The sequence below is a fragment of the Stegodyphus dumicola genome, chromosome 3 (genome assembly GCF_044657685.1).
Source record: "Stegodyphus dumicola isolate Sdum_Otavi_A_Nest chromosome 3, ASM4465768v1".
NCBI classification, from domain to species: Eukaryota; Metazoa; Arthropoda; class Arachnida; order Araneae; family Eresidae; genus Stegodyphus; species Stegodyphus dumicola.
In genome coordinates, this window is record NC_140770.1 from 178,365,475 (window position 1) to 178,437,563 (window position 72,089).

General features: G+C 34.1%; 2 long non-coding RNA genes across 2 annotated transcripts; one reads left to right on the plus strand and one right to left on the minus strand.

The window, feature by feature from the left end:
* The first annotated feature begins 27,099 nt into the window (after positions 1–27,099).
* Positions 27,100–50,485, plus strand: LOC146998220 (uncharacterized). The gene is made up of 3 exons (XR_015040040.1): positions 27,100–27,816; positions 44,125–44,335; positions 49,490–50,485. It is a non-coding gene; the product is annotated as an uncharacterized LOC146998220 (long non-coding RNA).
* Positions 50,486–63,118: 12,633 nt separating this feature from the next.
* Positions 63,119–67,446, minus strand: LOC146998221 (uncharacterized). The gene is made up of 3 exons (XR_015040039.1): positions 67,390–67,446; positions 64,806–65,018; positions 63,119–63,252 (listed from the first exon to the last, which is right to left on the minus strand). It is a non-coding gene; the product is annotated as an uncharacterized LOC146998221 (long non-coding RNA).
* Between the last annotated feature and the right edge of the window lie 4,643 nt (positions 67,447–72,089).

Here is a 72,089-nt window from a genome sequence, read left to right on the forward strand (position 1 = left end):
TCAAAAATGCAGAATGTTTTGCTCGGATGTGTAGATAATTTTATCTGGTTGCTAGAAACTAATCTCTCAATATTTAACGAAACAAAAAATCGCATCTGATAGTAAATCTGAAAATCATAGCTGAAGATTTTTGTAATATTAGTATATCCATCTATACGCTAATTAATTTTTTACTACCGCCAACTTATATGCATAGATAAGGGGCAATGTTTCATTTCAATAATTCGATGGGGAGTTTTTAGTGAATAAACACAAATTAAAGTTCTCACAACATGTTTTTACTATTTTGAAAATAACATCTGTCTGTAGGTGTCTGAATGACGATTTCTTCGCCCACGTTAATTCTTAATTAATCTTCCAAAAGTTTTATCTTTTCGTATTTCAGATAGATACGAATTTTGTACTATATATGTCAATAATTTTGGTGAAATTACATGTGAATTTGCAGTATTTTTTTGTACATGAAACGCTTGAAAGAGACGAAACACTGCCGGAAACATTAGAGTACGGGACAAGTCTAAGATCCAGGTAAATGGCTATCCCACTAAATTGGCGAGATATAGCTGAGGTGACGATGGTTTTGGCGACACCTTAGTCTGATTCCTGTACAACTAAAATTGATATTGTAATTGAATAACTGTAATTGATCTCCTTATGTAATTGTAACCGTATCTGGCCCTTATATGCCTTCCGGTAATTTTGAAAAGGGAAAGGTACTAGAAATTTCTCAGTAGCCAGGAAAAGCCATATAAGACTAGGGACAGCATCAGTTTCTCGGTTGTTTAATTTGGTGTCCGCCAAAATCATCGCGTACGAAAACGTAGCGGCGAAGACAAGGTGAGGCGAAAACATCGTAATACAAAACAAGCAAAGAGAAAACAACACAGTTCTAAACCATTGTCGTATAAAATATCGTGGTAAAAAATAAAGCAAGTTAAAAACATCGTTGTACAAAATACCGTGGCAACATATAAAGAACCTACAAATCATCGCATGACGATAACATCGCACACATGTTTCAGATGATAAATATAAGTGCATTTTATCATTATGATTTGGGACGCAAGAAGGAAAGAGGGATATTTTTACTTCTATACTTCGTATTTTTGAAGAACTAAGAACATTTTATTGAAAAAGTAAGAAGGAAACTTGATCATTTAAAAACTGAAAATGAAAAGTAAATTAGTGCAACTTACAGCACATAATTTTAAATTTTCATAACTAATTACAAACTTTGTTAATTTTTTATGAAGTTGTACTGATAATGTTTCATGAAAAATACAGTCAAAATTTTTTTAGAAAAAGGAAGATAGATAACTGCGTCAGGTTGCCTCTATACAAATTGCTTAGGTAATTATTAAATTATTTTCTTTCACGTTTGTTAACTGTTCTTGTTTTAGTAAAAATTATATCTTGTTTCGCTTCCATTTCTTTTTAAAAGCATCGTTAGCATTTTCACCCTCTTTCCTTCTTGTACTGCCCAATCATTATGCGAAAATGCAATTACAACTTTCAAAACCCGAAAAAAGCATGTGTGCGATTTTACCGTCATGTGATGAGTTGTAGGTGATTTATTTTACTATGATATTTTCGACTACGATGTTTTTAAACCGCGAAGTTCTTAAACATCTTTATTTTCGACTACGATATTTTCTACCACGATGTTTTAGAACTGCAGCGTTTTCTTCTTTGCTTTCTTTTCCCACGATGTTTTCGCCTTGCACTGTTTTCTCCGCTACGTTTTCGTCTGCGATATTTTCGGCTGTCACCGTTTAGTTATGTTCCTTTTCGTAAAATAAATTTTCTTAAGCTATCATCGGTACTGTGTGCATTCAATCTGTAACGAACCTTAACGCAAGCAACTATATAATTAGTTGATAGCATATTGGACAAAATCGGTGATACCGACGGGGTAGTTCACTTGAAACCCTTAAAGCTCTGTTTATACTAGCGATAACGTGATCCCAAGAAACGAGCATGCTAACATTTAGGCTTAACACCAATCTATGCTACTGAGCAAGTCAGATTAATTTTTTTTTTTTCTTTTCAAAACAATTGTAGATTTAATGCTACCAAATTAAAGAACTTTTTTTAAACTTTAAATTTTATTTATTGAAGCATCACATTTTCCTTTGTTATTATTTTTCATAAGTTGGATTGCTTGTGTTTGCGTATTTTATTTTTTTGGCTGTATCTGTTTAAAAAGAAAATACTTTTTACTACATTTTTAAGCATTTTATAAGTACTTTATGGTTTTAATGTCATAATTTAACTACTTTATGCCCTGCTTACTACTACCTGTTGGCTATGGACTTATGCAGTAAATAAATAGTACGTAATATAAATATGCAGTAAATTTCTGAGATTGTTTTAAGTATTAAATTCTAATTTTTAATTTGGGTCTTTATTAGTTCATAAGGTGAGTAATGTATTTACTTATTTCAATAATTTCAAATTTTTCTGCTTTATCATCCCATGAGTTTTTTTTAATGACGCAACCAAAGATGTAAATTACTTTTTTCCTTTTGAATTTTTCGTTTGAAACTTTTTTACTTCTTTCATGCAATCACGGAATACATATATTGCGCGCTGCTTGAAAGCGATGCGATGATAGAAGATACCGTACTTTTAACATTTGGCAGTCGTAAAGGCTGAGTACAGATGCATGAAGACGACGCAAACAAAACTGAATTCGAAAACTTATAGTATTTATTTTTCTGCAAATCAAATCTTTTTTTCTTTTCATTTTTTTATGGGTAGACAAGATATTTCTAGATCATAGATAACTACAATAATTTTTATGTACACGGGTTAAAAGCAATACTACGTTATCTTAGGTAAAGAGCAAAGGAAGACAGTTTAACATAGTAGCGCAGAGATGTTTCGCAGAGCAGTAGAAGTTAAAAAAAAAAGGTGACGTAATTTCTCGCGAAGAAGTATTTATACTAGGCAGGTGCATATGTACAGCAAGGCTGCGATTGGTTAATTTTAGGCCATAGTTCTCTTTGCAGTTAGCGTTATGTAAGCGTCACATGACTTTGGAAAGATCTCGAATTCGGGAGAAAAGGTGAACTAAAAGGAAGTATGTAAAATTTAGAATAGTCAATTTTAAGGTAGCGTAGCCATTGTATTTTATTATATCTCACAGACACATACACATACATACACACACGCACATATATATATATACCACAGATAAGACTGAAAACTTCACTTGCAGTTGCTCTATCATGAAGAGATTCACAAAATAAATACTCTTCAGCAATTCGTTTATCTTCTTCGAAACGCATGTAAACTAATAACTGAACAAAGTTCATTAAACTAGTACTTTCATCCAGTTGCAATGCAAAATACTCCCTCTGTTTTATTTTTTGATAAGGGTTCCTTTTATGAAATTTGCCATTTTATGAATTTTTCGACTTGCTGTATGATTTGATAACGGAATATTATTAAGTTCATTAGCTGCTTTTTCTTTGAATAATGTTGAAAAGATATCTTTAGCTGCTAGTAATATAAGATATTTTTCCAATAGTGTGAGCCTGCTCAGTTTTAGTAATTCTTAGGCTTACCAGGTAACTAGCTTCCAACGCTTTTCAACTTGAAGTAACTAAACCTTTCATTACTTGTCTACTGTTTCTGCACTCCGATAATTTCCTCTTAAAATATTCTTCAGATTTATCCTTTAAATTGGCATGCTTTTAGATTCAAGATGTCTTTTACGAAACGATGGTTTCAAACTTTTCCTTTGATACTTTGATGGTTTCATACTTTGATTTGATTTAACTTGAATTGAATAGTTCACCCCAAACAACACATTGAGGTTGACGGTTCATTTCATGTCCATTCCAAGTAAATCCAAATGATAAATAACTTTCATTATGTTTTCTGTCAGCAATTTTTCTTTTCTCTTCAGTATCCTTAGTGCTAGTAGAGTGTCCTGGATCCATCACCTGTGAATTGTCACTTTTCCGCTTAGTCAATCCTAGCCATTGTTTCCATTTGAAAACCTAGGTTTTTTTTTATCATTTTTTCACAAATATTTAAATGCACAATATATTACGAGTTCTTCAAAACTAAAAGACGATATTCTCAAATCGAGTAGAAATGTAAGGAATACAAAGCAACAAGAAGACAAAATACCTACTGTTACAGACAGAAAACTGACGTAACCAATCATTCTCACTGAAAGTGAAGTAATATGAGCCCGAAAATGGTGACATAAAGTGCTGATAAGCTAGTAAATCAATAAACTCTAAGAGAATTAATGAGTTACTATTATCTTTTTTATAGGAACTTATTTTTATTTCCTATTAAATGTAGCCTCCATTTCTATCACTCCTTTTAAAAACACCATTTATGGCAAATTTTGTTATGTCTACGGCTAAAGAATATTTGTGGAACGTACAACCTGGAAGAACCACGAAAACTGCCATGCAGACAGATCATTCGCCTGATGATGAAGTCTATAAGCGGCTATTAACTTTGAACAAAGCTCAGATCGCATAAATTTACGAATGTTAATCAGGGTATTAATGTTTTAATTTTTGAATTTAATAGTTAAAAATTATTTGCTTCTTTAATTACCACATATTTTTCTCTTGCTTACCACCGGTTGAGAACCCTTGCTCTAAGCCATTTAATGTGTAATATCAAAAGCCAATTAAAATCATAACTAAATATTAGTTTTCGTTAAGTTCCATCAAAGTTGATTGCTTGCAATGGTATTTGAGATACTCTGTAGCCCATTTAATGTGTAATGTCAAAAACCAGTTAAAACAAAACTAAATACTATTTTAAACTAAGTTACTTTAAAGTTTATCCCTTGCAGTCGTACTTTAGATAAGATGCTTCTAATTCTTATATAAAAGCAGCTAAAAGTAAAATTAAACCCCAGTTTTCTTTTCCCTTGCCGCCGTACTAAAGATAAGCTGTATTCCATTGCCTGCATAACATCAAAGGCTATGTAGAAAGAAAACTAAAGACCAGTTTTCACTAAGTTTCATAAAAGTTTATCACTTGTAGTCGTATTAAAAATAAACTCATCTAGATTAACAAATATATTATACTTGTTTCAAAGATAAGCAATAAGTCTGAGTTTTGAGTTGAGATGTTTGGTAATGATAGTCTTATGCAAAAGTGATTAATTTTTAATTGTAATTAATTCTTAGTCTTTCAGGCAAAAGTAATTAATTGTTGACATAATTAATTACTTTTACCTGAAAACTTTTATTTTATTCACCCAACGCGCTCATAAATCCGAATATGGATGACTCCATGGTTATGACTACATAAATTACATTAGAATTTCCTTCAAGGCTGGTTTCTTCAAAAGATATTCAATCTATATGTATGTTTTTGCATAAATTACAGATTTTATTTTCTTTTTAAATATTTATAGACTTCGCATTGACGATTGTATCCCGATGGCAACAATTTTACTGAAATTTAATCTACATGTTTGTTGCTCTTAAGAATAACAAAATACAGACACAGTGCAGGAAAACAATTTGCTAAGCTCATTTCTGGAAAGCTTTGTGAGGAATTCTATTTTATGTTTGGGAGAAACGGCTAACCATTTAGCCCTCCGGTTGTTAAACTAATGTCTTTTGGGAGAAAGTGAATTTCAAATTCAACGAAATGTGGAACACTCTACCCTGCGCCAATCCACCCTATTCACTGTAACTAGTCCAGGGCATGAAGGTGACTTTTACGATTTTTGTAAGATGGCCCACAAGGCAATCTATTACCTAGTGCACTTCAATGTTTTTGTTCTACTTTCATTCAAATATTCCCTCGTAGTTTTTGTTTATGCGCTTCGCTTTTCGTCCATTTTTTTGTCATTTTGAATTTTTATCAGTATTTAAGCAAAAAGAAAGGAAAGAAAAAGAGCGCTGAATGTGCATCAAATGAATTTGCATCCTGCTAAGATTCCTTCGAATGAATGTGTTTTTCTGTCTTTGTCATGCATGATGTTAGATGTCGCTGCATGTGAAATTAGCTTCATCTTTCTTGCCTTCAGGAATAAATGCAGAACTTGTCCTTTCGATATATGTATGCTTATGTCTATGCCTAGGAGAATTTTTCCTGTATGATGGAAAGCAAATCAGTCTTGCTTATAATTTCAAAAATAGAATACACAATCAGTCAGCTTGTCATAAGCTTGGATATAAATGTGTCAACTTTTATACGCATATAGCGACTTTCGTTAGTGTATACTGTGAGTAAGGAAGAAATTTTGATTCTTTACAATTTTAGTGAATAAATTTGCATGCTTAAATGCAAGTAATGAAGAACGACTAAGAAAGTGACAGAATGTTCGCTCCTTTAGCAATAACAAAATAATTACCAAATTTTCAATCCTTATAGCCATATGAAGCACAGAATACATTTAACTTTTTAAAAGTAAATCTAGTTTATTAACATATGATCACAGTTTTTGGCATTTTAAGTCTGTTTTTCAATTGATTCTAAAGTATGTTTTATGAAATTTAATACACTTTTAACAAAATTGATGAAATTCGTAATGAATAATGTATCTTAGCTTCAATCTGAATGAAATTCTGGTAGCTGTAATACTGGTATAAATTTAATACACTTTTAACAAAATTGATGAAATTCGTAATGAATAATGTATCTTAGCTTCAATCTGAATGAAATTCTGGTAGCTGTATCATACGTAACAAAGATTTTTTATAAATTATGTTTTATAATAATAATAGTAATAATAATAATAATAAATAATAATAATGGAAATAATAATAATAATAAAATTAATTTAGAATTTTGATTATTAATTTATATCGAATTTCAGTATTTCTTTCTGATAATGATTTTACATTGCAAGTCAGATTTCCTAACTATTTTTTGTTAGTTTGTAGTGTATTGTAAAAGTGAAAATATGTAATAAAATATTATTGTAATAAAACTCTAATAGATTTTCCATGATCAAAATGTATGCAACTAATCAGATTTAGAACACAAGACTGGTTGCTCCAATTCTACGGCATCTTACAAAAATGCGAGGTATTCAGATTACTTTTCTGTTGATTAAAGCTCTCATCTCTCAACCTCTACTAGTTGTCTATAAATCTTTACCTAGGAGCCGGTGTGAGCTTAGGTGTGACCTTAGTCATGAAAGCTGAAAGTGGACATCACCGAACTAAGAGGTAACAGGAAATAAGATTTACAAGCAATCAAATGTCAGCTAGGTAAAATGTATCAATTGTGTAAATTGAGGTTCCAAGTAAAGATATTCTACCAAACAAACAGCGTGTACTGTTTGCGACATACAAATTCAATAATGTAGCTGGCTCTATAAGCTGTTGAAGTCAATATCTATTGACACAAAAAGACACTTGTATTAGATTGCGTTAGCAACTAGATATTTAACACTACCTACTCCGTGCATGAAATAAGGTAACAGGTATAGGTATAAGTGGGGGGGACACCAGAATTTCAACCACAGTTTGTGCAGTTATAGCCCCACCACACTATATGTGCAGTTTTGAGGGAGAACACCCCAAGAAGGGAAGTCCGAAAGACTCCCACTGCTCTTCCTTTAACATCAACCTCTCGAGAGGAACTTCGGCACGCCGCATATTTTAAGAGGCTTCTTGCGGCATAGACACTATACACTTATGGCGTTATCACATCGAAGAACTAGTGATGTTAGAATAAACTTTTCCGAAAACGAGCTTGTCTGTTACCTACTACTGGTGAGTTCTTTTCAACGAAACATGTTCGTTGAAAGCAGTGTTCCGCTTCCCTACACGAGACTTTAAGAAACTGAACTGAAAACGTTTCGTTGAAGTGCAAACTATCGTACGATTTTTACCAAAAGAAATGGTTTTCGCATAAGTCAAACCAGATACTCCGCAAATAAAAAATTCGGGGAACTGTTTCTGTTGAGGGTAGGTAGTTTGTTGATGTCGTATTGATTTACAAACCTTGTTGCTGTCTCCAGGATTTGAACCCGGGTCCAACGTTTTGCAGACAGCGTCACTAACCACTATACAGTCTGGATCGTCATTTGCAAAAACAACTAAGCATGAGTTAGAAACGTTCACCTGTGTCTCTGCAGTAGCAGAAATTGACATTAAGACTGGTAGAATTTAATTACATTTGCAGGATAAGTTAAATTTGCTTGAATTTCTTTTGGAGACATCTGTAATGGTGGAAGACATGAAAGATAGCTCACTACGCACTGAAAACGTTAACCGTTAATAGGAGTAATCAAGCCAAGTAATTTACAAGTTTGATTCCTTAATTTTAGAAGACCATTCATGAACCTCACACTAAGTTGCACGGTATAAATAAAGCGCAGATAGATGGAAATTTATAGTTGCGTTTACGGATTATTATTTGTTATAACACTCTAGAGATTTTGTCAACAGTCACTGTAACAGTTTTGTACCAATGCAAGTATAAGTTAAATTTCAGTTTTAAGTATTTTCATTAGGGCGAAATAAATAAATTTTGTAAAAATGTTTATTAATCTTGTAAAATCTTTCTCTTTTATCGGTTTATTTATTTTTTAGATGGCGCCATTAAAATGAGCTTTATTTTAGCTATTTTATTGAACGTTTGAATTACAAAATAGCGTTTTATTTTAACCATCTTAAAAATAAACAGCTAACTAAAAGAAGTAGATCGCATACTACAAGATAACTCAATAGTTTTGCTGCAGTACAATAAGAAACATCATTTTCTAATTTTCAGCTAAATATGCACCATGCTTACTCTTGATAGTCCTAATCTGTTAATCTTAATGCATCTAGAGAATGTTCTCAATCATCTGAAGAACTTAATTTGCTATATTTGCGAAGGGAAACATTCGGAGATTTAGAATATTTCATAAATTGTTCAAAATATCTAGCTGAGTAACTGCTTTGAATTCTTTATCTCTGCGCGATGATGTTACCTCTGCCTTCTTGATTGAATTAGCAGCAATAAAGGAAGCTCTAGCACAGATAATTACTTTTCTATGTAACCTTCCAAGATACGTTCTTGAATTGTTTTAGCACCAGCCGAAATTTTTCGATGTCTAGCATCGCATAAATATTGAGTACATAACTTGTACTCAATTTTTACGTTCAAGACGTTAAAAGTATTTCATCAGCGATGTTGGAGCAGACTGATGGAGAATTATTCTGGATATATGACCATTCGAATTATGAAATTGTACATTATTTTGAACTGTATAGAACAGCGATAGGCAACCCTTTTCGGTCGCGGGCAAAACATCGAATAAAAAAAGGGTTTGGCGGGCCAAGATAATTTTTTCTAAAATTTTAAAAACAATATACAAGTATTCCAATTTAAATATGTTAATGAGATGAATGAAATTGCGATTTCAGTTTTAAAAGTTCCTTATATTGAGGTTCGAAGTGAGATGTACTGATTCTAAGAAATGAAGCTAAATGCTCATCTGTCAGTGTACTTCTGAAATAATTCTAAGGTTCATAGATGAAAACACTTGTTCACATATGCAAGAGAAAGCAAACATATCACTCACTTTCTGGGCGTGAGATATGTTATACTGTCGGCAATGATTTGTAAAACTCCAACTTTGGCATATTTAGAAACAACTTCTTGAGATGATTGCTAAATTGCAACTCAATTAATTCAAGCTGCAAATATGACCTCACTGCTTCACAATTTACGTTGAAAGGCATGGTAAAAATATCCAATTATGTTTGAATGGCACTGAAATTTTGAAATCTGCTTTCGAACTCAAAATGCAGTTTTTCAAGCTATCTTCATAATTCTTAAGCTTCTCTTCATTTACTGAGCGTATTGACTTTAACCTCGAAAAAGAGACAAGTCGTTCTTTAGCTGCCCAGCAAACAGATTAAGTTTTACTTTAAAAACTTCCCAAAGATGGGCCCAGATATCGTAGTTAAATTGATTTTTCCATTGCATCTTGACATTCAAGTTGCTCATATGACAAAGAAGATCTGTAAAAAATGCTGAGTCCAAAAGCCATTCTGCATCTTCTAACATTTCGCACTCCGCAGAGTACTGTTTCCCATTGGAAAACGACACAATATTGTCTTTCAACTGCCAAACTCGCTCAAACTCACTTCCTGCACTAAGCTAACATACTTTCGTGTAATACACATCAGAGTATTCACATTGCACGGACTGAAGAAATCTCGAAATTGCCTGTGAGTAAGCACAAGAGATCGAACAGCATTTACAAGCTTCACGACTGCGTCAAGCACGGGTTTTATACTCAATGCAGACTTATACAGAGCATCTTGATGTATAACACAATGTAGAAAAACAACATTGTTCTCGGCATAGTTTTGATTAAAGAGTCCAAGAAATCCAGATTCTTTTCCTGTCATATTTGGTGCATTACATACATACACATTTGGTGCATTACATATATTACACATATTACATACATTTTTACAGGCACTTTCAAAGTTAGAAGCCCTTCCTGAAATTCATGAAAAATATCACATCCCGTTGCAGCTCACTTTAAAGAACGCATGCACGCCAGTTCCTCTGTAATTTCAAAGTTCTCATCAACACCTCTTACAAATAATACTAACTGAGCAGTATCATTTATATCAGCGCTTTCATCCTTAGCTATGGAGCAAAATTTAAACTGGCCAGTCTTTGTCTCTAATTGTGATGTTAAATGTTTATCGATGTTTTCGATTCTAGAAGTCACCGTTTTTCGGATCAGCTTACAGTCTCCAAATTGTTTTTCTTGTCTGAACAGAAAACGTCACAAACTTGGAGCATGAATTTCTTAACGAATTCCCCATTACTGAGAGCTTTATTATTTGTAGCAATATTGTATGCTACAGTGTAACTTGCATGCGTAGCTACTTCTAGGTTACTGTTTAACTTCTTGAAAGCATTTTGTCGGCCTGATAATTTTTTACAAAGACTTTCTGCATTTTGTTTTCTTTCATATTCGGGCATTGCTTCGTAATTGGAATTCTTATGCTTAGCTGTAAAATGACGGGGAATGTTATATTCTTTGAAGACTGTTATAGCTTCATGGCAGATGAGCCAAACTTGTTTATCTTTTACAACTGTAAAAAAAATGTTTTCAGGTTCATCCATCATTAAAAGCATGGCACTCTGAATCAACTTTTGCACTTTTTAATAGCCATATTGGGGTTGACATATTTTACGAATAACCCTAACAAGCAGTAGCTATGCTATACTTTTAATATTTTCACCACTATTCACAATGGCGCTATATGTCCGCAATTTTTACATGCGCAGACAATAATAGTAAAACTCGCGCCAAAAGAAAAAGCCGCTAGGTGGAACTTAAAATCGCAGTCTGTCACATGTAAGGACTAATTCACCTATAGTCACCGAGACGGTATAGTGGTTAGGGAGGCCTACTACGGTACCGAAGGGCCCGGGTTCGAATCCCGGTGAAGACATGGATGTTTGTAAATGTATAGTGTCGGTGCGGCATGGCGACACTCTAAATATGCGGCGAGCCGAAAGTCCTCTCGTGTGGATTGGTGGAAGGGAAGAGGGGTGGGAGACCCCCAATCCCTCCCCGAGATGTTCTAGCCCAAAATTGGAAGTGCAAAACAGGAGTCCAACCTCTCTTCGGAGCAGGTATTGGCAACCATTGTTCCATGCAATATGGACACGACAACAACAACAATTCACCTACATTTGATTTCCATGTGTCTGCTTCCCAGGAAAGAGATAACGCTTTCTGGCGCCAATCTACAGCTACAAGCTGTCTTTTAAGCTGTCTTTGCGTGCTATTTCCGTCGACTTATGTTTTGTGGAACAAAAATAGAGACATTAAAAATATCAGTTCATTGAAAAAAAGGAAGAAAAAAATAATATTTAAACAAAATAGAAAATCCATCATAAGTCAAGATAATCAGTCCTTTGAAAAAAAAAAAGAAGAAAAAAATAATACTTCAACTAAATAGAAAAGGAGATGGATATATAATTTATAAATATATATTTCTTTTAATTTGCCTCAGACCAGCAAATTAAAACTCTACCCGCGGGCCGGATAGAACCTTCCGTCGGGCCGCAGTTGGCCTGCGGGCCGTAGTTGGCCCATCCCTGGTACAGACATTAATTGTTCCTTAAAAAGAGAATAATCGAAAATTTTATTAAGAAATAAATTGAAAAGAAAATGGCAAGTGTCGTGAAGAATAAAGATATCCCAAAGGAAGAAAAATATGTAACATACTGAGTTATCTAATTATTTTCCTTAATGGCGGGAACTAGCCATTTTTAGGCTTTCGCCACTTCTACGGCCAGAAGTGGTGGCCATTTTATTATGAAGGCACCTAATAGGCGGTCTATGTTATCTCCTACGAGGAGACAGACAATTTACATCCATGCCTTCTTCGGGACTCGAACCCGGGCTCTACGTTATTGCCATCAGTTCCTCTAACCTCTATACTGTCTGGGGGGGCTTTGAGTTGTATAATAAATAATGCATTTTTTAAGCTTCTTTTATATTTAAAAGCTATAACGTTTAAAAGGAAAATCTGTAAGGTTTCAGACTTTAACTGTCGCACAAAAGGGTTTGTTAAGGTTTCTTACACTCTCGCGGAGCTCCTACCAGCCTGCTCTTTCTAACTAATTATTATTCCTACTAACCTCCTTTATTTGCTCTTTTAATTATTAAACTTTCTTTTCTTCGCACTTGCGCCACATATTCTTCAACAACAAAAATTATAAAATTTCTAAAAGCTGCATAGTGACATATGTTTAGCATTCCCGATTCCGAAAATATTATTGTGCACCAATGGCATTTAGAGGATAAAAGCTTCTAAATTTGTCTCGCTATAGAAGTGTAATAGTTTAAAAGAAGTATAATGTATATTTTAATAGCTTTTCTTTTCTAGGACGAATATCAAAAGAGTAATATCTGTTATTAAAAAGAATTTAACCCTGCTTTAGGCGTGTACGTTCGCGTTGCATAATTAGAGGCATGGGTGACATGTGTCATCCATTCATTAAAATGCATCTAGAATAAGAAAAATCATTTTTGTGGTATTGCCGCCACAACAAAAACCAATAATTAACGTTCGGCTACTGAAAGAAGCGACTTCAGTGTAGAGACATTAGGTAATTTTAGGAAAGATGAAAAATAGCAACCGCCTTCGCCGGGCATCGAACCACGGACCTCTGGAATACCGGCTCAGCGGGCAGAACCACTACACCACGAAGGCACGCTAGGAATGTTGGAGAAATACCTTATATACTGCCCTTTTTAAAGGGCGACTGGGGTTTTAGGAGACCCAATCGCCAAATCCTGGGTGTGGAGAAACCTCATCCAACACCCTTTCAGTTGGAGCACCACTGTAGAGACATTAGGATTGTTTTTGGAAGCAGGCAAGATGAAAAATTAGCAACGCCTTCACCAGGAATCGAACCACGGACCTCTGGAATACCGGCCCAGCGGGCAGAACCACTACACCACGAAGGCACGCTAGGAATGTTCGAGAAATACCTTATATACTCCCCTTTTTAAAGGGCGACTGGGGTTTTAGGAGACCCAATCGCCAAATCCTGGGTGTGGAGAAACCTCATCCAACACCCTTTCAGTTGGAGCACCACTGTAGAGACATTAGGATTGTTTTTGGAAGCAGGCAAGATGAAAAATTAGCAACGCCTTCACCGGGAATCGAACCACGGACCTCTGGAATACCGGCCCAGCGGGCACAACCACTACACCACGAAGGCACGCGAGGAAAGTGGGAGAAATACCTTATAACAGTACTGAAAACTAGCCACAAATGTCACTTATTTGTTGCTAGTAGTCACTCAAGCGCTTGATTTAAAGCTTAAAATAGTCTGAAAATTAAAATATAACCTAATGAAATCACAGAGAGCAAACAGATTATTGCTGTAAACTACAAATGCTACGTATTAACTCTTGTATTACTACCAGAGGTGCTATTAATCTCGATCGTCGCTCCTTTTGATCCTAGATCCTTTTGTTCGTATAACTGTATTAAGTCCGGATCCTTTTTTTAAATAAAATCATGTTGCCAGCAAATGTTACCGCAATGCGTTATTTAAAACAATAATTAAGCGATTGTAAAACAAAATGTATGGAACCACTTAATAATCTATCGGGAATTCTAAAAACATGCTGTTTCAAATTATTGTTGAATTTTGCTGTTGAATTTTATCTGACGCAGTAAGTGATGTTTATTAAATAAAATTTAAAAAGGCAAAAAATGGATTATAAAAAGATAAATAAGTTCATGTTGTTTAAGAAAAACTAAGCCTTGATATGATGAAACGAGAAAAGACAAAAAATATTTAAAACATTCTGATGCGGGCAGCACGTGACCTTCCGCCAATTGCATGTTAAGACATAAAACTGTTGGAATAGCAACGAGTTCTAAGTAAACTAGCAACTTCCGGTTGATCGTTTGTAAATAAAATCTAATTTGTTTATAAACATTAAGTCCCATCGCTAACTGTAAATACCACACATTTTTTTTATCATTGTATTCTCCAATACAGTGGACAGTGATTGCTATATTTGCTCAGATGTAATTTGAAAATGTCACATCTATCATAGTATATGGTTCAGTCATATAGGTCAATGATTTAACAATCACAATATTTTAAAATCAGCTCATCTTGCGATTCTCTATGGTGTGTTAAATCTTGTCATACATTACTTTTCAGTGTTTTTTCGATTTATGATATCAGTTTTTGGCTTTCTGAATAAGGAATCAACCTTTCTATTTGTCATTTTATCTTTATTTATTAAATATCACTTTCTTAGCACTTACGCCATATAAATTCAGAAACAATATCTTTAAAATCAGCGTATTTCTAGATTTATATATATATATATATGTGTGTGTAAGTTAAAAATATGAAAGCTAACTTCTAAATTTAATTAACTATAACCTATTTTATATTTTATTTCATGTGGGAACATCTATCTGTCCTAAAAATAGCGCTTAAGTCTAAACTGCGTCATTCAAATTAATAATGAGATCTTACGTAACCGTTAATGCAGATAGATGCCTCTTGACCAATCACCAAATTGTAAACCAAGACTTTTCTCTACGCGTGCTTCCATCTTGCATAACTACGCACTTCAGCTTTGATCTCTAGTATGCTAAGATGTAATTACGCATGCTTGCTTTCTATCTCAACCATAACAAAAATGTAAATCTTCTGTGGAAAGGCACGACTAGAGTGCCAAGTGATTGTGGCCACAATTATCCATTGCAAATAAAAATGGAATTAAAATCGCCTCGACTGCCAAGTTCATTAGATATTACCAAGTTTACATTATTAGCATATTAAGCAAACAAAATTTTTCTTCAATATGTATCTAAGCAAGCATCGACACTGCTCCGGTTTTTCCTTGTGCTCTTATTATTTCATATATGCATGTACAGGTAGACGGAAAGTAATAAATATCTATCGAAAATTCTAAAAATATGGTACTTTTAAATGTTTTGTCATTTAACTGGTGTTCGAAGAAAGCGATGTTTAATTGTTCTCTGGTGCGACTTAAAAATCGTTCAGATTTTTTCTTTTCTTTAGTAACTTTTATTAGATTGCAATACAATGTAATCATTAGCATTAATAAAGGAGACAGGAGATTAAAGTAATTCTCGTTATGCTTTTACTCCGCAATGGCCAGTATTTTAGATCTCTGAAATGAATATTTCGTTCTTAATGAATGGAAAGTATGAAAACCTTAAATGAATAGCAAGAATGAAAAATTGTTTACTACATCAATATTTTTCTAACCAATTCATTTTCATGTTTCTTTCATAAGGGTTTTTCAAGTTTCAAGTTTCCTAAGTCATACATTTTACTGTAAGTAAATTTACGAGCATTTTCATAATTTTCCAATTTTATTTTCAAAATATATAACATGTAACTGCCTTCACAGCTTTGTGGGTATTAATGTTTCGAGCAATAGATTCAGTTTAAGAAAGGAAACCATTCCGATCAGATAATTAAATTAATATTTATCAGAATTTCAGAATTTGCAAGAATAATATCATGAAATAATACAGAATCAAAGCAATATAATCAAAACATTTGTTACGATAATTAGTAAAATATAACTATGTTTTAAACACTGCGGTTTTGAAAGTTTAAGAAATCTGATTTTTAAAGAACCATTCTGACGATGAAGGATTTAAATATATTCATGTAAATCAACACTGTAATTAAAATTTTCTCATTAATGTTTCACAAATATTATGTAAATTCTTAGTTGTTTCATTTCTAAAGGAATTTCCTAATGATGTTATTTTGATTGATTGAAATTGCTATTTGAATCGTTTGCTTACACAAGTTCATAATTTACATTAATGAAGTATCATGATTAATTAATTTCTCCTCTTCCCAAAACAGAGCTTAATTCATTATCTCTGAATAAATTCAAAACATTTATTTGCTTTGAATTTTTCCAGGATCAAGGAAAAGTTGTTATGCAGCTCATTTATGATCATAAGATACAGATGTTTATTGTATGATTAGATCTTTGTTGTAAGAAAACTTTCTGACTCTAATATTATTACATGATGGTAATGTATATTAAAATATACAATTGCTCCCATAATTTACCGGACACTTTCTTATAAATTAGAAAACTATTGCTAACCTTCAAATAAATTTCGGTGCTCTTTAATTCTCAAAACCAAATTGAAAAATGCATGTATGTATGATTGTATGTATGGATGTACGTGTTCATGTATGCTTATATATATGTACGTACTTATATATGTTTATGTATAGACACACACATACATGCATGCACATGCCCACATGCATACATGCACATGTGCATATATACATACATTTGTGAATCTGGTCTCGATAACAAAAAGTGTACCTAAATTTATCTCTTTCAAAATCATCGCCAAAAGTGTCTATACAACTTTTCCAACTTTTCTTCATCCGCCTAGACATTATAGAGGTTAGGTGAGCCTGCTGCGGTACCAAAGGACCCGAAAGAAGTGCATACATAAACGTATATGCTTTCAAAATACACATAATTTTTTATTTTATTTTTCAAGTCAGTACATTTGAGACTAGATAAATATTTTAAAATTAAAAATGCACTTTATTTTATGAAAAGGGGTAGATGAAAATGTACCTTTTGAAAAATAAGAAGCACCCTAAAGAAAGTGACTATTTTTATTGAAACTAAATATGCGTAAAATGCATACACAGGCAATGAAATGTTTAAAAATTTAAGACCGTAGGACCTATAAGTGACTAGCTGTTGAACGATAAATGTTGAAATGAGTAATTGGTTAAATCCCCTTGACTACGATTGTAAACTTTGAGGTATTGAGTGATAGAAATTCCTAATCTTATCATGCAATTCGTTCTGCCAGGCATTCCTCAGCTGCTGCTGTAGATCAGTGACATTTTAAGGGTGCCTGAATCTGGCGGCCTACTGTATCCGATACGTGTCGGCTTGCGGAAAATCAGGCGACCTTGCTGGCCAAGGAAGAGTATTAGCTGATTGAAGGCAGTCCAGAGATATGCGATCTGTATGAGATCTAGTATTATCCTGCTGAAAAGGCTTCGGGATGGCGTGCTGTGAAGGCTAACGTAAATGGCAGCAGAATATCATCAATATATCGTCGAGGTATTAAATTTGTATGCAGGGATGGACGTGCTGTCACAAGAGATATAAAAATGCATGGGACCCTGCCCCGTGACAACGCTGCAGCAGTGTGTTAGGAGCTCCTCGTTGAACGAGTTATAACCGCGGTAATATTTGTCGTGTGTCTACAAGGTTAGTAACATCGTAAAGGTCTCAACAAGCTACAAATTTTGATGCTTGATTTGTGTTCCTACGTCTTATAATTCCGGAGTTATTGAAATTTTTAAATTCTCATCCATTGTCTACACATGAGCCTATGTTTTTGAATGAAGAACCGGAAGAAGAAGATGAAGTTCTGCTTTATGCTCCGTCGTTGTTAAGTGATTACTCGCGACCAAATTGCCTTCTGTTCTCAACACAGATATCTGGAGAAAGCTGGCGCATTCCGCTTTCTAACGGTGCAAGAATTGTGTTTGTGGTGTGTGTTTAAGCAGAGTTATAATTATTTTAATTAGAGTCCATAAAGTGTCATTTTGCGGATTTCTTCTAGGATATCTCGGCTTCTATTTGGAATATCATCATCATTTATCCTCGGCAAAGTAGGTCTTCTTGTACTCTTTATTTCGGTACCCTTGCTTTGAATTTATGTTTATTAGTTCATCTGCTATGCACACTTTTGTGTTATTTTTATAATCCGTAACTCGTATTCCCCCCTACTAACTTCTTCCAAGTCGAATTTTTCGACGCAGGGGTTGCAAGGTTGGTGTTTTCTCAAGAAGCCCCTCAGGGTTAGCATATTAACAACGACCTTTCCCCTCCACCTACAAAGCGCATGCGCGCTTGGCACAGAACCTGTTGACACCCGTGACATTAGAACTTTTTACCGCGCGGCTTTGTTTATGTTTCGAACTTCAACTTTGTCATTTATTCGCCCATTCATGTTTATGTTACAATCTTTTTATACTTTATAGATGTAAATTTATTGATTAATGATAATGAAATTTACTGATTGTATTATAAATTACTGACTATTGATATAAATTTAATAATTTTGTGTTTGCACTTTCTAACCTTTTTTTTTTTTTTTCCCCTCTCTCTCTTTCTCCTACTAAAATGTCTGTATTTTGTGGTTTAAGTTACGGGTAGTATAAGTTCTCAGTCCAACATTAATTTTATTTCCTCTATGACTTTCTAGTTAAGCTGTCTCCAAGCCTTTTCCCCTCTTCTTTCCCCCTTTAACTGACTTCCCCTTCTTTTTATTTCTCTGATAACTTCGCTTCTATGTAACTTAGCGGCCTCAAACTCTTCTTTTCATCCCCTTGTTATCCTGTTATTCCCTTTTAATTTCTAAGTTTTCTCCTTAACTACATTAGATAGCGCCCTCTTTTCATTTTCCCCTCTTGATACTTTACCTTCTTTTTTTTTTTTCTTTTTCTTTTTTTTTTTTTTTTCTTTTGCAATTTTTGCAACTATTTTAAGAATTTTTTTTTTTTTTTTTTTTTTTACAGTTTCCTCTAGTGGAAACACCTCTACATTCTTCCTGTTGTAAACCCGCAACCTCTTTAAGGTCCAGGCTCTCCTATTACTACTCTTTCTGCACCTGCGATTCTCCTTCTGTTCACGTTTCAGCTATTCCTTACATTCTCCCCCATTTTTCATCACTCATCTCTTCTCTTTGCTATCTTTGACTTATTAACATTCTTCGGGCCTCTGGCATACCACTACAACCTCTCGGTTTACGTGTTTATCACTTAAATATATGTGTATACTTACAAAATATCATGTGTACTGCTATTTATTGTGCTTACTGAAACTTTTGTGCGTTAATAATTAATTACTTCCATCACACATTTGCTGTGTTGTGTACTGTAACTCTCACTACGTGCTCAGTTTCAAGTTCTGCGCAAGTGATAATTTGTGTGCACTTTACATTGTAATTCTTCCTGCGGGCTCAATTTTAAGCACTGCTCAAGTGAACTACAGTTATGCAGTGGCTTTGTGATTTAGTGTATTCAGTGAATTAGAGACTCAGTGCCTTAATATAGAGATCTCAACAGCTTCCTAATATAAGACTTCAACAGCCGTGCTTTAATACAGAGATTACAGTGCCTTAAGATAGTTCCTTGTTATAGTGCCACAATTTAGTGCTCAGTATAGTGCCTCTAATTGCCATAATATAGAGATTTCTACAGCATTCAGTGAGATAGTCTACACAGTGAAATTAGAGACTTAGTGCATAATTTTAAAGATTCCAATAGTAATTAGTGACTCTGTGGAATAGCAGAATAATTTATATATTTTTTATTTATCATTAGTGATTTCATACAATAGACTCAATGCAGTATGTCTGAAATGCGTACTTCCACACACTGCAGTGATCCAGATTTGCCAAATCACTTAGTTTCAACTGACTTCTCATATAGAGGAAAAATAAAAGCGGTCTTCGACGAGAGCGTACAAATAGCCAATACAGTTCGAGGTAATAAAAATATATTACCACGCCTCATAGCCACTCTAGAGATCTTTCGGGACATCGCATTACGTGGAACAGAGGTAGTCAACAAAGACGTGAACACTTCTGTAATCCCGCGCTGTACCACTGGCACTAACACCCCTTACACTGAGGTGGTTACTTCAAGTACAAACACGGACTCCCTGCCAGTAACAGCAACTACGCAAGCTCCCAGGAACACAGGGGAAAGGCATAGCCACTTGAAATCAGCGACAACACCATCAGCGATTGTGCCCCAGAAACCAACCTTTGCGGCAGTGCTTAAACAGTTCAGTAAACCCAGTCTGATCATCAACCCTTTAGGGAGTATCCATCCACGTGATCTAAGAACACAGTTACAAGAAAAGGTTCCACTTAGTGATATCCCAGTTGTCGTCAACGCTATCAAACCGGCTCCAAAAGGCGGACTAGAAGTTTTTTTGTAATACAAACGAGGAGATACTCAAGTTACAGGAGCACATCAAAAAAGCTGAGGTCCAGGCAGAGGTTCGTCTCAGGCAAAAGAGGCAGCCGAGAATAGCCATCCATAATGTTCCAGAACATGTTAAACCAGAACAGCTCATCGCAGAGCTCAGCGCAACAGCAGGTCTATCAGCAAGAGTATACAAACCCCTGTTCCGACTTAAAGAGCGCCGAGCAAACAGAGTCAAATGGGTTCTCGAGTGTACCACGGAGAGCTTTGGAATCGCCATCAACATCAGACGTCTGTTCACAGCATGGCAGGCTCATACTATCACGGAGTTCTTGGGAATCCGAAGATGTTATAGATGCCAGCAATTCGGGCACTCCCAGGATCTCTGCCGCAGCAAGAAACAGTTCTGTGCCTTCTGCGCTGGGTCGCACGACACCAAAATCTGTCAAGCAGAGTCACCAGTCTCTATCAACTGCGGGGACTGTAACTACCGCAACGGCACCTCCTACTACTTTGAACATCCGGCATACCACCCGGAATGCCCGATGTACCAGAGAGCCGTGTACAACACACGCTGCAACACACAATACTAAAGCTATAACATCTCAGCAGCCTACCAATGCTATGTTACTACCTAATGCGTCTGAAGAAAGCAACACTTTCTCACAAGAGATCCTACCGACAAATATCGACAACCCAGTCAACCTGATTCTAACTCATTCTTCAGCAGGCTCCATAAAATGCACGCAAATTAACCTCCAGCGGGCAGAAGCAGCTAATACGCAACTAGTGCAGCATGTCCTCGATCATGAGATAGATATCATTCTTCTCCAAGAGCCTTACTGCAGAAATGGCGCAATAGCCTGCCTACCACTCTCATGGAAGATCTTCCAGCGGAAACCGCAACTTAACGAACTACCCCCGAGAGCGGCGATCATTTGTTGTAATCCACAATGGTCCCCACTCATTATCAAGCAGGCACGAGATCATGTTGCAATTCTTCTGAATTATAATAACTCCCAGATTATCCTTCATCCGTCTACAGCTCTCCACCAGAAGACATCAGCAATGCAGTAGATAGTATTGCAGAAATACACAGAAAACATACTACCATTCCTCACGTAATAAGTGGAGACCTAAATGCGCACAACGTCATTTGGGGATACCCAGATACCTCACCGAAAGGAACAGAGTTAGAAGAATTTATAATGACAGCCAATCTACAGTTAATAAATACTCAGAATGCCCCACCGACGTTCGACAACTCATACAACAAAGGATGGCCTGATTTAACAATAGCTACAAGTAACATAGCCAACAATATAACAGATTGGAGGGTCACAGACGACGAGAGTTGCTCTGATCATAAATATATCCACTTTTCAATTAATACCGACACAAGCATCACTATCCTTAAGCGCTACAAGATCCCAGGCAATAAACTGAGTGCATTAACAAAGGCTTTCTCGGATACCCTACAGAGTGAAGAAGAAGTAATAGACCAAATAAACAGCCCAGAGGAATTAGACACTTATACAGATCATCTCCTCAATACATTGCGATGTATTTGCGACAAGCTCCTGAAGACTCGCACTGCTAAACGCATACAAGGCATATGCTGATGGACTAAGGAACTACGCCAATTACGGCAAAAGTGCAGAGCCCTAAGACGGCGTCTCCGAGGTGTAATGGACGAAGCCACCAAAATGGCATTGCTGACCACATTCCGCAGGGAAAGAGCGCATTATAAAAAATGCATACTACGAGCCAAAGTCAATAGCTGGCGGAAATTTTGCACAGCTAATACCAACGTCTATGGAATCCTGCATAAACTAGCTACAAATAAAGTTTACAAGCCTGACCAGCTTTATGCCCAATCAGCCAATAACTCAGACAACACCAATCTTGCAGAAACCACAGCATCTGCTATCCTTAATGCAATCTTCCTAGCAGATAACCCGGATGAAGACTCAACAGAACAACAGAAGATACGGGACAACCATTCCATTCCTAACACACCAGACGACATACCCTTCGACTCAGCTGAAATACAGCAAATCTTCCGTTTTCTTCCCACAAAAAAGGCTCCGGGGCCAGACGGTCTAGACTATGCAATAATAAAGGTGGCTTACACATCCCGCCCTACCTTCTTCGAGAAATATTTCGGCAAGCTCTTAAAATACCAGATCTTCCCTTCTGCTTTCAAAAAAGGAGAAGTGGTCCTGTTCCTGAAGAAGCAGAGATCCCCAGATGACCCAAGCTCGTTTCGGCCAATTTGCCTACTTTCGTCTCTGGGAAAAATTTATGAAAAATTACTGGTAAACAGACTTAAATTCCATCTCCAGCAGACCAACTTCCTCAGCCCACGGCAATACGGGTTCCGAACTGGCTTGTCAACCACGCATGCCCTAAGTCATCTTAAAGATAGCATAGAACAAAATAGAGGCAGAAATCTTCACACGGCATTCATATCCCTGGACCTGCAAAGCGCCTTTGACACCCTCTGGTGGCCTGCTATAAAGCAAGCACTTAGAGAGGCACAATGTCCCAAAAACATCTTTAACATCATCACGGACTATCTACATGCACGTAGCCTCATAGTAGCCAACAACAATGGCCTCACTATCAAGCGGCAGGAAAGAGGGTGTCCACAAGGCTCTTGCGCCGGTCCGTTGCTCTGGATAATCACCTTTAACTCCATACTACAACATGAATGGCCTTTGCACACAGATATCATAGCATACGCCGACGATGTAGCTCTTCTGGTGTCTGGCCGCACAAGAGATGAACTGGAACGGAATGCCACAGAAACCTGCTCGATATTCACGGACCTATGCAATAAACTTAAGTTAATCATCTCTCGACAAAAGTCCGACCCCATCGTAATTCCACGTCCTGGCACAAATCCCACAAGACGTCCATGTATAAAGCTACTGGGCAAGAACTTAAAAATAACGAAGACGATTAAATATCTAGGAGTCACTTGGGATCAAAGACTCACCTGGTTACCGCACCTCCAAGAAATACGTACAAAAACATCGACCATCGCAAGGAAAGCCAGGCAATTTCAAGGGAGAAATTGGGGACAAAACCCCCATATCAGGAAACTATTATATCTGACAGTGGCAGAGAGAATAATTCTCTACGCAGCAGTCATATGGGCACAACCAATGAGCAGCCGAAAGACCAAGCTACTGACCACAATTCAACGGCCGTTTGCATTAAACATCTGCGGAGGTTATCGCACAACAGCGTCCAGCGCCGCCACGATACTTGCAGGCCTGCTGCCATTACACATAAAGGCAGATGCAGAGGCTACCTATGTACGAATCACCCATCACAGACAAGAAGCCACATATGCAGGAATTACGTTCAGAACAACAGACTATGAACTCCCTGGCAGTGTGCAACACATCCACCCTGCCATCAAAGGTAGAGGGATCCATGTCAAAATCCAACATCAGCAATCGCACTCCAGACAACACACTTCCTCTGCGATTACACAACTGTTCACTGATGGATCAAAACATGATCAGGGAGTGGGCTGCGCATTTGCTCACTACGAACATGGCACACTAGTAAAGGAATGGAAAGGACATCTCACTAACAGCAATAGTATCTTCCAAGCAGAGGCACTAGCAATATTTAATGCACTACGACATGCCCTCAACCTTTCCCTTACCAATGCGACTTTTTACACGGACAGCATGTCAGTGCTACACGCACTCAGGGATCATCACCACACTTCACCCATCATCATAGATATACAGCAACTTTTACGCAATAATCATCAAGCCCGCTTTAACATGGTATGGGTGAAAGGACACTCCGACAACGAAGGGAATGACGTCGCAGACCGACTGGCTAATGAGGCTGCCAACAACATCCACGCTCAAACTATAAGAGCCTCTACCCCCGTCTCACACCTCAAGAAAACTCTGCGTAATATCTGTAAAGAAAAGTGGCAAGAAGAATGGAATAGTTGCGACACAGGGAGAAGGACGTATAACTTCCTACCAAAGGTAGACACGGAACGTCTTATAACAATAGCCCCACTGACACAGTACATAACGGGTCATGGCCCATTTCCATCTTATTTTATGCGTCATGGCATCTCAGCATCTGACAATTGTGTCTGTGGCATGCTAGGTTCTCCCGAGCACTACCTATTTGACTGCGGTCTAACAACAAACCACCACTTACCACATCCAACGAATGATAGAACACTTTACTATCGTTTCATAATCAAACACCCGCCAGCTATAAGGAGTATCTGCGCAGTTGTACAGCAAATCAACGCCCTAGGGCAAGACATTTGCGAGCCAAAGTAGCATGGTACTGCAGACAATGTACTCAACGATTAGATATTCGCAGTATGTACACATTCTGTAATACACATTCCACATTCAATTTCGAGCCTCGTGTTAACATCTGCTTTCAATAGCCACCAACTTGCAGAAATAATGTTACTGACATGTTTATCAGTGTAAAGCACTGGGCACCCAATGGAATGATGTGTTATCGTAAATCGAAATATATAATATCCGTACAATGCACGAATGTAGTGTATGCAACGAAATATGTAATTCATGCAACAGAAGCCCCTAATGAAAGTATGTACATTATGTATTATGTGAACTGAGCATATTTCCGCACAGCGCTACTGCTTTACGCACACGTTACTATGTCTCATATGTTTCTTCTGTGTGTAATATTTGCATTTATGTGCTCTACGTGTTTCCATATGTATTCTATGTGTCATGATATGTATTCTCGTGTGTGTTTTTATGTCTTTATGTTACGTAATTACGAGTGTGTTTTTATGCTTTTACGTTTAATTTTGTATATCTATGTGTTTCAGCTTATATGAGTGTTTTAGTGTTTTAATGCTATCCTTTATATTCTTTTTTAAGTTACTTTGTGTTATTAACAACGTCCTATGTAAAAACTACCCGACATCTAGCACCTGTATGGCCATGTAAACTTCCGGTGCAGCCTCACGGGGCTCCAGCGAGTTGCTTCTTCGAGATAGTGTAGGACGTGGGACATATGCCTGTTTACCTATGTTATACGCCAGGCGTCCCCGTCCTCCGTCACCTGTCACAAGAGATACCACTCTACACCATCACACCAAGGATAATGGCTGTGTTCGTTTGTAAAACAAAGGCTGATTGGAACTGCAAGCTCTGGCTCCTCCACACACGGACTCGATGATTATATGCTCCAATACTGAAGCGGGATTCATTACTGAACAACTATTAGATGCAATTTGGTTGGCAGCCATGGTTATCGACTGCGATATGACTCCAGACGATTATGTCTAGGATGGGAGGTTAAAGGCAGACGTCTTAAAGGACGTTTAAATAAATTCCGCATATGCCAAGCGCCGTGAAATGGTGGAAGGTGCCACTAGTCATATGGAAAAGGTGTAGGAAGTTGTACAGCGGACAATGATGCCGTTGAGTAAAATCGTTACCTGTTCCATAATTATGCCATCTTGCCTCTCATTCGTGCACTTTCATTTTGCAGAGCCTTAGTTCTGCCGATGAGAATCTTGCAACAACTATTGTTGCCAGGATCTTTGTACAGCTACTGTTTGTCCATTTTTCGGTATGATCAGCTCGTTTTCCGCATCCCTATTATGCAAACACCTTCGAAGTCGTCCAGTTGTCTATAATATCTTCGACAACGTCTTAATGCCATGAATGGTTGTGGCTCCAGGAGCAACCATTCGTGCAATGCCAACAAGGAGAAAAGATAAACCGTCCGCAGTTGTTACTTGTTTTCTACGATGATAGTTGCTCGGAGAAACACGTGCTAAGACTGAAATTAACATTACTTTCCCTTGAAAATTTGATCATTTGCATACTTTGCATTAGGAAATTTGAATATCAGATTTCGAGCTGATTAATATTTTTCTTATAATTAATGTTACTAGTGGAATATGAGTTTATTACCATAATGAAAGTAATAATAATAATATAGTTTACTATTTCGCATTTCACGAAATTGGTCACACGAGGCTCACCTCCGATTTTACTCCCTTCTGATCTTAAAAACTGCTTGGGTCTATTAATTTGTATTGAATAAGCTTTGCTTACTTGCTGTTAAATTTTATTCAATTAAAATTTTGCTATTAATTACAAGCAGCCTCGGATTAAAATCAAATCAAGAACAACTCTCGAGCGGAATAATACCTGTATGTTTCAAAACTATTTTGAAAATTTATAGCTGTTTGATTTGAGAATCTTAGCCGGCGCCAAGAAAAGCTCAGGTTTCAGAAGTAAAAAACTGGGAGACGAATTATATGGATTTTGACGCCAATAAAATTTGATGAACATTTTATTTTGCTACCGTGTTTATTTAATATGTTGAAGCAAGCTGGATTACAGCCCTCTAGAGCCAAACTCCAGTATTTCACAGTTTTTTAATGCATTCAGGAGTCTGGAAAGAAATCCTTTGCTGTATAGCTGAATCACAGTACACACTGTAAATTCTGTTATTATTAATGGAGGATTTCTTTTAACAGTTAGCAAAACTGATACCAATACTATTTTCTGAAAGCGTGCTAACTTTATATCGTAAAAGCAAAATACAAAGGAAATCCTAAACACTTGAGGAACAAATCCTTCATTTCAAAATTATTTTGACAGAAAAGGGGATCATTCCTGAAAATTAGCGTACAGTTACGCAAGTCGTACCACAGCTTAAGTCATGCCTTTTAATATTAGGCGTAATATCATGCCAAATACGCTTCTTCCGACATACCGAGTTACCTGCTTGTCAACCATAAAATTTCACATCGTGTTCGTCTCCCTGTAATATATATGAGGAAGACGGCGAAGAGAATATGGTTCAGTGCCTTAATGCAAAGGATGTGTGCAAGCTTTATGTATTGGTTGTTGACAAGAAAATGATAAAAATACTTTTGTGATCATTGTTGTATTGTATTGCATAAATAAATTAATTAAGAAAAAGAAAGTTTTATTATAATTGTTCAATTTGAAATGTAGTATGGACTTGAGCAAATGGTAGTACGTTTTAGAATATTGTTTGTTTAAATCTTACTAATTTCGTGGTCATAAAATTTGTTAATTTTATCCAAGAAAGTAGGCTGTATGGAGTTTTAGTGTAATAAGCATAAGCAACGACATCACAAAATATTTTTATCACATAACCTTAATTTTTTCATAGATCCTGCGATTTATACCTGTTTCTTCTTAAAGGGTACCACTTACGTTTTCTTACACTACTTACCTGGTCAGAAACAGCTTCTCAACCAGAAGGGACTTTCCCTGGGGATGAATTTCATAGTTTCTGAAAAAGGTTCGCATTTTGTTTACCTTTTATGTATTTTGTTTTAGATTGTGAGTATAATAAATAACTTCAAGTTTTGATATGTATCAAAATTTTCTACACTATTCTAGCTTACTTTATAAAACTCATTAAAAATATAAATGTAATAAATATATGTATATGGTTTTGGAAAAAAGAGAGGGTTTGTGAACAATCATTTAGTAATGGTGAAAGAGGCGCACGGGAAGAACAGAAAAGGCAGGGAAGAAAACATACATTTTGCACGATAAAACATACAAAAATAGTCAAATTTAGTCACGAGCTGGTTTTTACGAGCAATTCATAATTTTTCAGTTACTTTGTGTCTAAACTCTTGCAAGAAACGTTGAGATAATGCAAAAAATGTTAAGAACCCGCTGCCTTAGATGAGTTAGAAATAAAATAAATGAGCAGCATCAGCGATCTTAAATATTATTCAGAACCTTTGTTTGTTCTTGGTGTACCGTCTCCTTGGTGTATATCATTAAGTTAGTCACCTTTCATCCATATTTTTCAATTCACTTAATTTTTAGAATGCTTTGTTTTAAATATAATTTATTACAACTGTAATTGTCAATAATTTATAGTAGTTTTAATGACATAAAAATAAGTACCAGAATATAATAAGAATTAAAAATATGAACGATAGGAATGGAACCATGAATCATGTACTAATGTGGGTTATAACTAAGAAATAAAGTTATAGAAAAAAAGGCACTTATGTTTTTTAAAATTTCGAGAAATATGCTCACATTATATTTAAAATAACAAGGATAGGGATCTATTGGAAAATTCTGGAGAGGGAAGGAAAAGAAGGGAATAAAAAAAGGTGCAGAAGATAAATGGTAGAGACATTCTAGCAGAGAATCTTGCCCATCTAATAAAATGCATCCTATCTGGAAGAAAAGGCGAGGGAAAAAATTCTACATCATAAACATACTTACAAGTATAAAGCCAGATTTGGTCACGAGAATGTTTTTACGAGCAATTCCTAGTTTCGCAGGTATTCTCTGCCTAAAAGCCTGCAAGAAACGAGCTGCGATTTCCCATCGACTATTCTGCTTCTGGTGGCTATACAAACAATTTATTTTCTTGCAGTCGTTTTCAGACCGAAAATTTATTTTCTAACTATACCTTTTCTTTCTATTAGTTTTGAGTTTTATTACAGTAAAAGGATATTGGTTATTAAAATGCAATAAAAATTCATGATTAAAAAACTGTTATTTCAATTAAATAAATGCGATCAAATAATTATATAATGCATACAATGCAACTGACCGTTGAATTGAGGTTTGTAGCACCAACAGCTTGTAACCAGTACCTTTAGAATTCTCAGAAACAGAATTGATAAACCTACTCTTAACCAGAAATGTTGACCGTTAGCATAAAAGCACATTAACAAGTAATCTATAATTATTATATCTTGGGTATTTTACAAAGATTTAAGTTGTAAAAAGGCATATTAGCAATACATCATAAGGCTGAAAAGTAGATTTACAGTAGTTCAGTTTATTTATCAGTGTTGATTCGGTCTTTTTCATCCAAAATGCGCAGTTTATTGACGAGAAATGGATCAAATTTAACACTTTGGACAGCCAATTGTGGTATTTTTATTTTAGTTAAACTAGATTCTAGTAAATTAGTTTTGTCGGTGATAATTTGTTGTCTGCCATTGAGGGAACCCAGATAGATCGGAATTCCTTTCCTCCAGCGGTTGCTTGGTGAGGATTTTACGCAGACAAAGAGGCTGTGAGTAAGACAAAAGTTATAAACTTTTGCATACCTTTCTGACATTGAAGATGAGGGCGAAAATTTGTTCCTCCAGTGATTATAAAATGTTTTGGAATGGAAATTGAAATAATTTTAGTGGCCAAAGCTTCTTTTAAGATAATTCTATCTAAAGTAGTCGGTTTCGTATGCTGGCATTTGGAGCGCGAATTTAGGCAGCTAAATCTATTAATCTTAGTCTCATGCAGACTTTTTCTTTATCATCTGTTGAAGGGAAAAAGAGTAGAATTTTTATTATTATTATTATTTATTTCTAATGGCAGATTGCAAAGACAACTGTAGCCAGAACAAGCAAACACGAAAAAAAAAGCAAAGCTACACAAGAGACTAATCTATAAATCCATTTTATGTCTCGCCTCCCAATACCTCTCCTAGAACGTTCCAGCATTAAGTACAGGGCAACAACTCAAATGTGAAGCTTCCATTTCCTCATGAAGATTGCATATACGAATTGGGATTAGTATAATGTTAGGATAAACTGGGGTTAGGATGCTTTAAAAGGCAATCATGGCCAATAAAAAGATGAAAGCAACAAATTCCTTTCTAGACTATATAGGAGTGTCAAAAGGTCTGTCAAAAATGGCCAATTACAGTATGAAATATAGCAACAGATTTCTTACTGGCCGATATACGTGTGTCAAAAATTCTGCTCGCCCATACTATGTACCACTGGAGAAAACCTACAGAACTCTGTAAGCGGCACATGCCCGAGTTTGTAGACCACTTAGTAGTATTTCTATGTTTCCAGAGTACACCCCTAGGCAGTAGATTGACATTGTATTCTGTGTGCAAGAATATATCTCATACAATATCACAAATTGAATACGCTATACGCAAAAGGATTCAGGCCCTTAATGTAAACATTTTGGAAAAAAGAAAACTAAAATTTGAAGAAATTCGTTTAAGTGAGTTTGATTGGAAATGTATCTTTTTCTTTATCTGTCACGAGCAGGTTTTTTTAAATGTTAACTCAAAAAAAAAAAAAAAAAAATGTTTAGCAATTGTGATTTTCTAATCAGAGAATTACCTTGCGTGGAGAATTTTGAGCTACTGTTTTCCAAATTACTCTTTGTAGAAATATTAAAATCTGTAAATTTATGCCTAATGAAATTCATTTCTGTATAACTCAGTGGAACATCATATCTCTATTTCTTTCAAGTGAAAGTTCTTTAAATCTTAAAATTTTTCCTTTTGCCTCTTCTGGTCAGTTTTGTATTTTACGGACTACTTTTTTCATTAAAAATTTAGTATGATAATGAGCAAGTTACTGATTCAATATTTCTAGAGAAGGCACCAATAAAAACTCATATTGCGTGTTTTATATAAATGAATAAATTTTTAAAATATATTTTTTCTACTATTACAAAAAAATTAATTTTTCTACTGTTACAAATGTTGTATAGCAAATTTAATATAATTAAGTGAATCATAAAAAACAAAATTTAAATTTGTAAATATTCAAAATTTTAGCTACACAACAAGTTTGGATATATTCATTTATTTGGCTTATTAATTCTAGTGTAATCTATTTCGGCTGTTCGGTTTTACGCGAACAGCGTCTTCAATCTTGTACACTCAGACAATGGATATAGGTGAATTTTCATGTAATAAACTCATTTTTTCATGATAAAAATTAAGTCGATTTCTTAGTATTTAATATCAATAGTTGCAGAAAAATTAGCTCTTTAATTTGACCTAACTTTCGTTTTCCTAACTTTAATTGCATTTTAGTTATGAGCTTTAATTAATAGATTTTTCCCGTTGTCGTTGTGATTTCTTTTCTGGGGGAAGAAGTGCCCTCTTTCCGGTAAAATAGTGGTTTTTTCGAGTTTTCAGCGCTCCTTTGTTGGGACTGCGTACAGGGTTGTTGAAATACCAAGTTCTCCAACTTCGCGAGGCGTGGCTGATTGGCGACGGCTTGGCGACTTGAAATTTCCGTTGGGGTTTCAAAGTGGTGGTTTTGGCGAGATTGTTAACATGAAGGAATGCTGAAGTTGCAACTGGTTTAATTTTTGGCGGGGAGTGAGCAATGCCAAGTTGGTATTCCAGCGCGTTCCCTTTTAACGGGCTGTTTTGAAGGACGAGGTCACTTTTTTTGGACTTTTTCACTTGCCACTTGATGTTGTACTCGCCGGCAGCTGATTTTTTCGGAATAATGTTCGTGAGACTTCCACTTTTGGAAGAGCCATTGTTAGGCCTTTGCTTCCTGAGGCTTACCTAATGATTGTCAAAGTAGCGGAATCTCGCGGTCTTCGGCCCGATAAATTTTTCTGCGTCAGTGCGCAAGTGAAGCATCGAGATGAGATAATAGATTTTTTTCAATATCTTAAACATATACTAGCTAAAATTTCCATCGTACTAATCATTTTTTCAATATGTCATCAAGTACTTCCTAACCTTGGTCTAACCTCCTGGAAGAAAACAAATAATACACCGTTCCCTGCAAAAAGTGAAGATCCTCATATAGTGTCATCAATTTCTTGCTCCTCGGAGTTCAAAGAACTTTTTCATCTTATACGTTGCTTCTGGAAGGAACTTTCATCTTAAGCGTTGGTTAAGACCCACTTCAGATTCGAATTTAACTAATATTCTCAGGGATCATCTGAGCGTCATCTTTATGGATTTATGTTTCTACTCAACTGATCTTGCTGTGACTTCTACCTCCTCGAAGGATGTGCTTCCTGCTGTCACCGTCGCCCTCTCGAACTGTTCTGACATGCATCTTGCTGAGTGTTAATGCCACTTTCCAGAACATTTCCGCCTGCTTCTTATTAAAAGTTGATGCGCCTAAATCAATAACACGACGTCTATTTGTCTTCACCGAATTCTTCACCTTAGTTTTGTTTTCAACTCTCCCATCCCACAGCTGCCCGTCTGAATTCTACAGCTAAGTTCTTTTTTTGTTTGCTTTAATAGTCTGATGTTATAGAATTCTGCAGTTAAAATGATTGAAATAATTTAATTTGTTGAATTTAGAATTTTGTAGTTGATAAATTTAACCTAACTCTATTGAAATCATTTTTGTGTGTCGATTAAGTATTATTAGATTGGCTAAGGAATTATAACCTTATTTAAATTGTTGTAACTTAGTTAGATTGGTTAAGGAAAAATAAGTTCTTCATGAAATTATTTAATTGAACTTGTGGATTTCTTCCATGGTGAGGATTGATTTGTAAATGTGTCATTATTTGAGCTTCTTTGCTCCTCTCAGGGATTAACTTTGCTTGTAAAATGTAATAGCATGAATTCGATTAATATTTATCCAGTTAAACTATACTTTAAAAAAAATGGAAATTTATTATGTGCAATAACTGAATTCCTTTTTTTTTAGTTAATGTTACTAAGTGCAATAATCGGCAGTATTTTAGCATTGATTATTCTATGTGAAGTGTGTCTATTTTTTTTGGGGGGGGGAAAGTGTAACTTGTTAATTTTTTTTTCTCCTCGGGGAGGGTTTTGTTAATTTATTCAAAGTTTTTATTCTGATATGTTTACCTGATTGTAATAGTAATAATAGTTGATATTATAAGGACTAAAGTTAAAAGTAATATTACTCGGTAAGAGTATGGATTTGTAAAACTCAATATTTTATAGTACTGTTTGAACATAATTTGTTTACTAAGTTCTTAATGCCTAGTTTAATCATCAATATGTGACCATTCTGATTGAGTATAATTTGTTTACTAAGTAATGGATTAAGTAATTGCTAAAGAAGTTAATAAATAGGTTCACTTTTCTAGATCAGTCAATGGTTATTTTATTTTGTGTGCTCATGATTTTCACCAGTCTACTTCTCAAACTGATTACAGGGTTAATCCGGAAAACACAACGCAATATAAAGATTTTATTAATACTAGTATAATACTGTTGTTAAAAAATTTTAAGTGTTATGATCAACTAGTAGGAAACCTTTCAGGTACATCTAAAACGAAGCATAACACAAATATTTTTTTCTCATTTTTTTCACTACACCTTTCAATTTTAAGAAAAAAATATTTTAATTATTTTGGTATTTAATACCACAACTTATTCCAATTGTTCTTTGACCTAAACACTACACTTTATTCCATTCGTTTAACAGAAGCGAATTAATACATTAATTGAACTCTAATTAGTTGTCATTTTGCATTAATAACCCAGGCACTTCGAAGTTCCTTCCTTTTTCAAATTTTTCATTTTCACTACTATAGGTTTTATATTTACAGTAGAAATATTTTATAATTTACAATAGAAAATTTCTCTGATTATCATTATTAAGTTTAATATCATTATTAAGTTTAATCTAAGTCTTAATCTTTATCATTATTAAATAGTTGTTTAAAATTATTAAGTTGTTTATATTTACAGTAATCAGTTATAATAATTAATGTATAATAATTTACATACTAATATATTAGTTAATATGTAATATTATTAGTTGTAAGTATAGTATAGTTATATTATAATATAGTATAGTTAGTTCATTTATGTACTATAATTAGTTATAATAATTTATAAAGTAATTAGTTATACTAATTAATATTTATAATAATTAGTTGTTTATCTAAATTCATTACTTAACAAATTTGGGTTTTGCTTCTATGCAGGAAAATATAGTTTTTCCTTTTTCATTTCTAGTAGATTCTATTTCTACGTTTTTAATTTTAATTTTTCAATTTCAATCTTACATTGTGTAGGAAATTGCTTAAATATTCACTTTGTTCAAAATTTGATGTTTTCTTCAAATTGATTTGTTCCCTATTTTTTCACAACCGGTTACTACTTCATCCTATAAGTAAGTTTTTAATTATGTTCTCGGTTTATTTGTGTTATTCTTTTATTTTTAATTTGAAATTTAAATTCACTCAAGTCTAATTTTATTCCTTTACTTGATTTGACTTTGAATTTTTCCTTGCGTCGAGAAGGACTTCAAAATTTTCGGATGAACTGTCATAGTTAAAAAACTTTAGAATTTTTCATCAGCTGATTTTAAATACAGAAACGCAAGTGTTTTCAAGTGAGACTGAGATTTAACCGAGTCTGATGTATTCTCTTGATAACGTTACATCGCATTTAATTGACTTCCTCTTCTTTATTTATTTTTCTAGTATTGGTTTAGATATATTTTTCAGGTATTTATAATGTTTAGATTTTAATTTCCCATTTCTTTAATTCTTATTTTCTTTATTTATAGGATATTTTGAAATACACTGACTACCAATAAGTATTTGGACACCTGTGATAGAAAACAAAAACTAAGTTTATTCAAAATCAATAGTTAGTAGAGCCTCCACGAGAGGTAATTACAGCGGGGACACTCCGGGCTATACTTTCCACAAGTCTTTGATGACAACTAGTGGTATTTTCTTCCACTTGACTTGGAGAAGACGTAAAATTTGCTTCACCGATTTTGCACGGGTAGTGCACCCCTGAATACGTGGGTAGTGCACCCCTGAATACGTGGGTAGTGCACCCCTGAATTCGGCGATGCAATTCGTCCCAGAGGTTCTCGATAGGGTTCAGGTCTGGACTCTGGGCAGGCCAGTCATTCGATGAACTCCATTGGCACCATATCAAGCCTTGGTTAACGTCCAAACATGACAACTGGCATTGTCGTCCTGAAAGTAACAGGGGTCCAACCCGTAAAACTGCCACAACGTAGGAAGCACATTGTCATCCAAAATAGTGCAGTAGGCATCGGAGTTGAGCTTACCATGAATGGGGACCAAGGGTCCTAGCCCATACCAGGAGAAACACCCCCAGACCATAATTCCACCTCCGCCGAACTTGACTGTTGGCAAAACTAAGGTTTCTGCATCGCTCTAACTCTGCTCCAATCCTAAGGTTTCTGCATCGCTCTGCGCCGCCGAACTTGACTGTTGGCACAATGCATTCTGGCAGGAGACGTTCTCCAGGTAGACGCCAGACCCAGACCCTGCCATCCGAACGGTAAAGGGTGAACCTTGATTCGTCACTCCAAAGAACCCGTTTCCACTGATCTACGGTCCAATTTCGATGTGCTTTGTACCACATTAACCGAGCAGCGCGGTTGGACTTTGTGATCAAAGGCTTATGGGCAGCAGCACGACCATGAAAACCAAGCAGATGTGCTTCCTTACGGATGGTATTCATTGAAACAATACTCTCGGGTGCCTGTTGAAACTTCTCGCGGATGAGGGCCATCGGTTGGGTGCGGTTCTTCCGAATTTCTCTGGACAGCACTCGTCGGTCCCTATCTCCCAGTTTCGTTGGTCTGCCGACTCGGGGCACATTCCGACAATCACCGCTCACCTTCCACTTCTTAATCACATAGGCCTCTGTTGATTTTGGGTACTTCAGATCGCTAGATATGTCCCTTAAGGATCGGCCACATATGCGATACCCGATAATTATACCTTTCTCGAAATCAGAGAGCTAAGAACTGCGAGGCATCTTGCATGCTACTAAAGCCGATGCTGTTTCCTACACGATATATACCGGCGGAGTCCGTGACGTACCTTAGGACCGCAGATATCGTCATTTGCATAGGTGTCCAAATACTTATTGGTAGACAGTGTATATTGGTACTGAATTTTTATAGGATATTTTGGGTCTTTATATTAAATGTGCTCTAAATTTCCTGCTTTTTGTCTATACATATACTTTTGTGTAAATATACATATATATGTATGTCTCCCTCTCTGTATATATATATATGTAATAATAAAATTCCATAGTCAAGAATACACTTAAATTTTTAACTGTATGTTCTTTTCATTTTTAATGGCGACGACCTCTTATTTGAAAGTGCGTGGAATTAAATTCACAGGCTCGTAGTCAAGTTGTTTTTCCCGCCTTTTTCTACACGTACAGTTATAGAATGTTCTGGAGATATTTAAAGCGAACTGGAATGGCTGACGTCATTTCTTGGAAGCTCCGCCTTTCCAGAGGCTATAAAAGGACTCGCAAAGGAATATCGGGGTCTTTTCTTTAATGTTTCGATGCAGTAAACTTCATACAAAAACTTATTAGTAATTCTTTTTTATTTACTCCGGAAATATGATTTTCGTAACTTCTATTTCTCCTGACCAATAATAAATGGATCCTGTTTTTTAAACTTTTCGTCTGATAATTTAAGCTACGACTACATCTATATTTCTTCACCAATCTATTTATTCCGGACAAAAGCTGGTACATCCCATATATATATCTTTTCTCTGTCTCTGTCTTTCTCTCTGTATATATATATGTAAGACATAAAGTAAGAAATGTAGAACTAATGTTTCACAAAGACTAAAATTTTCAAATTCATAATTAATAAATCTCAAATAAATGCAACAAAGAATTTACCAGCAGTAAGTAAAAGTAATTAGAGTGCTAGCTTAAATTATAGTAAAGTTTATAGAGGAAAACTTTAACCCTTGTCTTTGAGATGTTAGCTCTGATCCCTGCATTTGTAAAACTATTAAATATTATAAGCGCTAATAGCTGCTTATTGTATTTCATAATTGCAGAACAATTTTTTAAAAACAAAATATAGATATGCCTAGTATTTTCGTGCTTTAAGCTGCAGAAAATTATTATTGAAGACATAACAATAATTTTCTGCAGTTTAAAGCGCGAAAATACTAGGCATATTTTTGTCTTGAAACAAATTGTTTTGTAATATATATATATATATATGTATATAGTAGTATATAAAATGTATATAATAATTGAAAAAGAAAAATGTAAAGCTAACTGGTAATTAGACGTAAGACCTATCTGGTCTCAAAAACTTTTGCGCATAATGCTGCAAAAAGATTTGAAAGAATAGTAGTAGGTAGGAACATTGCTGCGAACTTGCTAAAAGGGTACCAGGAGTTGTAGCTCCACGAAATATTGTAACACAGTACTACACAAATAATAAGAAATTTGTCTGGAAAAACTGGAAAAACTGTAAATTACGCGATAAAACTGCCAAATTTAGTGCTGGAAGACTTGCTAATGCACTAAAAAATTAACTAATCTGACCGTTGTGAAATGTGAAATGTTAACTCACATGAAAAATAGATCGACGGTAAATATATATATATAAGGAAGGTATAAAAACATAGATTATAAAATTTCAATATATAAAATGCCTATACATAAAAAATTTAAATTAAAATTTGCCAATATATAAAATGCCTATTAAAATTAAAATAAAATGAAGACACAAAATGCATCAATACAATTTACAATAAACAATAATTAAATAGCGGAAAAACAGTAAATTAACCCACTCGTACTCTCAGTTGGCTTTTCAAGGGAAAAAAACTGTTTTACGAAATAGGTTAAATACCATTACGCGTTTCGCCGAAACAGACCATTGAAGCTCTTGTTTAAAGCGAAAAAGAAATTTTAATAAAAATGTATATAATAATAAAAATGTATATAATAGCGAAAAAATGTATATAATATGTATAGATATATGTGATATTTTGGCAGTCGTGACGCTTGGCATCAGAGTTCAGGCATGGTTTTAGCAGAGTGGTAAGGAGATATCCAAAGAAGACACACAGAGGAATTTCACTTTTAATTGCACATATTTATTTAATTCAATTAGCAGATCAATAAGATATAACTAAATATGACAGCTGTTTCAAAAAAAGTAATTGGCGACTTCAAAAATTAACATTCTAAATTTGGTGATCTGCCCCTAAATTCATCTCTTCTCACAGGTTCCAGATTTTTCTATCTTACGTAACATTTTAATGCAGATACCTCTTGTCCAATCAAATTAATTTTAAACCAACACTCTGAATTGAAACTTCTCCAACTCCCAGCCTTCTTCCTCTGAAGTTCTATGATACTTTTCCCTTTTCCGCATAAGTTCTCCCGCCGGCAACATGCTTCTTATGTATACTGCTGCCGCTTACTTGCTTAAAACGACGTCGTACTTCAAAATGCAACTTACTGTATTCAAATATTATTAGGAAACATCTTGTCTGAAAAACGGAGGGTTTGATATACGTAAAAAAAATAAAGATTGCGATTTTTCAAGATAAGTTGCGCTAAATTGCGTCATCATGCTTTCCACTCTGCCACCTTCAACCCACTACGGTATTCTCTGTCATCTACGCAGTATCTAATAGAAGATACTACATAGAGCTGTTAAAAATTCCACTGTTTTCATCTACACATTTGGAATCATTACTTATTTATAAAATTGTTATATCTTACACACACACACACACACACACACACACATATATATATATCCACCTGCCTTGCATAGCTTAAAAGTCGTTACCCAACCTTTATTTTCACAATCGTTGGTCGTAGTAAAACATTTCCAATTCCAGAAGTGCTTTAAATGACGATAATATTCATCTTTTCTCAATGTCAAACTTTAAAAAATTAACTATGGACGAATAACGAAATCTAAATAATTGCTATATGACAAAATTTGAGCGGAGTATTTCAATTCAAAATTTGCGATTTTTGACGTCATTTTCGACTTGCCTTGAGGAATTGGTTAATTAAATTAGAATAACCGAGAAAATAGGCTTAAATGAAGTGCAGCCAAAAATGTATATATTTTAGTATGCCGTACAAGGAACTCATGTAATGTCCATATCAGAATTTTTCTTTTGCTTTATTATTATTATTGTTTATGTATATTTTGATATACTTTATTAAGTAAGCGAAGCTTTGTTTTAATTAAAGAAATCTGGCCTATCATATTTTTTATGAGATTGTGCATTCGGCCGACATGGAGTTCGCGTATTAAACCACTGTTTGTCGCATTATAGTTGATCTCCAACTTTTTTTATATTTTTCCATGATTTTTAAGACAGATTCACTAGGCTTCGTTGCATAGAGAGAGAAGAAAGAAATATAGCAGAAATGATACATCCGATGATGATTACAGGGCAATCATCATGCCTCCTGCCATCGAATTATTCAATAAAAACAAAATTAAATTAAAAAAATTTAAAAGCTTTCAGATTTAATAATTCGCCCAAAGGGTCGTTTCTTTAAAGCTTTGTGTGTTACTTTTATTTATCAAATATCATGTTCTTCGCACGTAAACCACAAAATTCAGTTTAACAGCAATATCACAAAATATTTAAAAGAGCATATCTTTAGAATTTCCGATACACAGTCTCGCGCCTTGGAGAGAAAAATGTTTTTTTTTTTTTCCATACAGTGTTGGCATTTCTCGCTTGGAAATCGTTGAGTGAGTTTCTTCATCAAAAGTTCACAAACGCTTCACGAAATATGAAATAGATAATAAAAAAAGTTCCAAATTCCAAATTTGAGTTTCCAGATGCTCATATTCGGGTGGAGACGTACCTTATTCAAAACTCTCTAGTGCCGTTGTTTGGCTCTAGGTGCCGTTGTTTTAACACAATGTGAGAAACATACATAGATTTATGCAGATTCATCATTATTTAATTTCGTTAAATATATAATGCAGGGCTCTAATATTTGATGGCAAAAATTTTAAAAGCCAATCAACGTTTATAGTGAGCCAACGCGCAATGCAAAAGAAAATTAATAGCCCTTCTGAGTAAATTGCCCGTTTGCGCTAACAATCGATATAGAACCTAATATCAGTGTTGCTATTATATGCTAAAAAATGCAAGCATACTAGAGAAAAACCTAAGTAACGTTATAAGGTATTTCTCCTGCCTTCCTAACGTGCCTTCGTGGTGTAGTGGTCAGCACGCTGAGCCGGTATTTCAGAGGTCCGTGGTCTGATTCCCGGCGAAGGCGTTTGCTATTTTGCATCTCTCTGACTTCGAAAAATTATTCTAATGTCTCTACATGCGACATGCGACGGGGGACGTGGGCACCACCCCTTTACCATCGGTTAATTGTAGCGCCACGTCCACCAGTATCTAGAGTTGAACCTTGAGTCATTCAAAAGAGCAATTACATGGCCATACAAGGGCTGTTAATATTTAGTATTACATTCTTGTTTGCTGGTTAACATATTCTATGGATAACGTAATTTACAGAGTTACATACTGTCTTTGTCTCTCATTTCCGGCATACAATGCATATGCATTACCTGAATTACATTAATCTTACATTGCATTGAATTACTTTTGTATACAGTTACAGTTTTTAGCTGTACATTTCAATAAATATACCTACATTACTTGTAGACTGCATATAAATACAGTTTGCACGTACAGTTACATATGCCAATATTACATGTGCCTTACGTTACATTTTTTTTATATACATACATAGTCAGGCACGCCTGCTTCACATATTACTTAATTTTACCTACACTGCTTAACCTTAGGTTACATATACTTGCAGTTGCATATAGATACATGCAGATACATTCTGATTAATTTTTTAGATACAAATATTTACAAACATAATAGTCTTACAGGTTACTTACATTACATGTTATTTGGGTACTTATTGCATAATTTTCCAGTACATGAAATAGACATTCCAATACATACATTGCTTTGCGTTAGACATCCTATATCCCTTATTCATAATACAAAACATATACGTTACCCATGCATTTTTATTAGACATTTCTGCATTTATATTGCATTACTTTAAATTGCATAACTTACTTATACATAGCTTACTGATACACAAAAATATTTACATATATTACACTCCCTTACATTACTTTGCTTACAGATATATGCACTTTCATACATTCGTTATGCCTACATTATATATCGGTTCATTATATATGGTCTTACGGTATAATTTGCCGAAATTTATTTACACAGTACATGCACATTGTTAAATGCAACTGACTTTCCAAGTATGAATACAGGCAGTCTTTATACTGTGAGTTTCTAGTCTACATTATAGTTTCTTACAATTCACTTGAATGACAGTTTTCCTACATTGCCTAATGTCTCTACAGTGGCGCCCGAGCTAAATGGTTGGTGGATGATGATTCTCTCCACCCAAGATTTGGCGATTGGGTCCTCTAAGAAAGAAACAGTCGCCCTTTAAAAGCGGGAGTATATAATGCATTTCTACCGCCTTCCTAGCGTGCCTTCATGGTGTAGGGGTCAGCTCAATGAGCTGGTATTTCACAAGTCCGTGGTTCGGTTCCCGGCGAAGGCGTTTGCTCATTTTTCAATCTCTCCTGCTTCCAGAGATCCTAATTTCTCTACAAAGTAAAAATAAAGAGATTCTTATTTTATATTGTATATTAAATTTTTAAACAATATGATGCTTTTGTGGAGTGAAAAATAATGCGCTTTAAAATATATTTCTCAATTTAGGATTTTCAGAGCGGAATTAAAAGTATTTGTCATGTAAATGGAGTTATATAATGAAACACTACATCATTTACATTGCATTTAAAATTTAGATTTGCGGGACTGGAGCGATTCTTTGAATTAGTGTACTCAAAGGAGCAATACATTTGCTGTATTGTTAAATTAATTAAGTATACTTATGAAATTTTATCGCCTGGATCTAAGGAAATTACTGTAATTGGACTGGTTAAATTTATTATAATATTCCTTCCTTTTTTTTATAATAATTACCTCAGACAGCTATGCACGCAAGAGGTTAGTTCCAGAAAACGGGTATTATTTTCTATGCTATTTGTTTCAAAACGCTTTTGAGCCTTACTTTATCCTTCTTTATAGGTGGCTCTGTCATCGTGTCTGATGTTTTACTGCTTATTTGTTTTAAATTTTGTCTTGGATTAGTCGCTGCGAAGTCGCTGACGTCTGTGTCAAGAGCCTTGACTTATTGTGTGTACCTAAGAACAGTGAGACCCTACGATTTCTATTAATGCAGTGAACTCGCGTTTTTCTTTAGAGCTTCTAATAACTCAGAATAAATAAAAGGTGGTTAAATCTATAGATCCTACAACCTAGTATAACTTGTAATAGAGTAACCTTGGTAACAAGATTACTATTCTACACGTCTGCACTTCTCGAATTACGGGACTACATCCTGGTGACGTCCGCGTCCTTCTCCTAAGCAATATTTCTCATGTCTTCTACTTCTGTGAATGGGCCTTGTACATCACTGACCAGACAGATAAGATACGTCATTGTCTCAAGCGTCAAAAGAAAAGTTTGATCTTGGAAGAACATTTACCTTGTCTGTATATTGACGTGGGTTATTACGGCCTTGATTATTACGGTTGTGTTACGTAAGTAATTATAAATTTTATAATGCATTCGACGACTGTATTCCGAAGAAGATAAGTGTTCTTCGTTGCCTATTAAGATAAAATTATTCATATCCAAGCAATTTTTTGGGCAGGAGCATAAAAATTCCATAAAATATTTCCAGTTTAGAATAAGCGAAGTTTAGGAAAGCTGCTAGTTTCAAACTTCTCACCACTTTGGTCATTTGTGGAAATAATGGACAGATGTAAAAACCTTATATTTAAAACGATGAGCTTTTATGAAAAGTATATATTTCCTATATGACGAATTATACTCAGCTGAACAATTTTTAATTAAAATCGATTTCAGTTTCATTATGTGCAGATTGTTAGATTTAAATTTTCTTGTGCTAATGAATTAGTTGATGTATGTGTGCAAAGCATATAAAGTAAAATATACTTTGTTGTAGCTTGAATTAAAATTGAAATCCAATGAAACGAAAGATTTTCAAAATTACAATTCATTTACACAGAATAAGCTTTTGAGCAGAGAACCGTAAAGAACAAGCATGAAAGATACCGTCACTAGTCTGAGCAAAAAACTTTTAAAGAAGAACAAAGATAAAAAAAAGTCCTCCATAAATTTGAGATATCCTTCTTATGTAACCTGAAAAAGATATCATAAGCCCAAAGTGGATGAGGAAGGGAGAAAAAAAAAATCAGCCAATTGAATTTCCTAATCTTTCTTTTACTCGTTTTACCAGCACATATTACTAAAGAAACATACATGGAGTGAATCTAACAATTGCCGTGAAAAGAAATAAAAGGAAAAGGAAATACTTTATTATTATTTTTTTCACTTTATCTTGGCAGACAATTCAGAAAGTAACGTCATAGATATGTTTCAAAGAAAGGAAAATAACAAAATCCAACAATAAGCTTTCGCACAAAACCTTTTTATCTAGATTGAAAAACGAAACTGCGAGAGGGGAGGTAAGGTCGTCAAAAAAGTAACTTGAGGAATAGTTCTAGGGGCGACCTTCGAACTTCTTTTGACGAGGTCAGAACAGGAAGCAAGAAGAAAAAGCAATGACGAAAAAACAAAAAGAATCTTTGTGGAAATAATTCGCCTTCGAGGCAGCAGTTGTCAACACGTTGCAATAACTACACTGAAAACTCCGTCAGACAGTAAAACTGGAAACACATTAGAAGAAATAGTATATACCATCCTCTGATCTGTATATGGTTCAGTAGAATTTAAATAAAATGAAAAACATTATGAGCATATTTTATTGTTGTAATATTTGTAAATATTTAAATTCTTCTTGATTCTATTTTTATATTTCTGTATTGTTTTGCGTGTGATAATTTTAGGGATTATTTTGCGTTTATAATTGAGCTTGTGGACATTTTTTTGTATTTAAGTATTTATTTCTTATATAAAATTATAGTTCTTTATATTATAGGTGTAAAAATGTTGCAATTGTAAAAAAATAGTTCAACTAGAACGCGAGCTATGATGAAGTTCATTCCTTGGCGCCATTTGTAGATGCCTCGCCAACTCGGCTACTTTTTTGGAAGATACAAGAAACTCCATATTCTGAGCCCTACGATCAGGAATTCCAGATTTCAGAGACCTATGACTGCAGTATATCAATGCGAGTTCAAAGCTAGGAGGTTAGTTCCACTGACGCAACAATGTTTTAGATGAACTGTTCGTAATTTTGCGACCATTTTAAGGGCATTCTCTCGATTACTGACGTACCAAGTAATTTTAAGAATGTTCATTTCTTTATTGTGATTTTTTGACATACTGGACTTTACATGCCACCGCTCAGCCAGGCACTCTCCGGCCCTCAGTAGCCTGAAAAGTAACAGCCATTTCATTGTTGTTCTTAATTTCTTCACCATTTAAATAATGTGCTTATTTTTTGCAATTCATGCAATTTCTGAATATTTCATGGGATTTTTTTTTTAATTATGTGCATATATCTTTTCATTTCGTTCAGTAGTTGCCAAGCCACGCTCCTTCATGACATAAGATTCGATGCTTTAGGCCGTGTGACCAGCTAAACAGTGCCTGACCACTACCCCTTCTTACAGCTCCTTCCGGTCTTGGCATTTTCTCTCAGGAAGCAATGAGCTTCAAAGTTTTTCCCAGCTCAGCTTTACCTCACCTGGAGAATAAATACTATTTACGGACATTCTCAGACGTCAGGTCCAATTCGGGATTCACTCAGGAATCTGGAAAGAGCAGGGATAGGTGGGTGTTCCCCCGGTGCATGCCAGAATAATAACAATAGTATCAAAGTAGGACTTTAGTTCAGAATCAATTGGGAGATTTAGAGGTTAGTTGAATTGGAATTTAATCTCCAAGCTACTTCGAGAAATGACGTTATTTCTTGTGCAATAATTATGATTTAATTTAATATCCGCGTTTTATTTGAGCTATTTCCAGCTAATTATTGTGCTATATATTATTGCGCTTATGTGCTATATTTAGTATTAATTTTAATTTCCTTATAGTTATTTTTATTTTCGAACAAGCCTTTTTTTTTTTTTTTTTTTAATTTTCTCATTTTCACCTACGTCTCCCTGCCAGAATGAGTCTTTGGGATTACGTTTTATGTAAATGAATATTTAAGCTGAAGTCTGGGGCACTTCACTGGAAGAGGATTTTATGCCTTTCGGCCACATTGTTGCTGCTAGTCTAACTGTTATTGGCCGTACTGTTACGTGCCTTCTAGTATACGCCGGTGATTTTAAATAAGGGCTAGTAATTTTGTACAGCTCCGGCTGTTTTTTAGGGTTAGCGGTAGATTAGTTTTATATATTCTAACTTTTTAAGCCCAAATAGAGGCTTATTATAAGACCGAGAAAGAGTCATCTGTTAACTTGAGCTGGAATAAAGGGTAACTTTAACCTTTTTTCTTTGGACTTCTTACTTAAAAGAACTCAACAAATAGTCGCTACACAGTTCTTCAGTATTCTAGCTCTTAAGAACTTCTAATTTAGCTAAAATGTAATAATGCCGAGGATTTTTATAATACATTGCTGATTTTTCTTTGCTTATCTGGAATTTGTATTTTAAGAGGTATCAACGAATCCGTATCCTGCAGCAATATTTATTTATACATGAAGAATGCATTATATTCTAAGAAATCAATATGAGACCTTTTTTCCTGTAAAATAAATCCAAAACTATTCATTTAACATATTATTGCGTTATTTTTCTTCCTTCATATTCGTACTGAAGCTCGTAGATTTGGAGTGAATAACAACGACACTTGTTGAAGTATCGAAACACACTTTATTTAGCTAATATTAATCAGGAGAGCTCCAAAGTGACTTTTTACAGTCGTCGAAAATCTACTATAAACACGCTGAAACTCAGCGACACAGCCTTCACACTTTCAGGCAATAACGGGGAAGACAGCTTCACTGCAAAGCACCAGAGTAGAGCTCCCGACTCTGCTCGGTCGTTCTCGGAATTCCACGTACACTCGAGACTCTCCACACTACAACTCGCGATGCACTCGACGACACGCAGAGCACAGCTTCCAAATCTTCGGTTGAGTCGTTCCCGGAGCTTAACATACTCTCTCGACGATGCACTAACCGCGATACACTAACAGATCTTCGATGCACTCGACGACCCACTCGGCACTCGCTGCCCTGCTGTTAACTCGATCGACTCCGCACGGACTGACTAACTTGAGACTCAGTGACTCGCACTCTAGACGAGGCACCTTAGACTCTTCGTGTACCAGCAGGGTTTATATAGTTTTTCGCTTGTGTTCGAGAACATTCTGGGCTAAACCGGTAATAATTCGTTCCAGAAGGCTCTCCATTTGTCGTCAAATCGGCGATTTCTCGTCAAATGTGGCATCCTTGTCGTCCCTTGCCATTTCATGGCAACCCTAAATCTGCTTTGCGGGGAAGCTATCTTACCGCGCCTGTACATTTCGTAACAATATCTTTCACGGACAATTTCAGAAAATAGTTTGAATGTGATTTAAAATTCTTTTGAAACCTATTGCACAAGCTCAGGTTTTCATCGGCCACAGTCATTTATGTAATTTAAATGCAAATGTCTTTATCTATTGCGCATATTGTTAGGAATTTTATATATGTAAAAATCATGTAAGTAAAATTTTATGTGAATTGTAGCATTTATTTCATTATGTAACATAAAAGGGCCTAGGAGACGAAGCTTCGCAGGAAAATTAAGGTTACAGAGACAAGCCCACCTATTATTGAGGTAAATGTCATTGGCGAGATAACGCCAAGCTGGCGACTAATTTCTTTACCCAAATTTGGCGAGAAATCGCTAAAAGTCACCACACTTGGTGCGCTTTTGGCGACATTTTTGTCCGACCACTATATAACTGCAAGTGGTCCTATCCGTATATACTCGTAAATGCAACTGTAGATGCTTTCCAGCAATTTAGAAAAATCGAAGGTACTGGAAATTTCTGGGCGGACGGCAGAAAAATGTAAAACTGGAGAGAGCATTAGCTTCTAGTTTAGTTCAGAATGGGGCTCAGAGTGTTCAGAGATTCGAGCTTACGCATTTGAGGATTTTTGTGTTGTCTTTTGTTTAAATTTTTTAGTAGTTTGAAGTGGTAACTATTAATTGTACTTCTCATACTGAGAAGAGCTGTACGATCGCTTTCGTGAAACTTTCCAAAACTATAAAGTGTATCTTTTGTGAAAAAAAAATATCAAGCTATCATCGGTTCTGTGTGCATTTAGTCCTTTAAGATCACATAGGTAAGTAACAAAATTTACTCGCAAAAGAATCAGAGGATTTTTTTTTCTTTGCAACGAATTTCTCAAAGATACGTACTGTCATCTAAATCGAGCCGAATGCACGACCTGAAAACAAATAATGGAATTTGCTTTAGAAGAATGAAATTTTTATCATACAAATAAAAAAAATGAACTAAATTTTTAATTTCGTTCACTAAATGTTTATTAAAACATGCATAAATAATAACATTAAGCAAAAGAAAACATTTAAATTTATAATTATTTTCTGTATGAAATCTAAAGCCTGGTACCTGTGAGACAATAAACAAATAAATTATTTGTGTAAAATTTTCGAAGTTCTGAGATAAAACTTTTCATATAAGAGAGAACTTTGAAAATAAATAATGACAGCCTAATCCCTTTCTTTAATTTAAAAAAATCTGATGTGTACACCACATAACTTCCTTGTAGGGAATATTAAATTATACGCAATTTTTCTTGATTTCATTTAAACTTATTGGATTGAATTAAACCTACTTCGCCGACAGCGCATAAACCACAATAGAATAAATGCATTCTTTAAAATTCACTCTAATATTTGTTTACCATAGCGACACTCTGGCGCTAGATTCACTTAACAGTATTATATTTCGTTTATATTATAACTCATAATGCACAAAATTTATATCATTTAAATAACAGAATTATCTAATCGTTGCCACATGTTCTATTCAAATACTATAATAAAGCTAGAATGGTGTATAAAAAATTAAGCAAACAAAACAAAAAAGAAACAGTTTTTTCACAGACGATTGAGCATTTCTCATTCAATTAATTCAGTTCTCACTTCGCGAGAAGGCAAAAATACATAAAAACTCAAAATATCTATATTAAAAATTACGAAGTATATCTCAAACACTTATTTCCTCGAAAACATTCCAGGAAGGATTAAGCATGATTTAATTGGCAATAATAAATTAAGGCGTTATCTTTGTTTTTGCGAAGCTAAGTTTCTCTAGATTAGCAACAAATCCACTAGTCTGCTGTTTCTAATGTAAACAATCAATGGCCGTCATAAAAAAATGCTTAGCGGCACTTAAACAATATTGAAATTGTTGATAATTCTAAAAATATTGCATACAGATATACTAAAGACATTAAAACCTTAACCGGAAGATAAAAAGAACATAATTCAATCATTTTTAAAGAAAAAAATGTACAATTTACAAACATATAAGATTAAAGAAACTGAGATCACTGAGTCGGGTAACAGAGCGGATATATATATAAATATATTTATATACGTTTCGTGCGGCCGATTGAACCAAAATACGAGGTGCACATCTACATGTTATAGCAGTCCTATATACAAAATTTCAACGTTCTGAGGCTACTCGTTTTTGATTTATGCGAAATACGTTCGTACGTACATGCGTTCGTACAGACGCCACGAAAAATTCTCTTCAGAATTAATTTTAAAGCAGTTTTATAATTTTTTTTTTTTGGAGGAAACGAGTCTTTTATTCTGTCCTTACGTACAGGTATCTTGCAAAAACATCGTTAAATTGCATTCGATAGCGGTCAAAATGGATATTTTCTTTGAAATATGGTGCCGGAAACTTTTCGCGATTACAATACTTCCTTTTTACTTCGTACAAGGAAGTAAAAAAAAACTATCCAGATATAAATTTCAAACAAACTGATTACTGTTAATACAAAAATTAGTAATTGAATTTACTTATTTTTCGAGAAGTATGGATAACGTTTGCTTAGATTTTTATCTTCAAATCTTTGAATAAAATTTATATCACAGTGTAAGTTAGCTAGCTCCATTTATAGATTTTCTGATATGTCATTCATGTTACATTTTTTTCAAAATAATGTAAACTTGGAATTCAAATAACTAAAATCTTGAAACCTTTGCAACCACAGATGTGCTACACGTATATAACTGCCAGCGGGCCACCAGTTTGAAATTCCTGATTTAAATAATCCTTTTATTTTATTTATTTATATATTAAGTGTTTTAGGTCAAAATCGTAACATGTAATGATGCAAGAATATTTTTTGTCGTTTCAGCAAAATCTATGTGAAAATGTAGAGCAGGTCCCTGAGCCCGAGCACTATAAAAAAACTCACTATTAGGTCGGATTCCTTTAAAGATTCTGTCAGACCACTTCACTGTAAGAAAGGAAACATGCCTACTCAGCTTTTCATTTGAGACTTATATGGAAACTTTGAAATGCATGGAAGAGAATGATCGGATATGATTGCTGACTAATACTGAAAGGATGGTATGGCGATTTCTATCACCTTTATATTCAATAGCTACTCAGGGCATATCTTTATAACACGACTGTGAATAGCAGAGACTTTCCAATTTTAGTAATTTCTCGATAGATTCATGGACAGATGTAAATGTAACACATAATGATGTAAATAATATCTTTGAACAGATAAAAATAATATGTTTGCACGAGCCTGTTTAAAAATCTGGGTAAGTATGTCATGAGTTAAAATTATCAGTTGCAAGGTATCTTTTGAAAAATACAAATGCTAAGAAATAGGCACAATTTTGGATCAATTCATATATTTCCATAGTATTTTACAATCGTGCAATTTTAAAGTATCGTGCAATTTTACAGTTTCTGAATGTAAATTGCAGGGCTTCAAATTCACCCAAAAACATTATTTTTAACAATAAAAGTTACACAAAATTTGTCCTGTTTCTTAAACTATATAGGACCTTTAGATATTAACTACATTCCTTCTTTTTCATAAACTTTCTTTGTAAGAAAATAAAGCTATAAGTTAATGTCATGTGAATGCACATTATCCGAATGTAGATTTCATATCATTTTGTTACTTCATATATAAGACATTTATTTTCTTAATTTCCCCCACGTTAAATTGCCCAGAGATTCTTCAGTTATACAATTTTTTGTAAGTTTCTCCAATTTCTTTCAGAACTGTTTTTACAGCGAACATGTAGATAAATTTAAAAAAAAAAAGAGAAATTCCATACCCGAATCAATCTAAAATACATGATGTTTCTTAATATAGCGAAAACATTTACATTTCTTTTCACAATATTAATATTTGTAATTATTCTTAATAATGCCAAAAAGATAAAAATTTTATTTGAATAACTTATCTTTTCGCTTTCAATAATGTAAATAGTGTGTTTAATAAATAATAAATGTTTAAATATGCAAATAGGGTGTTAATGTCTTCTTGAAAGTTTTATAAGGTATTTCTCCTACTTTCCTAGCGTGCCTTCGTGGTGTAATCGTTCTGTACGCTGGGCCGATATTCCAGAGGTCCGTGGCTCGATTTCATGCGAAGGCAGTTGCTATTTTTCATCTTTTGTGCTTCCAAAAATATACCTAATGTCTGTACAGTATAAGGTATTTTCTCCCAACTTCCCGCATGTTTTCGTAGTGTAATTGGAAGCATGCTCGATGCGGGCGAGAGCACTGCACATTTTTAAGTATCCTGCTACAAAATAAACTTATGACTCCACATGTGACGCCCAAACTAAAAGGTAGTGGACGATAATTCGTCACCACCAGGATTTGGAGATTGGATCCTTTAATCCTCGGTCGCCCTTTAAAAGGCATTTTCTCCCTCCTTTCCGCATGTCTTCGGGGTGTAACTGGACGCAAACTCGTCGCGTATTTGAAAGGTCCCGGTTTCGAGTCCCGGCGAGGGCACTGCACATTTTTCACGTCTCCTGCTTCAAAATAATGACTCTGCAAATGGACGATGGGAAAGTAATCTTTTTAAATTCCTTATGTAAAATTTTAAGAAATATGTTTAGATTTAAAAGATTTTTATACAATTTTTCGCTAGTTTTATTTCAGAAGTTATTTTTTTTATTTGTTCTTATATGAAGGAAATATCTGAAAATCAAAGCAGAGCAGCATCTTTGGAAACATTCACTAAATAAATTGAGCATTTTATTTGGCAGCAAAAAAAAAAAAAAAAAAAATGATAGCTTCCATCTAAAGCACGATATTAAGTCCTTTTACCAATATAATGAAACCCCCACTTTCAACTAGTACTTTCAATATATGAAACTCAAGTTTTCATAGGGAATAAACATTTTAGGAATCATTAAGAATTAAAACGCTAAATGATCTGCGTGAAATTCATTACTCCTCCTTAAAACGCTTTGACAAGATTTGATCAAACAGTATTATATTTCTCTTGATTTATTTAGAAAGTTTTAATGGTACTTTTTTGTGATGACGGCGCAGTAATGACCTAAATACGCATCTCATGAAAAGTATATGAAAGGCAGTGGATTTCGACATTAGCGAATGAATTATGGACGCTCATAGCAATAAACGCGTCTGACGCGCAGTTATAATTCGCCATTTTGTTGTAAAATTTCATAGCTAGTGTACTAACTTCATTAATCGGTAAATTTTTAAAGGATATAATACAGTTATCTTATATTAGATTTGGGGAAGAAAAACAAAATATGTGTGGCATGGATTCACACAACTGACCTTAAAAGGTCAAATTGAAAATTTCTTTCCTCCAATCCTAAATCACATGAACCGAGCGCACAAATTTTATCCTTTCTGCATGCGGTGCTCTCATCGCTTCAGGCGGAAGTGCATCATTTAACATTAAATTTGGCACATTTTATTATTACGTTTTAGGCATCATTATGAATGTTTACAAATGTTTAACATCGATTTTACCCAAAATATTATATAAGTGAGGTTCTTATTTAATTTCATTAGTTGATTCATTTTGTTAATTTTACTGCTTCTGGCTGCAAAAAGTTTATGTTTTGTAAAATAAAACGATAGAGTAATTAATCCGTCTTCATTTAATGTTGACTTAATTTCGCTTACCTTATCGCCGAGTCTTAAAAAATATATACACAAGTTTAAAGGTGGATTTATTCTCTACTGTATTATTATTTATTCTTTACTTCTTTATTCTTTATTTTTCATTTCCATTCCCATGCAATTTATAGCGAGTTTCACGCGTTCACTTATTCACTTTGTTGGAGAATCAGGATTTACTAGGTCATAAGAATATTCTAAGAGATGAATGAATAAATTTGATTCGATAATTATTATTTAAATAATTTGATTAAATAACTTTTAAATCATAAAACCCTTATATCCTCAGAGCCTGTAGAATTATTTTTTTATAGTTTAACTATATGTTCGGTTGGAGGACTACGTTATTCAAAATTTGATTTCTCTAGGTACCATTGTTTCTTTACAATGCAAGAGACATTCATGAATTAGTGCAGATTCTTTGTTATTTAATTTCTTTAAATATTATACAGGGCAATATTATTTGGTGGAAACAGTTTGAAAGCTGGAAAGGCCATTTATAGTGTTGCTTAACAAGTAAATCATAGGTTCGAAAATCTGAGCCGACACTTTTTAAAAACACCAACATTTATTTTCACGACATTTCTAATTCTACAAAATCTTAAGTGCAACTATCAAACAGAAAAGCAGACGTAGACGTAATGATGCATCATCTGGGCACGTGATCCTCGTGACAGACGAATTCTTTAGGGTTGCCACAGAAAGGCAGTGTGTCGCCACAATTCTCCCACCTTTTGAGTGGATGGCTATACACTCAAAACATAAAACTTACATCAATACAAATGATGGTTATATAACAAAGAAAATTACTTAATACTTAAATCATATTACTTGAAAACAAAATTAATACTGAGGAATAATACAACAATAATAGCACAAAAATTAATCATAATAACTCAAAGACATAAATTACATTATTCGTGATTTTACAACTCTACCACTACTGGTGGTGAAAGGAACTTGCTCATTTTGAGTATTATCTATTATATTATCCAGTTCCAATCTAAACAATCTCTGTATTGGTCTCAAGAACTCTGAATTATTACTTTTTACAAGAGCAACTCTTATGTTGCCATCTCGACCAAGGATCACTCGAATAACGCGTGCTAAATTTCAATATGCACGGTTTTTATTTTGATCCTCCAGCAAGACAATTTCTCCTACAGAGAGAGGTTTATTTTTGTAATTTCTGGTAGACTGCTGTCTTAACTGCCCTAGATACTCAGAGCGAAATCTCCCTCTTAACAATTCTCTCATTCTCTGGAGATACTTCGCTCTTCTACTCAATTTTTCTTTGTCCACATTGTCAATATCAGGTACACCCGACTGTGGAGTTTCATGCAGAAAGTTTTCTGGAGTTAAAAGCAAGGGATCTTCAATATCGTCAGACACGTACGTAAGTGGTCTTGAGTTGACAATTCTTTCACAATCACACAAGACAGAGAGTAACTCTTCATAACCAAGAGAAGCACGACCTAAAATTTTTCTTAATATTTGTTTTACAATTTGTATTAAACGCTCCCACCATCCACCCCACCAAGCGGCGGATGGAGGATTAAATTTCCATTGTATTTTCTTTTCAGCAGCCTTAGAGCAGAGGCTGTCCCAGTCAATGGTTTGCAGAACTCTCTCTCTGCACCCACAAAATTTTTCCCATTATCGAAATATATGGTGGTAGGGCGTCCACGACGTGCGATAAAACGTCTTAAAGCTTGAAAAAATGATTCAGTTGTTAATGAGGTAACCAATTCCATATGGATAGCACGATAAACCGCACAGGTGAAGAGCACAATATACGATTTTCGTCCATCCTTTAAATGCAAGGGTCCTGCAAGATCACACCCTACGATTTCAAAAATGGCTGAATCACGAACCCTATCATTTGGTAAAACGCCTGGGACTGTCTCACCTCTTTTAGCCTTAAATCTCTGACATGTTACACATTTTCTTATACAGTTCCTTATAGTTTTACGTGATTTTAAGATCCAGTATCTTTCTCTTAAATGCGACATCAATAATGTAGTACCTGCATGCAACAAATCTTTGTGTGCACTTAATGTCAATAATTTGACTACTGGATGCTCAGAAGGTAATATGATGGGGAACTTAAAGCTGCTAGAGTCGTCACGATAAGCAACATTAGACTTAGCTCTTATTAGACCCTGGCTATCGACAAATGGTCTGAGTCGTCTTAGCTTATCATCTGTTTCACCATTAAACGACTCTTTTTGTATTAATAACATTAAAGCTATTTCTCCCCTTTCTATTTCAGATACAGTCAAATCCTTAGAATGGTTGTTATTATTATTCTTACGTACATTATTATAAAATCTGAATATCCATGATAACATTCTTACAATTTTCTTAAATGATTCTTACAATTTTCTTAATCTTATAGTACCATCCAATACAATTATCACTCTTTGCCAACGTAACAATAACTGTCTTACGTATTTCTGAATTAACCAAATCCTCATCTGGTTCATCATTAGATTTAGGCCAATTTGCCTCATCTTCCCGTAACCAATCAGGTCTCTCCCACCATTTTCGTTCTATTAATTGATCTGCATAACAACCTCTAGAAAGTAGGTCAGCAGGATTGAGACTACCAGGGACATGTCGCCATACAGTGGGGGAGGTCAACGACCTGATTTCCTGTACACGATTAAAAACGAATGCTCCCCAACGTTGATTTCGTCGTATCCAACTTAAAGCCGTCGAGGAGTCAGTCCAACAATGAATACGAACTTCATGTAGGCCAATATCATTAACAACTGAAGACAATAACCTAGAACCAATATTACAAGCAAGAAGTTCTAATCGAGGAATCGTAATAGGTTTTAAAGGAGCTACTCTCGATCTTGCGTGTATCAAACTAACCTTCACCTTTTTGCCAGTCTGTACTCTTAAAAAGACGCATGCACCATACGCACTTTTACTACTGTCACAAAAGAGATGTATACTCACAGCTTCATTAATAGATTTGAGACCTACCCATCTAGGTATTTGGATACTGGATAGCAAGTACAACTTTTTAAGCCAAAACTTAAACTTTTTGGTTAATTCATCGGGAAGAACATCGTTTCATTGAAGCCTTAAATTCCAAGTTTCCTGTAAAATTAGTTTTGGAATCAACATTACAGGAGCCGTATACCCTATAACGTCAAACACCTGATGAGCTACTGCTAAAACTAGTCTTTTAGTAACTGGGTCATCCAATTTTATATCTTGACTTATTTTGCAAGATAAGGTATCTGTAACTGTATGCCATACAAGGCCCAAAACAGACACATCTCCTTCCGTGGAGGAATCTACCTCTGGCACAACACTTCTTATATTGGATTTCCAGAATCTTAAATTAAAATGACCCGAAGCCATAATTATTTGTGATTCATTTACAAACTTTCTCATTTCTATTTCTGAATCCATACTAGCCACACAGTTATCTACGTAAAAGGATGTTTTCAAAATCTCCGCTGTATGACTTAAACTTTCGGGAACTACACTCAAATGATATTGTATTGTAGCGGCCAATAAATACGGACTACACGTAATACCAAAAACTACCCTTCCATGTCGATACAGTTTAACTTGTTCTTGATTATCCCTACTGAACCACAAAAATCTCAAAAAGTCTCGATCTTTTTCCCTTATAGATATTTGCAAGAACGCTTTTTCTATATCTGAAGTGACACCAACGTAATTCTTGCGAAACCGATTAAGAATCGGAGGTATAATTTCTATTAAATTTGGTCCAATAGATAAATAATCGTTCAATGATGGGTAACCAGGCGAATGAGAACTTGCATTAAACACCGGTCTTATACTCGTGCTACTATTTTCTTTAACAACTGCTCTATGAGGTAAATGATGTACACCCTTATATTTATTCTTATCCGGTACTTTTTCAATTATCCTGAGTGCTAACCAGTTCTGGAAAATGTCTCCGTAAGCGTCAAAATTTCCCGTAGTCATTAATTTCCTTTTAGTACTTACAAGACATTTTTCTGCTATCACCTTGTTTTCGGGTAAAAGCGAGCTATCCAACACCCAAGGTAATGCTACTTCGTACCTTCCCTCTGAATTTACCGTAAGAGTCTCTTCAAAATATTTTTGCGTATCCTCCTGTAACTGAGTTTTGGTTTTACTTACGGAAGGTTCACCAATACCCAAAACATCTAACTTCCAGAGATCACTTATACATTGACCCTTCACTAACAGAGAAGAAATTGGGAGGGATGCAGTATTTATCGTAGTTGGCTCAGTGCCAGTAAATGTACCCATAACAGTCCAGCCTAATTGCGTATGCACCGCGCTGATGCCGCACGTAAGGGGAACAATTTTTCCAGTTAGCAACTTACCAGCAAAATCCGCACCAATTAGTAATTTTATCTCTTTATCTACCTTATATGTACCATTTTCTAAATCACTTAATTTGATACCATGTGACTTAAGTTCGCGTAACCACGAACCAGATGGGTGTTGCTTAATTTCAGAACAAATTTTGTTTTGACCAAGTACCTCTAATTTACACTTATATTTACTATATATATTTCTTACTTCAATAACATAGTTTTTATATACATTTTCTGAAGTCTCAACTCCACCAAAAAGAAATTGCTTAATTTTTGATTCACCAATACACTTACAATTTAACATTTGAGCAACATCATTACATAAATATGATTTCATAGAACCACTATCATAAATTGCTCGTACAAACATTTCTTTAGAACCATTCTGAATTTTTACAATTAAAGTTTGAAGATATACATCTGATACCTTAACATAGTTATTAAGAATGCCTGTTTTGTTTTCTTCATTCCCTAACTTTGTGACACTTTTTGTTTTGTTAGAAGGCAAATCAGGGCACATAATCACAAAATGTCGATTTTTACATAAGGTACACCTATGTTTAGCTGTGCACTGATTTGCTCTATGGTTTTTCTTAAGGCACACAAAACAAACATTCTTTTTCTTAATAATATCTTTCTTACATTTTAAACTCATTAAAGATGCATCTTTACAACTTTCAGACAAATGGGATTTTTCACAAAAAATACAAGTATCAGACTTTTTATACTTTTGAAAATTATCATTACATTTACTACTATTTGCATTAATTAGTTCACATGCAGTTGGAACAACAGGTTTTATGCCAAAAAACTTATTTTTCTTATTACTTACTTTATCAGAACCCAAAACATCACGGGTAAGTTTAACTCTAAATTCAGTTTCTACTTCCCTTTTCAGAAAATCAATTAATGACTCTAAATCACTCTTACCTGTTGTTTCAGGAGACATACCTAGTTGTCTTTCCCAAATTTGTATTAAATCAGCAGGAAATGCTGATTCCACTAAAGGAAATAAAACAACTGCAAATTTATCCTTAGTTAAACCGAGTGTTTCCAATGCGCGTAGTTGAGTTTGCAACTTGTCATAAAGAGTTAATAAGTCTGTTTTTTGTTTGTCATTGATTACCAGTTTTAATAGCTCTCTAACATAAATTTGAATTAAAACATTTTCGTTTCCAAATCGTTCTTTAAGATACTCCACGGCTTTTTCGTAATTTTCTTCCGTAGCAGGAAAACTCTCCACTATTGCTCTAGGCGCAGTCTCAGGTTTCGTAGATTGTAGTAGATAATGAAACTTGTCTCTCTTGTCGATGCGAGTATCTTCATGTATTTTACTAAACCTTGTCCAAAACGTCAACCACTTTCGGGAGTCTCCATCGAACTTCACCAGTTCGATCTCTGGCAATTTCTGTTTTGCGGTTGTAACTATTCCTGATGAAGAACCGCTATTCGTTGACCCAGTAGAAGGCTGTGAACACTTATCCTTTTTCCTGTTGGCTTTTACTTTCAACGTAGATAATTTATCGTAATATTCTTGAGCTGCACTAAATTCTCTTTCGTATTCTTCTTCAGTACAGCCTTTTTTTCTGTAGAAGTTCCAAAAAAGAGTCATCCGTATTTCGTAAAGTTTTATACTTCTCTGAAATATTATCTAAATAAATTTCTAAATCGCCCAAATCCGGAGAATCTGATCGTATCAGTTCATCTAACTTATTAGCTGTTTTCGTAAATGCACTCCTAATTGCTTTCCGCTTCTGTTTTGCTGTTTCTAAATCATCCATGTTTGCACCTAGGAACTTCTCTTATTTTCGTAAATTATCAAGTGTCGAAATCGATAATGTCACCCTGTGACATTCATCCTGGCTGGCTCGCCAAATTTGTTGCTTAACAAGTAAATCATAGGTTCGAAAATCTGAGCCGACACTTTTTAAAAACACCAACATTTATTTTCACGACATTTCTAATTCTACAAAATCTTAAGTGCAACTAACTATCAAACAGAAAAGCCAAATCAAACAGTAGACGTAATGATGCATCATCTGGGCACGTGATCCTCGTGACAGACGAATTCTTTAGGGTTGCCACAGAAAGGCAGTGTGTCGCCACATATAGTGACATAACACAAAACGCCGTTCCGAAACTAATAGCCCTTCTGCGCTGCCCCTTTTGGGCTAATGAAAACATATTTTTTACATTTCGGCTAATGAAAACATATTGTAATGGATTTTGCAGTAATTTACAAAACAGACAATCTCCTTAGTAGAACAAAAATTTTATTTCTAGTCACGGTGATAGACAAATTTTATACAATTCGTAAGTGGCAAAATTTTCATACTACTCCTAGCTGTTAAAATCTTCAGAATCTCATCTTTTAAAACAAGTCGATACAAGGTCTTGGATCCCTCCCTGCTACTTCTACTAAAATCATAGGAGAAGTGTAATCTGAATCTCCTATTTCAATTATTTTATGCTGAAGCATTTTATCGATTTCTGTTTTTAATATATCCGTTTGTCTAGGAGACATTCTGTATGGTTTACAGTGGATTGGGGTGTTTTCTGTCAATTGAATATCATGCGTTATAAAATGAGTTTTTCCAGGTTTATTAGAAAAGATTTTTGAAAACTTCAGCAGCATATCATGCAATTCTTGAATCTGTTGTTCATTTAGCTTATCACTTAAGGAACTGTTTTCTTTAATGTCCTCAAAATCGAACAATGTTGGTTCAGAGTCAATTGTTGGGAAATTTTCCTCCATATCATCAATTTCAGATTGATCTTCTGTAATCATAAGATTAACCGATTATGCTCGTCTATGATAAGGTTTTAGCATGTCAACATGGTAGACTTGGTCATTTTTTCCTTCGAAACTCACAACATAATTAGTTTCGGATAATTTCTTCTCAACCTTCCGAGGACCTTTCCATTCAACTGCTAGTCTGTTTGGTTAATTCGTTGATAGAACTAATACGAAATTCCCTTCAGAGAATTCTCTTTTGATAGCTTTACGATCGTACCACACTTTTCTTTTGGTTTGCATTTCCAGAATTTTATCTGTAGCCAGCTCTTTGCATCTTTTTAACCGATTTATCAATTGAAAAACGTATTCAACAACATTATTTCCTTCGTCTTCAGGATTCATCCATTGTTCACATAATAATGTTACAGGTGCTCTAAGATTTCGACTATATACTAATTATGCAGGTGTAAATCCCGTACTCTCGTGAGTTATTGTTCTTAAAGCAAATAGAGCTGCGGGAACTTGCTTCTCCCACTCAGGGGCTGCTTCGATACATAAAACTTTTAAAATTCGTTTGATTGTTCGGTGAAATCTTTCAACAGGGTTGCTCTGCGGATGGTGTACTGAGCTTCTAGTTACTTTCATTCCAAATTTTTCTACAAATTCAATGGCTAGATTGCTCATAAAAGAGGTACCTTGATCAGTTTGTATTTCTTTCGGGAAACCCATTCTACTAAATATTTGTAACATGGCTTCAATTAAAGCAAAATTAGGAACAGATACAGCATCCGGATATTTTGAAGCTACACAAGTAGCTGTAATTAAATATCTATTGCCATTCGGTGTTATTGGTAAAGGACCGCATGCGTCAAAGTTAATTTTTGAAAATACTTTTGCAATAATTGGTACTAAAGTCAAAGGTGCTTTGGCTTTATCATTAGATTTTCCCACTCTTTGACATGGATCGCAAGTTTTAACATACTCTTCTATTTCTTTATAGCAATTAGGCCAGTAAAAGTATCTTGTTAATCTATCTTTAGTTTTGACGACGCCTAAATGTCCAGATGTGCTATCATGACATAATGACTTTATTTGATCCCTACCCACATAGCACAAAAACATCCTTGGGATATATGCGCACATCCTCAGGACATCCCGGAATATCCCGTGAACCTCCTAAACACCTCCTCCCGAGTGCTTAATGTCACATCCCGGGATATCCTCAGGACATCCTAACCAAGTCCCATCGACAGCGTGCGGGATGTTATTAGGATATGAACTCCTACTAACTACATCCTCAGGACATCCCATTATATCCTAAAAACATCCTATCTATGTCCCATCGACAGCATATGGGATGTTATTAGGATTTAAAGTCCTACTTACTACATCCTCAGGACATCCCGTAATATCCCAATTTCCTCCTCCTGAGCGCTTAATGTCACATCCCAGTATATCCTTAGGACATCCTATCTACGTCCCACCGACAGCGTATGGGATGTTATCAGGATTTGAAACACTAGTTACAATATCCCTTTAATCTCTTAAATACATACTCTCAACTGCTTAGTGTCACATCCCAGTATATATACAGAGGAAAATTCCAGTGAAAGTATGTGAAGGTGTGATGATCTAAAACCTACTTTTTTTTTTACACAGATAGTCTCAAATCATTCTCCTATGGTTACTATGGAAAAATCAGAAATTTTGAAAATATTTATACAACTTATTTTGTTTTTAAATCTGAATTTGTGAATATATTAAAACTGAGCAAGGAAATTAAAATGAATTATTAATACAAAGTATTAAAACTGAAAATTTTGCTTTTATTTTTAAGATATTAAAAATCTTTTGATCATTTTTAAACATCCAATAGCCCCCAAATTGAATTATTCATAATTAAATTATTTTACAAAATCAGTTTCTAATTTCAGTTAATTTGTATTAAAAATTGAATAATAAAATTACCCATTTAATAATCTTTACATAAATGAATCATCTTTCTTTAAAACATGTAAGGAATTTATAGTGTTTTGATGACACTGTTGGGAAATTGTTAAAAGGAATAAATTGTATTTTTAAAACTAAATCAATCCCTAGCCTCAGAATAAATAAATATGTTTTCGTAACATGAGAATGCTGCAGGCTTTTTTATATATTTAATATTTAGTTGTAAAAATTTGACATTATGTTAACAATTCTTTATATCATTCAAATGGTAACTCAAGAAGCTCTTCTAAAATTCTATCTTTCTGCTCACACAATTAAAAAAAAAAAAAAATCTGAAAGGCCTCAGATTTTAGCAGTCACTCAAAGAGGCTAAAAGTTTATGAATGCATAGATTATCAATACAGATGGGGCAGTGGAAATAGCAAAACATTTTATAAGATACTGACACCAGAAAGTTATATATCTTCTATATATTTGAAAAACGAAGAAATATATCATGTAATTATGTAGAAATATTAAAATGTTTTCAATTAGATATATCATGAATTAAATGCATTTTAAATCAATCAGATTAAAAATTTAAAAAAGCATTGTTAAGAACTGTGTGTAATGCTTTTAAATAGCTTGGCTTGTTAGTCAATAATATATTAGATTTTAAAGGTAAATATGTTAAATTTTGCCAAATGGCAAGACTTGAATGAAAAGCGAAACAAGTTTACGACTGACGATATGAAGTCACATTTCAAAACTAATAGGCCTTTTAGATTAAAAAAAAAAAGTTCTGAAAATAATTTGCAATGGTTCATTGGTATTATTTTACACAAAATTCAGTAAAATGAAATTTACCCGTTGAAATCAGCACCAAATTAAACTCAGTAAATCCTAGCGCATGTTAAAGGTTGTCTTATCCAGAATTTTATTACTAACCATTCATTTCAGAGCAAAATAAAACAGTAATTACCATTTATATGACAATCAATATCAAAAATTTAAATCTGCATTTTACGCAATATAGAAAAACTTCAAAAGATCTACTGTTTACCATGCAATTAAGGCATTTTATTCTGCTATCAACTCTACCAATTATTAATTCCATTAAGTATATTCAGTTTACTCTTTCTGCTCAATATATGCAATGTAAAATTTTCCATAAATTTATTAATTCATTTTATTTTGAGGTGAGCTTTTATTCAACTCTCAATGTCAACGAGAATGTTTAGTTCATTTTTTATTCGGTCTCAAAAGAGAAATCAAAATACGTGGATTTATGTATGTGCATTTATGAATCAAAATACATGAGAAATCACAGTGAGAAAAGCACTGCTACCTTAAACTGTGATTATATATAACAAATGCAGTGAATTATAGTTAAAAAATAGTGAAAATATTTATATTTTTGAACTATTTCATATATAACATTTTCAGTTTCGCATATGTGGCAATTTAAGAACTTTTTTACGTATACCAATTTTTTGAAATATCTGCAAATTTTTGTATCTTCAAGGAAAGCTTATTCTTTCACCTTTAGTATATAAGTAATGGTAATTTACCAGATAAAATTACTTAATGGGGAATACAGAAAAATATCTAACCACTTACTTACCTTTGTGACTTCATCTGCAAAGAGACTAAAAAAGTAGTTCAGCTGAATCTGCTTATAATAAATATTTATAATAATGCTAAATTATGCAATATCTATTAATATGACAAATTTTTGTAAAGCTATTTATTTGGATGAAAAATAAACACATTCAGAAATTTATGGCACTATATTATGATTAACAGAGGAAAAACACTTTTCAAAATTCAAAATAGTTTTTATTAATCCAATTTATCACATTTTATTTGAATTTATGAAAAACAATCTTATATCCATGTATTCTTATGTATATAAGAACTCTTGATAAATTGGATCTCTGTCATTGCCTTTCACAGCACCTAAAATAAAAAAACACTCACAATTACTATATGTGAATATAATTCATAATTAAATTTAAACAAATGACTATTAGAATGCAAATTAAAGGAAGCATTTAAAATATTTTAACATTTAGTACCTATAAACAGAGTAGCAATTATTTGATTTTTCGATTATAATAAAATAAACATGGGGGATGCCTTTTAAAATTTTTTATGTCAGAAAATAATTGGTGCCGATCCTCTCAGGTGACGATCTTGATATAAAAAAAAGAAATGATTCGCCAAGGGTTACAGTAGAGTAAATTTTTACCAAAGATGTTCTACCATAATCACCATTTCAGTGGTTTAAACACTAGTGGAGCAGTATGCAAAGATGAAGATTTGAGTTTTGTTTACACAGCATGATGGTTTAGGCACTCCAGCCATTACAGTGAACAAAATTATAATAAACATAGCCACAATAATTGTCTATAAATATTGATGTATAACACTGCATTAACTAATATATTTCTTATGCTAGTATATACAGAATCCTTAATCAAAGGGAAAATCAGAAGACTGTGCATGCATTTTCCTTTAACTGAAACATGGATTTGACCATACAAATCTCAGTCTTACGGGACATGCCACAGATATGCAGATAGACAGTAAAAAGTGCTTGTGTTGTTTTTATTTGTTAGATGTATGAAATAAATATACTTCTAGATTTTAATTTTTTCATTTCTTGTTTTACATTTGGATTACCTATCAAAAAGTAAGGAATTTTGATATTATTACAATATCGGAGTTAAAATAACAATTATTGGACATGTTAAAGTAATGAAAATTTTAAATTAGGTTAAAAAGTAACCCTTAATGTGGCATATTTTTGAATTAAACTCTTTCAACATTAAAAACAACAAAACGTCCCTCTTTATTAAGGACTTTAATTAACTAATTTTAAATATGGAGCTATGAATGAATTTTTTTTCTTGCATGTTATAATAACTGAAACAAAATTACTCTGATACAGTCAAAAATCCTAAATGCAAGTACATAAAATTTACTTTAGCAATTTAAAGAGATGAAACACACTGAACACATGAATAAATTTCTATCAAAGAATAATTTATTAAATTTGGTCCGTTCCATACTAAACTTTAACCATTAGATTACATTATTACACCATGTTATCAGTTTGAAAAGCAAGTCATACGCCAGATCTTGGATGTAAAAGAAATGCACAAAATAATATACAGATTATTGAAAAATGATGTATACCAATGTTTATAGATATGATTAAATGTAACAGAAAATTTACTGTCACAACCACATTTTTAAGTGAAATGTATTATTTTAACATTTTACAATATTTAAGGTATGGCATTAAATGCAACATTATGTGCCTGAACATAAGTTAGTAAATTAAAAAAAAAAAAAAAAAATAATAATAATCAAAGAATGAATGTCATGAAAAATTTCAAAAACAAGCAGAATTTAATTTAGAAGACCTTTAGACACTTAAGATAAATAAATTTGAGAATTCTTCACCCAAAATTAAATTATAATTAACTAAAACCTGTTTGACTGACCTTCTACAAAATCCTTCAGCTGCAGTTTTTTCTAGCTTGAAAACCAAATTCTTCTCCACATGGTAATAACATCTTAACCAGTTGAAATTCCTGCAGAAAGTTTGATAACACAGTAATAGAATTAATAGAATAGAAAAATTAACACAAAAGTATAGAACATCATTTAAACTTACCATTATTACAAATGTTGGTGCTTTTTGACTATCTGCAAAGCTGTGAAAATTGGCAAAATGGTTAGTTTATGTTTCATATCTACTGCTCTGTTCACAAGTAGTAATTCAAATAAGCACTTTATAAGAAACAAGAAATTTTAGGATGCACACACACAAAAATATATACATTGGGTCAATATTCACATATTTTTCATCCAATGGAATACTATTCAGAAATAAAGATTAAATATAAAGCATGTAAATACATGTGTGTGGTATGCATATTCATAGTTTGCTATTATCGTGTGCATACTCTTGCTGTTTTAGCATAATTTGAAGCTGTGAGGGCAGATGATAAGAAAGTATCAGAATTTTTCATGTATAAGAAAAGATTGCCCTGACAATAGTATCTCAATTGTTTAGCACTGACATTTACATAACGCATTAGAAATATATAGTAATATATGTATAATAAAAAGATAATTGCATATTATTAATTCATTTTTTTAAATGCCAAACTTTAACAATTCTTTCACATACAATTAAACAGAATTCTTTCACATGAACATCTAAAATCCATTCTTAACTAAAGAATAAATAATAAAACCATGTAAATTTCTTATCAAGCCCATCATTTCCAAAATGTCTACTTCTGAAAGTTCGCAGCATTTCTCAATATATCATTAAATTACTAAACTAAGCATCAATGATCGTCATGTTCGCTAATGTGGCAATATCTTTCACACTTCTTTGTTACCACAAGTAACAAGTAGGCTTCAATAAATCTTTAACTGTTACATGCTACTTTTGTCTAAAATTTGTACAAATAATAAAATTAAATGAGCTCTTTATAATATGCTCAAAGAAATAATTTTGTATGAAAATTTGTATATTATATATTGGCCTGATTAATGATTCAGGAAATAATTCGGGTTTTCAAAGTGCTTCCAATAATTCAGATTTCAGCTTGTGTCAAAATAAAATCTATAACACAAAGATAAGCAAATTTTCTTATGAACAATGCATTTTAACATCATTCAATCACTGGCAATCACACAGTACTGATTGCTTCAATAAACATTACTGTAACTGTGTTATTTAAAAGACTGTAATGTTTTAATTATTTCCTTAATTAAAACATTACAGTCTTTTCCTCCTCCTAACACCAAAAGAAAACCCAGATAAGAAATATAAAAATATCAGTAAAAATAAATTATATTATTGAATGACACTTTACATTAATTATACTTATGTATATATTATTTCATTATAAATTATTTCAAAATCAAAGAAGAGAAGGGGGAGAAACTTTAATATTCACATTTCTAAAATGATATAAACATTAATCATTTAGTACAGTTTGTTATTTCAGGCAAAAAGAATTCACTTTTCTGGATAGCATTTATATTTTCATCTCACTTTCAATGAAACATTAAGAGAAATGCATATAATTTAAACACCAATTTATTTTATTTATCAGACAGATTATGTCAACTCGAAAAAACCTATCAGTAAAATTCGGTAGTAATAATTCTGAATGTTAGGCAACTTGCAAGATTCAACAAAAATTATCAATACTTTTATTATAATGACAATACTACAGTAACATGAACATAAAATTAAACTGCATATAACTATAAAATAAGCCAGCATATAATAATGGTGCATTGGTTTCTAAAACAATGGGCTCGATGAAAAAATACATGTATTATGGTAGCTATTCATATTCTTCAGCTTTCCTAATATTCTCATGTTCACTTTACATAACTAAAGTATCTAAAATACAATAAAAATGCAAACAATATTTTCCTGCAAAACTTCCTGCAAGGTCGAATCTTAAAATGATATGCAGTTTGAAAAATGCTTAATCCTTTTATAAAATATTCAAAGAAGATTAAAAAAAAGGTACTGTTCTGTTATCAGAACCGGGTTCAGAATTGTATTTATGTATGCTTGTATATTTGTATGTCTACATATACACATCTATGCACATACTTACGAACACAGGTTCATACATTTCCGATTCTGGTCCCAATAACAGAACAGTACCCCCAAAAAAACTTGAATTACAAACTAGATTAAGATAATGTTTCAACCATACATATTTTGGACAAAACAATGCAAACTCTTATTTTTATACAATTGTTCAAACTATTTAACATAAATTTATTGCTGCAATAAAATAATAAGAAATCTGATCACACATATAATTTTGAAACTGAATGCATAAACTAGACTAAAAAAAATTCAGTCATAAACATTTGGATAGCAGGGCAAATTAGATATTTGAAAAGACAGCCAGCCATTGAGATACACGTAATTCACGACAGAATGGTAACATTTCATAAAGCTGTGAAACATTTAACTGTCAAAAATGACATAAATTCGAAAAGCAAAAAAAGTAAACATACAAGTATTGCAACTGAACTTACCTTTCATGCAACAAAAAATATCCATACAAGTTAACCTCATGGCGCAGCCATTTTGGATTTCGTTTCAAATCAGACAGATGTTTACGGATTTGCGGAAGAATACGAGGAACTAGTAGTTTGCCGGATACAATGTGCAATGACGCGAAAGAATATAGTTCTGTAGAACTTCCTACATTATTACGTAATAAACAGTACTATGTCCTAATTTTTTCTTTATCTAATTAATTAATTAATAGGGAAATAGGTAAATAATGCCGAATTCATTTTTAATGAAATGTAAAATTTTGCATGTATGGGACGACCACCTTCCATCCAATATTTCTGAGAATATAAACAAATTTTGGAATCTGAGAGTATCAGTAAATAAATATATAGAATATCGCCTCTCAAACGACCACTTCTGAAAGTGACCAATAGTTCTGAGATTATAAATAAATATTGATATTAAGCATTATTTCTATAAGACGACCATCTCTATATAAGACCAAAGTTTCTAGAATCTTGGATAGTCATCAGAGATGTATCTTTACTGTGAAATTATCGCACGACTGTAATTCAATATCAATAACAGATCGCGCGATTGAAAAACATTTTCTGTCCTGTAATTAGAGGAAAAAAATTTTCCTTATGAGATATTTCTCCCGCTTTCCTAGCGTGCCTTCGTGGTGTAATAGTTCTGCACGCTGGGCCGGTATTTCAGAGGTCCGTGGTTCGATTCACGGCGAAGGCGGTTGCTAATTTTTCATCTCTACGGCTTCCCAAAAAAATCCTAATGTCTCTACAGTGGCGCCCGAACTAAAAAGGTGTTGGATGAGGTATATCCACACCCAGGATTTAGGGATTGGATCCCCTTAAAAAAACGTCGGCCTTTAAAAAGAGAAGTAATATAAGGTATTTCTCCCGCTTTCCTAGCGTGTCTTCGGCCCACCAGCGGCCGAGCGGTAAAGTCGCTGAACCCTGGTAGTGCGATCCGAGGTTCGAATCCCGCGAACGGGCTGGCTGCATAGGTGTTTTCGTGGTTTTCCCCACGTGTAACGTGTATACGAGCCAGTTTCCCTTAGAAAGTCCTCCACGAAGACATCCTTCCCCTTAGGCAGATAGCCCTAGTGTGCTTTGCCATAATTAAATACACCACCACCACACCTAGCGTGTCTTCGTGGTGTACTGGTTCTGCACACTGGGCCGGTATTCCAGAGGTCCGTCCTTCGATTCCCGGCGAAGGCAGTTGGTAATTTTTCATGTTTCCTGCTTCCAAAAAAATACCTAATGTCTCTATACCCAAATTTAAAAAAAAATTCGTTTCCGTAATTAAATATATATACATCTAATTTTACCTATATTTGTAGTAGGGTTTGTAATCTGTAAGTAATTATACATGTAATTTATACATTTTTTATAAAAAAAAATATATATGTTATTTAGAATTTTGCAAATATTCTAGAAAATGCTAATCCATTGAAAAAAATCTTTTCCATGACTAAATAAATTTTTAAAAACGTCAGAAAAAATAGCAGTTAAAATTAATAACAAAATAACAAGAATAAATCATCAATCATATCAATATTTTTAATGTGCAGCATTTAGAAACAACTTAGTAAAATACATATGAAAAATAAAATAATGTGCAAGTTTCAGATGTGCAATGTCAAAAAATTAAAACTGGTAAATTTGAGAACAAATATTCTCAAAATGTTTGACAACGAAAGTCCTCTGGACAATGCAGAATGAATGTCCTCAGGATGTGAAATTGGTGAACTCCTCAGGACATCTGAGAATCAACATCTTCAGGACATCCTGTCATATCCTGGACATAGCGACTTAAATAAGACATCCTCAGGATGTTAAATTACGATCTCCTCAGGACATCTGAGAATCAACATCCTTAGGACATCCTAAATATGTCCCGGGATATTGCGACTTAAATAGGTCATCCTGAGGATGTCTTGTGCTATGGGGGCATATTTTTCAGGAATAACAATTAATTCCCTTTCATTTCCATTTTCATCTATTTTCCTTTTCACCAACAATCCGTTTTCTTTTACTTTAAAATCATTTGTCTTGCTGGAATTTTCATTTTTAGCTTCGTTAAGCAATGACGCTAGATCTCTGCTTCTATGCTGAGATTAAATTAATTCCTTTGAATTAACATTAATCACTTTCTTAAGTTCCTTGTCTTCCTCATCAGCTTGAGGTAAAATATCTTCGTCAGTTTCAATAAACTTCAGTTTTCTAGTTTCTCCATTTCAATTTCTCTGCTTCGATCATCTTCATGAGATCTTTTTACTTGAGAACGTGTCAAAACCGCATTTATTTTTTCTAAATTTAAGAATGATTTATTTTTGAACAATTGTGCAGTTTTGTTACCCAATACATATCTTCCGGGATCATTTGTAACAACAGCTGCCTTTGTCTTTATATGACCAAGTTCGCAATTAATTTCAACTTCCGCTAACGGTAGACACACTAAATGGTCATTTAAAAGATATTGTACCCAGACATGTTCTCTAGTCATTTTTGCGTTATCAGTGTATTTTCGAGAAATAACATCAAAAGTGGCTCCTGTGTCTCGAAGAATAGGCATTTCATACCCATTCACTAAACCGTTAATTGTATATGTCTCTAACAAATCATCATTCGAAGATACGCAATTTACCTTTTCATTTGGTTTTAAGCAAGGACACTGAGGCTTAAAATGTTCGTATGATCCACACTCGAAACAGCGTGGTCGATATCTTTTGTCATATAAATTTTCTTGTTTTTTGTTTTGGAACTGATTCCTTTGCTGATGATCTTTCTTGTATTTTGAATCATCCCATCTGTTCAGTAGTGATTAAGAGTTGCCGACAGGAGGCGGTGCTAGCGCGTTATACTCTCGACCTACGTAATATGAATTGAGTATTCTTTTCTTTTGTTTTTTGTACTTGCTGTAACAGATCTTACAGCTTTGTGATTGAGAATTTAAAATGTTTTGGAGCCAGATCGTTCCTCTACAGCAACAAAATTATTAATAAATATATAATAAAGTAAATATCTTTGTGATGATAATCTTGTTATTAAATACAAAGTCAACCAGCTCCTGAGTACAGTTCAAGTGGTCCGTCGAGAATCGAAGGTGAGCTCTCCCATTTTAATCTCTATTAAATTTGAAGAGTATAACTGTAATAAATATGGAAGCTCTAAAAACTAGAAAAAGAGTGTTAAAAAGTTCACTGACGAGGCATAAAGATAAAGCTGTTTCGTCATTAGATGTTTCAGATTCAGTTGCGTTGCAGCTATTTGAAACCAAAACTAATGAAATTTCTAACGAACTTAAATCTGTATTTTATTCAATTTTCGAAATATGTAAACCCGAAGAATTGGATAACGTTATTAAGGATAAAGAAGATACAGATGACATCGTTGATGAGTTGCTATTGATGATTAAACGTAAATTAGTAGTAGTTAAAAATAAGATGAATTCTGAACATTCTGTTTCTACTGTGCCGAGTAATAATAATTCAAATGTGTTTTCGGATGTTAAGTTATCGACGCTATCGGTACCGACATTCAATGGTAGAATAGAGAATTGGATAATGTTTAAAGATATGTTTAAAGCTAGTGTAATAGAAAACAAATCCATTTCGAGTAATGCAATGAGATTGCAATATTTAAAAGCTAGTTGTAAGGACGAAGCTCTGAGAATACAGTCTATTTCTATTTCGGATACAAATTTCGATATAGCTTGGAAACTTTTAGAAGATAGGTATTCGAATAAACGTGAGCTTTTAAACGGTATAATAAAAAAGCTTTTGAATCAGCCGAGTATTAGCGAGACATCTAGTTCTATTCTAAATTTAATTGATGTAACGAACGAGTGTATTCGAACTTTAAATATTTTAAACTACAAAGTAGAAAACTTATCGGAAATAATGATAGTATATTTAATAGTGGATAAGTTTGATAAATCGACTCGATACTGGTGGGAAAAGGAATTAAAAAACTCGGAAGAATTTGGTACGATTGAACAACTACTTTCGTTTTTACAAAGCCAAGCGAGAATGCTTCAATATAGTAAAATAAAGGAGGTAAAAAAGAGTAATAATTCTCCACATAAAAAACTTACGAGTATGATATCCACTTATAATGCGAAAAACATAATTTTGAAGTGCACAAAGTGCCGTGGTGAAGAATTCCATTCATTATATAAGTGTCCGCAATTTATAAATCTTTCTGTCAAGGACAGGTGTGAATTCGTGAAAAGAAATAAGCTTTGTTTTAATTGTTTGAAAAACCGTTCCGTTTGAACGTGTTCGTCTAATTAGCGATGTCAAAAATGCTCACGAAAGCATTCAACGCTGTTACATTTCGAAAATGAAAAACAAAATAAATCCGAAAGTGCTCATATTTCAAAGCCGGAAGTAGGGGGGGGGGAGAAGACGACAGTCAGTCTCAATCCGAATGCTGAAAAATTTGTTTATGACTCTTCTTCTACCAATAAAGAAAGTATTTTCGTCGGCACAGCTGTAAACGGAATGCGTCAGACCAAAAATGTTTTACTTTCTACTGCGAATATTTTAATCAGAGATTGTTATGGTGAATTAAAATAGTTCGCGCTTTGTGTGATGTAGGTTCGATGACGTCATTCTTAACGATTGAATGCGCTAACTCGTTAGGGATTAAAAGAGAAAAAATATCTGTTGCGGTTTCTGGATTAAATAACA